General features: G+C 41.0%; 1 protein-coding gene and 1 pseudogene across 1 annotated transcript; both read right to left on the bottom strand.

Moving 5' to 3' along the window:
• Window positions 1–11,562: 11,562 nt before the first annotated feature.
• Window positions 11,563–45,172, bottom strand: LOC125360646 (vomeronasal type-2 receptor 116-like). The gene is made up of 7 exons (XM_048358678.1): window positions 45,056–45,172; window positions 44,699–44,862; window positions 20,465–20,753; window positions 18,618–19,424; window positions 17,678–17,905; window positions 13,711–13,834; window positions 11,563–12,470 (listed from the first exon to the last, which is right to left on the bottom strand). Exons 1-7 carry the CDS (start codon window positions 45,170–45,172, stop codon window positions 11,563–11,565), a joined length of 2,637 nt encoding a protein of 878 aa, XP_048214635.1.
• Window positions 45,173–53,141: 7,969 nt separating this feature from the next.
• On the bottom strand, window positions 53,142–53,785 carry LOC125360525 (annotated as a pseudogene).
• Window positions 53,786–72,089: the final 18,304 nt, after the last annotated feature.

The raw sequence follows: 72,089 nt of genomic DNA, 5'->3' as shown, positions 1-72,089 counted from the left end.
CCACCCCCCCCCCAAAAAAAACCACATATCAGGGAGACCATGCGCCTTTGCTCTCTGCATTCTAGGCTTGTCTCACCCAACATTATTTGTTAAAGATCTGACCATTTCCTTGTGAATGTCATTATTTTATCATTCATAATCGCTGTGTAGGATTCCATTGTGTATGGGTATCATATTTTGTATCCACTCATCTGCAATGGGGCATCTGGGTTGTTTCCATATTTTGGTTATTATGAATTGTGCAGTGATAAACATGGATGAGCAGATGTCTTTGTGGTATCCTGGACCCTATTTTCAAGGAAGATGCTTAGTGTTAGGTTTTTAAAGTAGGTAGCCGGTAAAGGAGAACACCACGCGGTATTCAGGCAGGAGAGAAAGTTTATTACCAAACTGCTGGCCTGTGGCTGAGGTGATCCATGGCCAGAGAGAAGGGAGAGAGAGAGAGATGGGAGAGAAGGGAGAGAAGAGGGCTACCCCCACCCAGCCCTGCTTTATCTAGGGCAGGGGCAAAGGGTGTGGCCAGGTGGATTAGGATGTGACCTCAGGGAAAGGGAAGGTAACTGCCTCCAGGTCTGCTGCTTACCCAGGTAACTGGGTGGAGACTTAATGAGGTGGGGGCATCTACATGGAGCCTTCCAGGGACGGACCTTACATTCCAGCCTTTTAATAGTTAGGAAAAAGGGTGAAGACTCTCTCTGGCTGCTTCCTGCTGGCAAGGGGCGTCAGCATTAGGGGTAAAAGGCAGAAAAGTGGCCCTTCCTGGAGAAGGTGAGCAGCAGGGTCCCTTGGTGGTAGATGCCAGTCCTTGAATAAAGCCTGGAAGAAGTCTCATGAGGCAGGGGCTGGATAAAAGAAATATTAAGGCAAAAGGAAGGGCTTAGGGCACAAAATTAAAAATTGGATGACTTGGCTAGTTCCTATACTCAGGTATGGACATTAGATGAACAAGCTACTATCTCTTGATCCCCTGGCTCTGATTAATTTTGAAAGGGCAAGACAAAGTGACTCCATTTAGGATGTGATCATTCTCCTCTTACTCCACTCTATGATCCTTGTTCCTGGAACTGGCTGAGTCCCAGGGGTCTAGGTGCTTGTTGCTGGAATGGCTTGCCACCATTGGCATTCACGGGGTTTGAACTCAGGGCCTGGGCACTGTCCCTGAACACTTCTGCTCGAGGCTAGTACTCTACCACTTGAGCCACAGCTCCACTTCCAGCATTTGGCTGGTTAGAGATCAGTCTCTTCAGCCATGCTTCCAGCCTGGCTCTTCGCTGATTAGTTGGGAGATGGAGTTTGAGAGAGATTTTCAGCCCGGGCCGGCTTCAAACTGAAATCCAAGGCGTCTTTGCCACAAAAGCCCTTTTTGATTTCCAATTAAAACAACAAGGAGACGAAGGGGACTAGAGCTTACCTGTACCTTGTCAAGAATTGACCAAATACTTGCCAGAATTCTGCAATGACAAAACTCAGTAGATGTGATGAGTTTTAGCACAGATATATAGCTAGATGGGCATACTAACAAATGACATTTACACAGACATACACACTGTGCACATAGGTTTTACAGCATGCAAAAATGAATTTCAGCAGTAGACTCTTTTGGAATTCCAATAGTAAATGACTTTTTTTGTCCAATATTTTAAAACCACGTGGTCGGTTAGAAAACAATTTTGCTAGCAAGCAACAATTTTCAGATTATAAAGTGGATAAACCATATTTTGATAAACTCCAGTGGGATGCCATGTTGAGAGGGGTGGCAGGAGGACACAAACACACTAATAGAGAACACATGGCATGGCATAATGACGCCTGAGCTGGTGCCTGTTAAACCCAATATCCACCACGTGGTCAATGCTAGAGAAAAGAACTTTTAGATATCTTTGCTGACAAAGCACATTGGTGGTCAAGCCTCAGTATCGGAGGTCTGTGAAAAGAGGCAGCTTTGTGAACAAGGCACACAAGGATGGTATGACTTGGGAATTTTATACAGTAAGCAAGTAAGCAGGAAGATGAGAGAGAGAGAGGGAGAAAAAGGAAGAGAAAGAGAGGAAAAGAGAAAGAGAGAGAGAGAGCCTGAATATAAGTGACTTCTAACCATTTACCATTGCAGTGGCAAAAACTGTATGTGAGCGAGTATTTCAAGCAGGCCTCATAGCACTGTCAAGGGGCATGCTAGCAGTGTCCTGGTTTGGTTGTGACTGTGATGCAAAACCCAAAAAGCGTGGGAGGGAGGCGCCTGGTGAGTGGATGAGAGCTTACCAGGCAGAAGCGGTGGACGGAGCAGTAGAGAACCACAGCAGCAGCAGTTTCACTCACCAGGGTAGACAAGTGGTATGGAGGTGGAGGTGGATGTGGAGGCCAGCAATGGTATTAGTGAAAAGTGCCCCGTGGCAACTCCCAGCAGTTCGGTTCACAGAAAAAGGGCTGTCAGGACTGGGGATACTCCCAGAAAAAGAAGAAAAATAGATGGGAATTCAGCCTGTCCTGACTCTTAAGCCCCATCTGAGTCATGGCACCATATATGTTAGGTTTTTTAAAGTAGGTAGCCAGTAAAGGAGAATGCCATGCGGTATTCAGGCAGGAGAGGAAGTTTATTACCAAACTGCTGGCCTGTGGCCAAGGTGACCCATGGCGGGAGAGAAGGGATAGAAAGAGAGACCCCCACCCAGCCCTGCCTTATATCTAGGGCAGGGGCAAGGGGTGTGGCCAGGTGGATTAGGATGTGACCTCAGGGAAAGAGGAGGTAACTGCCTCCAGGTCTGCAGGTTACGCAGGTAACTGGGTGGAGACTTAATGAGGTGGGGGCATCTGCATGTAGCCCTCAGGGAGAGAACCTTACATGGATGTGCAGATGTCTTTGTGGTATCCTGGACCCTATTTTTCAAGGTAGATGCTTAAGAATGGAATGGATGGGTCATAAGGTATGTCTATGCTGAGTTTTTTGAGGAACCTCCATACTGTTCTCCAGAGTGGTTGTACTAGCTTACATTCCCACCAGCAGTGCAGAAGGGTTCCTCTTTCTCCACATCCCCTCCAGCATTTATTGTTGCCTGAATTGAGAGTATAGGCCATTCTAACTGGAGCGAGGTGGTATCTCAGTGTTGTTTTTATTTGCATTTCCTTTACTGCCACGAATGTTGAACATTTCCTCATATGTTTCTTTGCCATTTTTATTTCTTCTCCTTTTTTTATTTCTTCTCTCTTTAGCTCCTTTGCCCATTTAATAATTGGTTTACTGGGCTTGGAGGGGGTTAGTTTCTTGAGTTCTCTGTAGATAATGGATATTAGGCCTTTGTCTGTTGCTGTGCTGGTGAAAACCCTTTCCCATATGTTTGTCTGTCTTTCCAGTTTAGTGGCTGTGTCTTTAGCTGTGCAGAAACTTTTTATTTTGTAGTAGTCCCATTTGTCGAGTTTCTCTCCTCTTTTGTGCCCCTGGGACTCTATTCAGGAAGTTCTTGCCTATGCCTATAAGTTCTAGTGTCCCTCATACTCTGTCCTTCAGTAATTTCAGGGTTTCAGGTCTGATGTTGAAGTCTTTAATACATTTTTAGTTGATCTTGATGCATGGTGATAGGCTAGGGTCCACTTTGAGTTTCCTACATGTGGCTGCCCAGTTATCCCAGCACCAGTAGTTGAAGAGGCTATGTTTTTTTCCATTGTATGTCTTCAGTTCCTTTGTCAAATATCAGCTGACTATAAGTATGTGGACTTATTTCCGGGTCTTCTATCCTATTCCATTGATCTTCACATCTGTTTTTATGCCAGTACCAGGCTAATTTTGTTAGGATGGCCCTATAATAAAGCTTTAAGTCTGGTATTGTGATACTTCCTGTACTGCTTCTTTTGCCTAGAATTGCTTTGGCTATTCTAGGTCTTTTGTTGTTCTATATGTATTTATGGTTTGTTCTCTCCATTTCAGTGAAGAATGTCACTGTGACTTTGATGAGGATTGCCTTGAATTCATATAATTCTCCTCTGCACTTCCTTTTGGTGGCCTGTAGGTGGCGGCCTTCGCTTAGCCTTGTGCTGGTTCCTGCTGAGCCGCTGGATGAGTCTCTACCCCAACCCGTGCCTGTGTGGGTGCTTGGTTCCCCTTTGGCTGGACGGACTGACTTGATTGAATCCTGGCTCCGGGTTTGAGCTCCACCGTTGTACCTCTCTGCCCTATGCATGAGTGTGCCCGCCTAGGCTGCTGCCCACACGGCCACCCTCTCCACAGTTAAGGGTGGGTAGGTTCTATGGCTTTCTCTGCGGGTCCGTGCTCTGCCTTCGTGGTGTGCTTTCCCTTGTAAGCCCCTGTTGGGGGGTTGCCAGTCACCAATTCGGGGCAGCATGGAGACTTTTCTCTTTTCTGTTTCTTGCATGGCATAGAGACTTTTCTTTTTTTGTTTCTTTCCCCCACTAGTTGCTGTGGCTCTGGAATGTGCCTATCAGAGCAAGTGTTGATGCTGAGGGGCCACATGCCCACCTGTGTGCTCCCGCAGGGGAGCGGGTACTGGGGCCCTCCTGCTGGAGGGCTAGAGGATGCTAAGCCACCCGGGCCTACTGGGGGTCCTATGCGTTCAATCCCCAAGCTTCTGGTGGGCACATGAGTGTGAACTGACGTGCCTCTGCTAGGGAGGCATGGTCCCAGGCTGTTGAGGGGTGTTGTGCCCTCTCACGACTCTGCTGGGAGTTGGTATGCATGACCCCAAGTGGGTTCAAGGGTCTGCGGGGAGTGGGGCTGGTGCCCGTGGCCTCCCTGCACCTCTGCTGTTGTGAGGGGGGAGTACATGTGCTTGGGCCCAGGTGACCTTGCTGGGCTGGTATTGCCCAGGAGCACCAGTAACTCTGCCTTTCAAATAGTCCGCACAAACCCAAGCACCTCCGCTGGAGGTCAAATGTGCACCAGCCCAAGGATCCCTGCAGGTGGGGGGGGCGGTGCTGGTGCACACAAATTGAGGAGCCCAGCTTGGGTGCTGGTGGACACTGGCCAAATGTGTCCCCCCAAGTGACTTTGTTGGGAAAGGTTCTGCCCTCTGCTAGTTCCTGTGTTCTCCCAGTCAGGGATGCTCTGGGAAATGTAGGGTCATAGTGCCACCAAGCATGAGATCCTTTGTTCCCTCAAGGAGGCTAGCGGGGAGGGGGAGTTTGGGGAGCTATGGTTTCTTTATCCCCTCACAATGAGGTCAAGTCAGGTTCTGAGGGTCTGTACCAGAGCCAATTTCCCATGGGGGGGGGGATGGGGAACTCAATGGTCCTGGGGTCTGTATGTGTTCCGTGGTGCTGTGGGATCTCTCCAGGGCAGGGTGTGGTGGTGGCTGGCCTCTTCTCTCTGAGTCCGTGGTGCCCAGCTTCTTGCTGTCTGGTCCCGGCCAGTTCGGTTGGGTTCGTTCTGCATTCTGTGCCACAGTCTGGGTCCCATGGAGCTCTTGCTGTCTGACTTCCCCACTCACAGCAGGACTTTTCTGTTGTAGCCTCTGCGCTCGTTGGAGACCTGTGGTCCTTGGCGTCAGGGCCACTTGCCTGGTCTGGCCCTGTTCGGGCCAGGGTGGGGGGGGGTACCCCAGAGATTTTCTGAGTTTGTGAAGTTCATGGGCTTTTTTTTCTTTGCTCCTTTTCATTTCCTGTGGATCTCTGTTTGTTCTGGTTGTTGATTTTGCAGGTCTCTTGATGGGGTGGTGGGTGTTGGGGCTCCCAGCTCACTATTTGGTTGAAGCGAGTTGGGGTGCCTCCCTATTGTTTTGGTTCCATCTTCCATCTCTGAATTTCTAATCTTGAAAGAAACTTTACACTGCTCAGGGGAATGGAGGCCTCTGAATTTCTTTGAAGATTTCAATGCAGCTGTGCCAGATACAAAAGCAGAAAATTAGTAATGATGGTGGTCTTAATTTATACCAGAAAATTATTCAGACAACAGATTGAGAATGAATTGCTTTGCAAGATCCTATTCCTCTGTATATATACATATATATGCATTTATATATTCATGTATATAATATATAATCTGTATTCTCTTCTCTAATTAATCTAAGTCCTTAACTGGTCTAGGTAATATAAGTCAATCCTGCAATTCCCAGAGAAGTAATGCCATCATTGAGAAGCTGCCAGGTACTGGAAATACAACTTGCACATGCTGGGTGTTCATTCCTCTCTCAGATTCTAACTGTTGTGGACTTGTTGTTCTCCTTTGAAGAGCTGGACAAGTAGCCACCAATGTTGTGACACACATTTGCTAAGAGCGACATCATTACTCAGTGGCCCTCCAGGGTTTTTGTTTGACAAGAGCTTAGTACCAAGCAAGCAGCACGATGACCAACCAGCAACAGGAGTTCTTCAGCCCATAGCCAGGGCAGTTTTCAACACTGCCATGCTCCAGTATGGGTCTTGTAACTTTTCGACTCTCCCGGAGTCGAACTGAAACTTGTTTTCTCTATGCCATCAGCAGATCACCAAAACACAGTTGATTTTCCTATCTCTGTTTTCAGGGATTCACTTGAAAGCACCTACTATTTGTTTAAGTCATTTGGGTGGGGAGAGGGGGACTGTGAATTCAGGGCACAGGTGCTGTCCCTGATCCTCTGTTGTTTTTTACTCAGTCAAGGCTAGCATTGTAACATTTTGACCAATAGCTCCACTTTTAGTACTCTGGTGGTGAAATGGACATAACTGTCTCATGGATTTCCTGTCAGTGTTGCCTTTAAACCACCATCCTCTGATCTCAGCCTCCTGAATAACTAGAATTATGCTGAGCCGCCAATGCCAGCTGAAATTTGTTTTTGTCACCAGCCTGGTTACCATGCATTGTATTTTACATTAATTCTTTGCAGCTTTAAGAATTGTTCATCTTGGGGATCCCGAGGAAGACGGCAGGGGAGAAGCAGAGCCCTAGCGGAGCTCCCTCTGACATCGCAGTTTTCTCACCCCATAGAAACTTTTACTCCTAGAAAGACAGCCAAAGTGAGTTTTAACAGTACAGGGATTCTGACCAGGAAGGAAAAATCGACTTTGCTGGTCTAAAAACACAGATTTGAGCTCCGGGCGGCGTCCCGCCGCCGCGCCAGTGCCGGCACCGGCACAGCGCCCGGCACAGCAACCCGCACTCTGGGCAGCTAAGGCGAGAAATACTCCAGACGGCGGCTGAGCACGGACGACCTGACATCAGAGAGACAGCGTGAGTACCCCACAAAAGATATTATCACTTGTGCCCACAGACCAGCTTCTGGAAGGCATCCCTGTCCCCACCGCCAGAGCAAAGCGCCATCTTTGCCACTGGCATAGGGTCAGACCAGATTGGAACTGAAGCGGGCCTGGGGAAAGCGAGGTCAAAAAAGCCATCTTTGAAAAGGGCAGGAGGGCCGGAATAAGAGAGAGCCAGCTCCGCCCAGGAGAACGCCCCCTGCCCTGGCGGGAGGCGAGTCCTGGGCCACAGCTTAGCCAGAGGTGCCCGTCCTGCCCGCCGGAATTTCTAAATTCAAAGCAAAAGCTGCAAGCAGCTACCGGCAGCACGGAAACACCAGAGGGAGGAACAAACAGTTCCTGGGACAGCTAAATGGTCCCATCACAGAGGAAGCCCAATTCACAGCCCAAAACGGAGCTGCATTCCATAGCCACCTATGCCAAGGAGGCCACCTCCCTCAGGCAAGCAACTCTCAGCTGAGCAAAACAGGCCAGAGGTGCCCCGCCCTGCTGAGTCCACAGCCTATTCAAATCCAGGCATCAAAGGCAGCAGCCCCACAGCAGACAGAGGAGTCACAGGTCCTGAGACTGCTCACGTCCCCATCTACAGAGGATGCCAAGGCCCACCTGCAAGCTGTGCGAACCTCAGAGACCCAGGATTGCACCAAGAGGGGAGAAGGGTCATAACAGATCCACCCCTTGCAAACTGAAATCAAGTCAAACCAGCCAATCAGGAAAATAGACTGCAGTCCATTTCAGGGAAACCAGAGACTGGGGAGAAACCACCCAAACAAGGAGGACTCCATTTTTTTTTCTTTTCAAACATTTTTTTAAACTTTTTTTAATTTTCTTTTTAATTTTTTCACATCTGAAACATCATTGGTTGTTTTTTTGTTTGTTTGTTTTTTGTTTGTTTGTTTTCCATTTTTACCGGTTTGGTTTATCAAGTTTTTTTTGTTTGTTTATTTGTTTGGGTTGTTCCTTTTCTGTTTTTTTTACTTTTTATTTACTTTTTCTTCTTTTTTAAATAATTTTTCTCTGTTTTGTGTATCTGCCTTCCAGTATTTTTACTTTATTTCTCTCTTTGCGTTCTCTTTCTTTAAAAATTACTTTCCTATGAATAACACCTCCACTCTTTTCTGCTAACTCTCCAGTGGCTGTCATTTTAACCTTGTTCTTTCTACTGATTCTACTCTTCTCCACATTTCCACGTCACTGAAACTAAACCAAAATCACCACCACCACCACCCCCCAATACATTTTACTCTATTCTCTTTACTACCTCCAACTTACCCTCCTGACTTACTGCCTGGACCTCCAGGTTTCATTGACTCCTGGTTATTGGATAGAGGGTATCCCAGCTTAATACGAGTGAATCAAAGGGGTTCATAGAGAAAGCCAGTCCTAAAAGAACTTAATATAAAAACAAGAATTGCATATAGGGTTGTAACAGTAAATAAGTAACTACTGAATACAGGGCCCAGGATCGGTTGTTATATTGAAATTGTATTCTTTAGGAACACCAAATCTAACTTTATAGACAGGCATACAAATTATCTGTATATAATTGTGATCTTGTAAGATTTACACAACAGTGCTTGGTAAGGGCTGCTTTGGGTCTTAAACGGTGCTCACAGGTGCTGGTAGACTGGCATTCCCAATTCAAATGGGCAGAAGAAACACAAGAAAGATGGCAAACAATGAAGTCTTATCCCCCACTCAAAACAAGCAGGAAGCAGAGCAGTCAATCAAAAACATAGAAGAGAACCCCCAAAATGCTCTACAAAGTCTACTGATAAACATGATAAATGAAAAGTTTGAATCTCTTCAGTCAATTATGTTAGAGCGTGAGGAGGCAAAGCAAAAATTAATGGACAATTTCATGGCATCCTCAAATAGAAAGATAAATGAGCTTCAAGAGTGAAATGAAAAGATAGCTACCCAGCTTAAAGATTTGAGAGACAACACTCAAAACCAAATTAATGAAGTTAATGAAGTAAAGAAGTCCATACAGGACCTAAGAAATGACATGGAAAGCATCAGGAAAGACCAGTCAGAAGGAAAAGAGATTCGAAATCAAGTAGCTAGCCTACAGTCCCGACTAACTGAAGCTGAGGATCGACTCTCAGGAGCTGAAGATTCCTTAGATTCTATGGAGAAAGATCAAAAATCAATACAAATCCAGTCCAATCAACAAAACAGATCGCTACAGGAGATTCAAGACACGATCAGGAAGCCCAATTTAAGGATAATAGGTATTGAGGAAAACTTGGAGAAAGAGGTTAATGGCATAGGCAACCTATTTAACAGAATATTAGCTGAGAACTTCCCAAATATCCAGAAAGAAAGGCCTATCCAGATACAAGAAGCATTTAGAACCCCAAATCGACCAGACCAGAATAGGACATCCCACCAACACATTGTAATCAAAACAGCTTCAGCAGAGTGCAAGGAAAAAATACTCAAAGCTGTTAGGGCAAAGAAAACAATCACATATAAAGGAAAAGCAATCAGAATTACCCCAGACTTCTCAGCAGAGCCCATGAAAGCAAGGAGAGCCTGGAATGAAGTATACCAAACTCTAAATAAAAATAACTACCAACCAAGAATTCTGTACCCAGCCAAACTCTCCTTCATAGCCGAAGGTCAAATAAAAGTCTTCCACAATAAGGAAAAACTGAAACAATATATCTCCACCAAACCAGCTTTACACAAAATCCTTAAAGATGTACTATACAGGGAAAATAATCAAGATCCCAACACAGACAGAGAAATGAACCCTATTTAGTAAACATCAGATCAAGAAATGGGAAGACACAACTTTAAACAAAATAGTGATAATGAGAGGAACAAATGATCACCTCTCAATCCTAACTGTCAACATTAATGGACTTAATTCTCCAATCAAACGACATAGGCTCATGAGTTGGATCAAAAATCAAGATCCATCTTTCTGCTGCCTCCAAGAGACACATCTATCCAGCAAAAGTAAACATCTTCTAAAAGTGAAAGGCTGGAAACAAATCTATCAAGCAAATGGCCCCCATAAGCAGGCTGGAGTTGTAATCCTAGTATCAGACAAAATTGACTTCAAATTAAAAAAGGTAAGAAGAGATAAAGAAGGTTACTACATACTAGTAAAAGGATCTCTCCTACAGGAAGAAATAACCATTCTAAATATCTACACACCAAATGCAAGAGCACTACTGGCTCTAAAAACACTCATAGACCCAAACACATTGATAGTTGGGGACTTTAACACTCCACTATCACCTCTGGACAGATCAACATGCCAAAAACTGAACAAAGAAACCACAGAACTAAACAATTGCATAGACCAACTAGACTTAATCGACATCTACAGAATATTCCACCCAGCAAGGACAGAATACACATTCTTTTCGGCAGCACATGGAACATTCTCCAAAATAGATCACATCTTAGGGCACAAAGAAAATCTGTACAAATTCAGAAGTATCAAAACCATTCCCTGCATTCTCTCAGACCACAATGGAATAAAATTAGAGCTCAACTCAAACAGCCACCACAGAAATTGCTACAATTCATGGAGACTAAACAACACACTGCTGAACCATCAGAGGGTCATTGAAGAAATTAAAACGGAAATTCAAATGTTTATGGACTTCAACCAAGTTGAGGACACAAAGTACCAGCTCCTTTGGGACACAGCAAAGGCAGTACTCAGAGGAAAATTTATATCTCTGAGTGCATACATCAACAAACTGGAGAAACAGCAACTCAATAATTTAAGGAAGCACCATAATTTCCTTGAGAGAGAACAACAAGCCAAACCCCAAATCAATAGACGGAAGCAAATAATTAAAATCAAATCAGAATTAAATCAATTAGAGATGAAAAAACCATCGAAAGAATCAACAAAACAAAGAGTTGGTTCTTTGAAAAAATCAACAAGATAGACAGACCCCTGGCAAACCTGACCAAAAAATAAAGGCAGCACACTCAAATAAACAAGATAAGAGATAAAACAGGTAACATCACCACAGAAATAACCGAAATTCAGAAAATAATAAGGGACTATTTTGCAAACCTTTATGCCAACAAATTGGAGAACTTGGAAGAAATGGACGATTTCCTAGGAAAAATTCATATCCCCAAACTGAACCATGAAGATTTAAACCTCCTAAACAGACCCATATCCAGTATTGAAATAGAAACGGCAATAAATGATCTCCCATCCAAGAAAAGCCCAGGTCCAGACGGATTCACTGCAGAATTCTACAAGACCCTCAAAACAGAACTCACACCAATATTTCTCAAACTCTTCAATGAAATTGAAAGAGATGGAAAAAAGGAATGCATATTTAATCTCAACCATGTATTGATTCTACTGTACATGTAAGTTTCATATTAAGAGTAATTATTTCACCTAGTGTGTGTTTTGTCCCTAAGGCCATGCAGAACATTTCTATCTGGCCTCAACAAAATGATGTAGCACTTGGGGGCAAAGATACAGCATAGGAGTCCTGCACTGGAAGCCAAGATGGAGAAAACTTCTGTAGCCACCATGACTTTCCCCTTGGCACTGTGGTAGACAGGCAGGAAGGTGAGCCACACACTGCAGAACACCAGCATGCTGAAGGTCAGGAACTTGGCTTCGTTGAAGGTGTCAGGCAGGTTCCTAGCCAGGAAAGCTACAGTGAAGCTGGCCAAGGCCAGGAAAACCAGGTATCCTAAGACACAGTAGAAAGCAATGAGGGAGCCCTTGTTACACAGGATGATGATGTGGCCATATTCTGAGTGTGCATCTATGTCAATGAAGGGAGGAGAAGTTCCCAGCCAGAGTCCACAGAGAGTCACCTGGATCAGAGTACAGATGGGAATGATGAAGTTAGGAGCCCCTGAAACCAGCAGCCACCTCATCCTTCTCCCTGGGAAAGTGACCTTGAAAGCCAGAACCACAGTTACTGTTTTAGCCAAGATAGCTGAAACAGCTACAGTGAATGCAACTCCAAATGTTGTTTGCTGTAGAATGCAGGTGGCTGTTTTGGGATGGCCAATAAAGAGCAAGGGACAGAGAAAACAGAAGATGAGGGAGATGAGAAGGATATAGCTGAGAGCCAGGTTATTCGCCTTGACAATGGGGGTGTTCTGATATTTCACAAAGACTCCAAGAACAGCAGCTGTGAGTGTAGATAAACAAAGAGACATGCAGACCAAGGCCATCCCCAAGGGCTCTCCATAAGCCAGGAAACTTGTGGCTCTTTGGAGGCACTGATTTTTCTGTGTGTTGGCATACTGGTGATCTGGGCACTTCACACACTGCTCCATGTCTGGTGAGGAAGTCAAATAACCATTAGTCCCTTTTCAGTACTTAAAAAGGAAATTAGGTAAACCATACATTGAGATAATTCTAACCTGTCAAACTTATTATTATAAAGGTAACTATTACAAAATATTACCAAACTTGTTCAGTATTATTTTATGTCTTCATCATATCCTGACACACATTCTTCCATTCTCTTTTTTTTACCCACAGTGACTATCAGACATATTATTCACTGCCCTTTCAAATATCCCCATAAAATTTTCTATACCACTTCACGCTGCCAGATAATTGCCTTGTGTGCAATACTCAACCCACTCATCCAAAATTGTGCATAGTAAGCTTTCACCTCCCTATCTGTCTCTGTGCAAAATAAATAGGAGACTTGTAGTCCTTCCTTGCAGTAGTTATATTTGTCCCTCCTCCTTACCTGTAAAGTGCTGCGAAATTGAAAATCAAATTACTTTTTGAAGACCTACAGTCATGCTTTCCACTAATCTTGTGCCTGATTCTTACACAGAACTCAACCCACAGCACATTTGTTCTTTTGCAAGAACATTTCTGGGCACTAGGACATAAAGATATGCAACATCTCTGTTTTCTTTGTATAGTAATGTTTGCTTTGAAGAAAATGGAGACCATCTTTAAGAAGGCTTTGCACTTAAAGATTTGACCCACGCCCTATTGCCCCAGGTGCATGAGACTCCAGGTAAAACCTCAGATATATGTGAACCAGCTTTGATGTGAGGCAGGGCAATTAAACTAAGTCCAGCTGCAAAGACTCCATTGTGGGCCCCCAACTTCCTAGATCTAGTGGCCTTTCAAAAACTTCTGCCTCTTTGTTCAGACCCCTTATAAGCCTGATCTCAAATTCACCCTTCACACAACACCCAAACTGGTGGGAAGGTCTGTGCCCTTCAAGGTTCTTCAATAAACAGTCCTCGCATGTTGACAATTAAGTCCAGCCTATTCCTTTTCCATTCTCCTACATTTTCCCTAAGTATTAAAGTTATATTAGTTATTACTTGAATCTATGTACATACAGCAATATGGAAAAATTAAAGATCCACATAATTCAGAGCCTGTGATTTCTTTTTCAAGGAGCAGCATCACTCTGGTCACCATTAGATTGCTAAGTGAAGGAAGAAAAACTTTGATGCTGAAATTCTAAAAAATAACCCTTGTGTTGCCTGGCTTGGGGGACACTAGGAGAGAGTACTAATTTTCTCCCTGAGTCATGCACTTACCTGTCTCATTAGCCATCTCATTTTCTGAACAAGGAGTGCAATCAAAACAACAGGCAGCCTTTCCCTCCTGAGGAGATTTCCTGAATCCAGGATGACAACTCTGACTGCAGACAGAGTGAGGAGGCTGAGGAAAATCAGGTATGTATCAGTAACACTTCAGATGTGTACCTGACACTCTGAAAATTCCATTATTTTAAAGAATAAGATTATTAAGCATAGTATTTTATGCAAATATAATGTGGTCATTTAATTGAATGCTGTTATAGATTCCACTTCATAACACAAAAGGCTTATGTTTTATAACTTTGATCTCTATCTAATATTTTGAATTATTGAGAGTTGTAGACATCAAAGGTAAAAAAAGTAAGTCCTAGTGGCTGGCCCTATGGAGTTTCTTGAATTCATGTTATTCTTTGTTATTTTATACTTATTTGTAGCTGATGAGTGGTGAGGAACAAAAGTCATCTTTGAAGCATTGAAAGAATGCTGCAAGGTAATTCATAAGCCTCTCTTTTTCAGGGTTATTTGAACTCTAGGCTCTTCTTCTTCTAATTCATCTAGTAGCCATGCAGTGTCAATCTTGTTTTTAAAGCTCATGCTCCTTCACTGATTCCTCTCACCAAAGGTGCCTAAGTAGCAGGCAATTTACCAGTGAATGGAACTCCCAGGAAATGAAGCAAAATAAACCTTTACAACACATAAAATGATTGCTCTGATATTTTGTCACAGCATAGATACCTCCTTAGTGAAAAGTAATTTAGCTGGGCACCAGTGGCTCATGAGTATAACCCTGGCAATCAGGAGGCTGAGATTTAAGAATGGTTCAAAACCAGCCTGGGGAGGAAAGTGCTTGAGACACTTATCTCCAATTAACAACCAGAAATACTGGAAATGGTGCTGTGGCTCAAGTTGTAGAGCACTAGGCTTAAGATGAAGAGCTCATGGACAGCTTCCAGAACCAGTTCAAGCCCCATCACTGAAAAAATTTTTAATTTATATTTTATGATAATATTCTCAACAAACATTGAGAAACATTCAAAATGGCAATATTGCCAAAGGCTATCTACAAATTCACTGCAATACCCATTAATATCCCAACACCATTTTTTAATGAAATAGAGGAAGCAATACAGAAAATCATATGGAACAATAAAAGACCTAGAATAGCAAAAACAATCCTAAGGAGAAAGAACAGTGCTGGAGGAATTACAATACCCAACTTCAAACTGTATTATAAAGCTATAGTAATAAAAACATCTTGGTATTGGCACTGGAACAGGCCTGAAGATCAATGGAACAGAATTGAAGAACCAGAATTAAACCCACAGAACTATGCCTACTTAATCTTTGATAAAGGAGCTAAAACAATACTCTGGAAGAAAGATAGCCTCTTTAACAAACGGTGCTGGCAAAACTGGTTAAACACATGCAACAAACTAAAACTAGATCCTTATATATCACCCTGCACCAAAATCAATTGCAAGTGGATCAAAGACCTCGAAATCAAAACAAACACCCTGAAAACACAAAAGGAAGGAGTAGGAAGAAACCCTTGGGCTCCTTGGCACAGGATGGAACTTCCTTAACAAAGACCCAGACAGGCTACAAATCAAAGAAAGGTTAGACAAATGGGACTGCATCAAACTTCAGAGCTTCTGCAGGGCAAAGGACATAGCTCGCAAGATAAACAGAAAGCCCACAGATTGGGAGAAGATCTTTACCGGCCATTCAATGGACAAAGGCCTCATATGTAAAATATATGCAGAACTAAAAAAATTACCTTTCTTCAAAACAAAACCACAAAGAACCAATAGCCCCCTCATCAAGTTGGCTAAAGACTTAAAAAGAGACTTCTCTGATAAGGAAATGAGAATGGCCAAGAGACATATGAAAAAGTGCTCTACAGGGCTGGGAATATGGCCTAGTGGTGAGAGAGCTTGCCTCGTATACATGAGGCCCTGGGTTCGATTCCCCAGCACCACATACACAGAAAATGGCACTGTGGCACAGAAGTGGCACTGTGGCTCAAGTGGCAGAGTACTATCCTTGAGCAAAAAGGAAGCCAGGGACAGTGCTCAGGCCGAGTTCAAGGCCCAGGACTGGCCAAAAAAAAAAAAAACAAAAAGAAAAAGAAAAAGTGCTCTACATCACTGGCCATAAAAGAAATGCAAATCAAAACAACATTGAGATTCCATCTCACCCCAGTAAGAATGTCATATATCAAGAAAACTAACAATAACAATTGTTGGAGGGGATGTGGCCAAAAGGGAACCCTACTTCATTGTTGGTGGGAATGTAAACTGGTTCAGCCACTCTGGAAAGCAGTATGGAGATTCCTCAGAAGGCTAAACATAGAACTCCCCTATGACCCAGCAGCCCCACTTTTGGGTATCTATCCAAAAGACGACAAACAAAATCACACTAAAGCCATCAGCACAACAATGTTCATCGCAGCACAATTTGTCATAGCGAAAATCTGGAACCAACCCAGATGCCCCTCAGTAGACAAATGGATCAGGAAAATGTGGTACATATACACAATGGAATTTTATGCCTCTATCAGAAAGAATGGCATTGCCCCATTCGTAAGGAAATGGAAGGACTTGGAAAAAGTTATACTAAGTGAAGTGAGCCAGACCCCAAGAAACGTGGACTCTATGGTCTCCCTTACAGGGAATAATTAGCACAGGTCTAGGCAAGTCATAGCAGAGGATTACAAGAGCCCAATGGCTATACCCTTATGAACACATAAGATGATGCTAAGTGAAATGAACTCCATGTTATGGAAATGATTGTTATATCACAGTTGTAACTACTTTCAACGTGCCATGTGTAACTGTAGCTTCTATTATTGATTATCTTCTTGTATGACCTTCCTGTGGTTTTACCTACACTATCTCTGTATGTTATCTGAGTATATTGGAAACCATGTATACTGGTATTAGAACTAGGAAATTGAAAGGGAATACCAAAATAGAGAGACACAGGGTGAAAAAAGACAAACAACTACATAAGCAATACTTGCAAAACTGTTTGGTGTAAATGAACTGAACAACTCATGGGGGGGGGAGGGAAAGGGGGAGGAGGAAGGGAAAATGAGGGACGAGGTAACAAACAGTACAAGAAATGTATCCAATGCCTAATGTATGAAACTGTAACCTCTCTGTAATTCAGTTTGATAATAAAAACTTTTAAAAAATTGAGGAACACAATGGTAACTTATTTTATTAATGTAATTTTGTTTTCAATGTGATGGACAGAGGAGTTAAATTTTCATTTGAAGGTAGTGTGAATTCAGTCTGGGCCCTGCCTTTGAAAATTTTTGTTCGAGATTAGGATTCCACCAGTTGAGGCAAATCTCCACTTGAGCTATTTTGTAGTTAAAGGACATAAAGGAGATAAAGGCCTCACAGATTTTTCTACAGAGTTGACATGACCTGTAATCTGAGATCTAAAGCTGACAGCAGCATGAGAAGACAGAATTAAAGTACGTGGCACGAGTGCCCATCCCTGTTCAGTTATTCTGTTCCTTTCCTATGCAATAGTCCATCATGCAATTTCTCAAGTTGGAAATATTTAAAGGTAAAATATTAGTTGGTAGTGAGTACATACGGTATAAATTTGTGTGTGTATGTGCGTGTGCGTGTGTGTGTGTGTGTGTGTGTGTGTGTGTGTGTGTGCCAGAACTAAGTCTTGAACTGAGATCTCAGCATAGGTCTTGTATGAGATTCGTTGCTTACGGCTAATCCTAGTGAATGATTCAGAGATCCTATTGATGGTTAATTGGTGATGCCTTTCACAGGTTTTCCTGCTAGGACTGATTGGAAAACGTGATATTTAGACCTCAGCCAGGTATGTAGCTAGTGTTATAGGAGTAAGTTGCCAGCACCTAACCAGGTACAGAATTTAAGGATAAATTTTGCTTCCTAATATATTCTGAAAATCATTACAAAGTTATCCATCACACCTCTGTAGTTCCTATGGCCCACTGTACCATATCTTCAGATAAAGATAGTTGATGGCCTCGTAGAGTATATGGAGAAAACTTTCCTACTTTCACTTTAAGTTCAAGACCTTCTGGAAAATTCCAAATATTCACAATATCAAACTCTGGTTCCAATTTCTTTTCGTCATGCAAAAACACTTGATCTCCAGCAGGGTTGTGAAATTGGATGTTCTTCAGAAAAGGATGCAACTAGAAGAGATACATTGATTGAGGGTGAAATCTAGTCTACAGTTAAGATGGAAGACCTGAACTAAGAAAAGCTCCTGATTGCCTTAAAAATTCTGCTTCAGAATTCAAGAACATTAGAGGCATATAATGAAGTATATCAGAGGAAAATTTGCAGAAGAATAAAAATAATATTTAGGAAGCTTGCCCACTCAACAAAGAAATAGAAGGCCTCTTTCCAACAGAAACAAATCCCATGTATATAGTCACAAATGACACAATTTTCAGTGGCCTATCTACAGTTTTCCTTGACAAGTAATTTTGTGAATGTCTGTGTTGTGAATTTGTAAATTTTGAATAGGTAAAGTAGAACTCAACTGGATTATTCATGAAAATATAGATAATTACATATAGGAGGTCATCATTTGCAGTTACTTGAGAAATGCAGAGGGAAATGGTGATTTTACAGTTTTCAAAACATTAGGGATTAGGATGTTGATGTTATTTGTAACTAAAAGAATTTTTAGAAGCAGGGAAAACAACTTTTCATTTTTAGTGGCCTCCTTTCCCTGAAGAGCACATGAACACATGCCTGGAGAATTTCACAGACATTTAAAGAAGTATAGTTTCTTGGGTTTTGGAAAAATACTTGAATTAGTTAATTTCATACAGTTAGATACATCTGTCCAAAATGACTTTCTTCATGGTGTGTGCAATCCAACATAGAAGGCCCTACCTTTGCAGGGGAAAGAACTGCCCATTTTCTCTTTTCCATTGTTTGTACTTCTGTTTGATGAAGAAGCATCTCATGGAGAGCCTGGGCCACAGAATACACAGTGTTGTATACATTGTAGCTGTCTGCAGACATAGTCATATAAAAAATGTGCCCAGGCAACCAACCCAAGGAGGCATTATGAGAACAACTTTCCCACATGACACAGTCAGATTCAGAATCTGAGCAATTGAAAGAGAGAAACCACAGCCTAGCAAGGAAAAAGTCTTCTGGATATTTGGAAGGCTTAACTGCATTGACAAAATTTTTGAATCCAGAAACCTCTGGGTGATAGTGTGTAAAAATGATACGTGCATGCAGTGAACCTAGAATAAAATATCTTTTCCTCAAGGTTGAGTCCCACTCTGAGTTCATGATAAAAACTTTGCCTTTCATTAAAAATTGTTCAATACACATCATTACTTGATCTAGGAATTCATTATCAGCATATATGATGAAGACATTTGCTGAAGATTTATTGATCTGGTTATAACTTCCCATGAATTTGAAAACATTTAAGATGACCTGTTTTGAAAATGCTAGCTCAATGTCCACACAAACTCTATTCCTGGCCATCTCTTCTTTCAATGCAGGAAGAATCCACAAATCATTCTCATCCTGTAAGGATAACAATACCACCCAATTCCAGCTGAAGTGAAGCAATAATAAGACCATGGCAGTGGCTATCGATGTGTCCTTTGGGGCCATCTGATAGAGACCAGGAAACTTGTTCTTGTCTCTCAGGGTATGATCAAAAGGCCCAGTGGTAAGCTAAAGGGAATGAAATTAGGATGGTTCATGAATGACATGATTTCCATCTAGCATAATCCCAGACATGATGTATACTGTATAAACATGATGTAGGTGAAAGGTAGGCTTTCCTTTTAGTTTTTGAAAAACAATTAAATTTACCAATTATTTTACAACATATAAATTTGTTTGTATGATGCTTCTTCATTTTTGTCAGTTACCATCACCTCCTCTTCCATATCTCCACCCCCTGTATCCTGACTTCAGTAGTTCCATTTCACATATGTACATTGAATCTTACATTGTATTTGTCCACCTATCTGTTTCTTCTTCCTCTGCCACCTTCTACATCCCCATAACACTGAACCCCTCTCAGAGAAGATATGCTTCAGTATTCTTATATTCATTGTTTACACTGTCTATTTTATAAGGGAAGTTGCACCATGAAATTCTATCCTGATAATTCTATTCTGATAATTTAGCCAGAGTAATCATGTATACATGTAAGTGAATATGAGTGTTCCATATTTTTAAATATTTCATGTCCATATTTTACACATGTGAAAAACACATACATACTTTCTCTTTCTGAGTCTGACTACCTTCATTCAAAATGTCTTACACATGAGTGTGCATGTATGTGTGTTTCTTTGTGTGTGTTGGCAGTACAGGTCCAGGAAATCAGTATCACATGCACTGCTTGCCTTATACCCTCAAAGGTAGCATTCTACTACTTGAACCACACATTACTGTCTGCTTTGTTCTCATTAACTTTTTCTCATTAATTAGGAATAAGGTTTTCTTTCAATTTCCTGATTTGCTAAAGAAAAGTAATGATAAAACTTAACCCTCTAGGAAAGTCCCTTTGTCTGCTCTAAGTTTTCCATAACCTTTCTAAAACAATGGGACTATACATATACAATTCTCTTTGAAGATTTACACTTTGACATAACAAAATTTTATAGGTTCATAAATCCAGCCTCTTCTTACCATTCTCTCCTAACACCTGAATTGACACCAAATTATACATTACTAGTATCCTTCGCCCCTCCCACTGTCACCTGCGGAAACCTGTAGATGTCCAGCAGTGTCCCAATGAGGGAAGATATTGCTCCTGAAGTTCCTGTAAGGACTGCCATAGACTTGCTCTCTCTCAAACAGTTATAGTTTGGAATCTTGTACTTCCCAAAGAGGCAAATGAAGGGATTTTTAAATAAGGTCGATGTTCCATATCGAATATCATAGATATCAAATCCTAGAGTCAAGTTATGTAAAAGATCAGGGTTTATGTTGATCTCTTCAACAGCAAAAGCCAAGGCCAAAACAAGCTGGTAGCTCTTGATGGAAAACCTGTATAATGGACATAGATATTCAGGAGGGCTATTCCAAGTTTATAACTTTGATGGACTGAATGTTTGCTCCTCTGACAATAAATATGTTAAAACATTATTGTTACTCTGGATGGAATATGAATGTCATGTCTTGTGCTTGTATATAGGATTACATAAGGACATGAAAGAAATTTATCAATATACTTGAGAAATTTAGTTAAGTGAGGGAGAGATTGCTTGCTTTTCACTACCACACACAGAGCACAGCAAAAATTTTCCATTAATCATAGAGAAGGCTTTTATGTGACACCCAATATTTTGTTCTCTTCACCTTGGGAAACAATCTCCACCTGTTTGAAAATTTGTGTTTTAAGCCTCCCAGTTTATGTTATGTAGTTATATTGCAGGTTGAGCTATTTTTAATTTAAATAGCATCTTTCAGAAGCAAAGCCTCATTTCATAAAGATTCTATAGGAAGCTGTGTTTACTAATCCAACCTAATGACCAGCTCTTCCTGCAATTTGAAATTTAATAAGAGCTTAAATATCAGGTGAGGGAATTTTTTATTTATGTAGGGATACCAAATTCAATCCACCAACTCTAAGGAACTAATTATTGAGAGAGGAACCTCCAACAAGGGGGATGCAGAAAAAATTGTGAGGAAGGTTTACATTTAAATCCATCTTCCAAAGCCATAACTGGAAATTGCACAAATCCCTACTCTCTTCCCAATATATTTAGTTTGAGATATTGGAAAAAAAGAACATTAAGGAGTAGAGAAGATAATAGAATTTTTTATGTTTTGTCATATTTATGTGTGCAATGGTATATGTGTGTGTGTACATTCTAAAGAAATGAATATAATGAAATTAACATACTTTGTTCAAAGTAGGAATCAGTGGAAGCAACATGGAAATACAAATTATTCAAAATGGACAGAAAGAATGCATAGAAATAGAAAAAGTGGCAAATAAAGGAAGATAAGTTTTTCCAGAAAATAAGCAGGCTACAGGGCAGATAATGAAGAGACAGTTGTATTTATTCTTTAAAAATACAATTCTAAAAACATTTATGAGAAGAATAAAACATACACAAGGCAATCCATGAACATTATGAAAGTAAGTAAAGATTAGTACAAGAATTCATGGCAGGGGCTGAGGATATGGCCTAGTGGCAAGAGTGCTTGCCTCGTATACATGAGGCCCTGGGTTCAATTCCCCAGCACCACATATACAGAAAACTGCCAGAAGTGGCGCTGTGGCTCAAGTGGCAGAGTGCTAGCCTTGAGCAAAAAGAAGCCAGGGACAGTGCTCAGGCCCTGAGTCCAAGGCCCAGGACTGGCCAAAAAAAAAAAAAAAATTCATGGCATGTACAAGGAGACATAAATGAGTATCAGATGGAAAGGGGTCCAATGAAAATATTGTCTTTGGGAAAATGATATGAGTGATGACACAGATCAACCAAGGAAATAAAGGAGTGCATAAAGGCCAAAAGAATACTTCAGGAAAGTGATGGAAGCCACGAAAAATAATCAAGTATAAGGGAAAGAAATAAAGAGTAGAAATTCTTGACAACAGAATACAGGACACAGAAAACAGAATAGATAGAAAGCGGGACACTTTTCTAGAACAAATGTAAGAAACAATGAAGGAGCGAGCAAGAATTTCAGGGATCAATTAAAAGGCCTAATTTAAGACTAAGTTTTCAGGAAGGAGAAGACGGTGCGATGATAGATGTAGGTAACGTATTTAACAGAATTCTCCCAGAGAGGTTCCTTACCATGAAAAAAATATAGACACATTCAGGCTCAAGAAGCCATAGAAGTCCAATCTAACCAGACCAGAATAAAACATCCTGTTGTCACACTGTTATTCCCACAGGATCAGTAGAGACCAAAGAAATAATTATGGAAGCTATCAGAAAGAAGCAATTGGTTGCTTATAAAGGAAAAATTGTTAGAAAAGTACAAATTTCTCAGCTGAGACAATGAAAATAAGGAGAGTTGAAATCGTGTATTCCATAGCTTACAGGCAAATAACAAATAGGACGTACCCAGCAAAGCACCCTTTCATATTTGTAGGACACATGAAAAATTGCATAAAAAGAAAAATTGAAATAATTTTCTACAGGAAACCAGCAAAAAAAGAAAGGCAAAGATGTCCTACATATAGAAAGCCATCCAGAACATGATAGTAGCAGAACAAAAATGTCCCTGCTGAGATAATCAGATAAATATAATAAGAAAAGATGAGGCACAGACACCAAATAGGTGAATAACATGGGTGGGGTTACTAAATACTTCTCAATAGAATTAAAACTCCAAGTACATGACAGATTGAGAAACTGGATTACAAAGCAAAACTTGTCCATCTGCAGTCTACAAGACACCTTTCTTGCCAACAGAAATTACATGCTTAAACTTAAAGCCTAGAATAACATTTTTCAAGGAAATGATCCTAATAAAATGGGTGGAGTCAAGATCCGCAATTACAAAAATTCACTGAAAGTCCAGATGAATGGGATTGCTTTCCAAATGAAGCATTTCTGCATGACAAATGACATACCTACCAAGATAAATAGGCCCTCAAATGAGAGAAGGTCTTTAGTAACTGTGCATAAGACAATGGCCGCATTCCTAAAATATATAAACTCAACACAAAATAAATCCTCAAACAAAAAAATAACCCAACTAATAAATGGCCTAAAGACTCAGAGATTTGTCTGAGGAAGAAATAAGAATGGCCACGAAAGAAATGCAAAGGAAAAAAACATTGCAATTCCACCTCACCACAGTATGTTGCTCATTATGAAGGAAACTCACAATTGCAGATGCTGTCAGGGACGTGGACAAAAGGGAACACTACTAAACTGTTCCTGTGAACGTAAACTTGTTTAACCACTCTTGAAAGCATTATGAAAGTTCCTCAAAAGAGTTAAACATAGAGCTTCCCTATGAACCAGCAATTCCCCTCCTGGGCATTCATCCACTAATACACAAGTGAGGCCACAGTAAAGGCATCACCCGATCACATACATTGCAGCATTGTTTACTATAGGAAAGATGTGGAATAAACCTAGATACCTCTCAGAGGATGAATGGATCAACAAAATGTGGTATATATACAAAATGGCATTTTATGACTCTGAAATATATTTCTACCTTCATAAGGAAATGGAAATACTGGGAAATGTAGCATAAACCTAAGCCAGACTCAAAGAAACATAGGTTACGTGGTTGCTCTCTTTGTAACCAAAATGTGTTCATAATATATATCTACAATATATTTACAAGTAATTCCACTGGATGGTAAAAGACAAAAACTTACACTTAGACATGGTAAATTATACAGGATTCTACACATTCACATAGTGAGATCGAGGGGAATATTCTCAAGAGAATATCACAAAGGCTCAATAGCTTTATATATAAGATCTTAAAATCATGTTTGTTGAAATGATCCCCCAAGTCTATGGCCATACCACCCTGAATGCGCCCGATCTCATCTGAAATGAATCCCCAAGAAATGTAAACATGAGATTTTTGTATTTTTCTTTTCCATTTTGTTCTTTGTTTTCTCTTTTGTCACTGGTTTTTATTTATTTCTTTTATGTTAGTTTATCTGTTTTGGTGAGGTTAAGGAGGAGTAGAAAAATGGTCAGACAAATGATGAATGAAGACAGCAGTGATACATACTAGACCTTAGGTTGAAATTCAAATATAACACTTATCAGAGAGGTATTCAGGTGGGAAAAACTGAGAGAAATGAGGGAAGAGGTGCATGATTAAAAAGGAAATGTACGCATTACCTGACTTATGTATCTGTAATCTCCCTGTACATCGCCTTTAAAAATACAATATATAAAAAGGAATTAGAACAAAGCACTCCATACAGAAGAAGTTTCTTTTTACTTAAAAAAGAAAAACCACAATAGTATCTATAACACATCATTTGAAATAGAGTTTAATGAAAGAATCAAAAAGTGACAATTTCTTAATGCCATGATGAAGGGGTCAAATTAACAAGGTGAAATTGTAATTCTGTTTCTTCCCACACTAATTGAGTATTGAACTATGTTAGCATAATTTAAGGTAGTCCACAATACAACACCAGCTGGAGATTTCACAGAGAGATCTTCTCAACAAAATCAACAGGAGACATCAGAATTAAATTTCACCAATATGACTGTTAATTGTTAAACTACCAAAGGGAGAGAGCCCTTGCAGAGCTCCCTCCAATATCGTAGTTTTCTCGCCCCATAGGAACTGTTACTCCTAGAAAGACAGCCAAAGTAAGTTCTAACAGTACAGGGATTCTGAACAGGAAGGAAAAATCGACTTTGCTGGTCTGAAAACACAGATTTGAGCTCCGGGCGGCGTCCCGCCGCCGCGCCAGCGCCAGCTCCGGCACGGTGCCGGGCACAGCCCCCCGCACTCCGCACAGCTAAAGTGTTAAATACACCAGACGGCAGCTGAGCACGAAGGACCTGACATCGCAGAGACAGCGTGAGTACCCCACAAAAGTTATCCTCACTTGTGCCCACAGTCCAGCTTCTGGAAGGCATCCCTGTCCCCACCGCCAGAGAAAGCGCCATCTTTGCCACTGGCATAGGGTCAGACCAGACTGGAACTGAAGCGGGCCTGGGGAAAGCGAGGTCAAAAAAGCCATCTTTGAAAAGGGCAGGAGGGACAGAATCAGTGAGAACCATCTCCGCCCAGAAGAACGCCCCCTGCCTTGACGGGAGGCGAGTCCGGTGCTTAGCCAGAGGTGCCCCGCCCTGCCCGCCGGAATTTCTAAACTTAAAGCAAAAGCTCTGAGCAGCTACCAGGGGCACGGAAACACCAGAGGGAGGAACAAACAGTTCCTGGGACAGCTAAACGGTCCCATCACAGAGGAAGCTAAATCCCAGCCCAAAACGGAGCTGCACTCCATACCCACCTATGCCAAGGAGGCCACCTCCCTCAGGCAAGCAACTCTCAGCGGAGCAAAACAGGCCAGAGGCGCCCCGCCCTGCTGTGTTCACAGCCTAGTCAAGACCAGGCATCAAAGGCAGTGGCCCCACAGCAGACAGAGGAGCCACAGTTCCTGAGACTGCTCACCTCCCCATCTACAGAGGACACCCAAGGCCTGCCTGCAAGCTGTGTGAACCTCAGAGACCCACGATTGCACCAACAGGGGAGAAGGTCAGAACAGAACCACCCCTTGCCAAGTGAAATCAAGTCAAACCAGCCAATCAGGAAAATAAACTGCAGTCCATTGCAGGGAAACCAGAGACTGGTTTCTTTTTCTTTTCAAACTTTTTTTAAACTTTTTTTTTTCTTTTTAATTTTTTCACATCTGAAACATCATTGGTTGTTTTTTTTGTTTTTTGGTTTGTTTGTTTTTTGTTTGTTTGTTTTCCATTTTTACCAGTTTGCTTTATCAAGTTTTTTGGGGGTTTGTTTATTTGTTTGGGTTGTTCCTTTTCTGTTATTTTCCTTTTTATTTACTTATGCTTCCTTTTTAAATAATTTTTCTCTGTTTTGTGTATCTGTCTTCCAGTATTTTTACTTTATTTCTCTCGTTGCGTCCTCTTCCTTTAAAAATTACTTTCCTATAAATAACACCTCCACCCTTTTCTGCTAACTCTCCAGTGTCTGTCATTTCAACATTGTTCTTTCTACTGATTCTACTCTTCTCCACATTTCCACGTCACTGAAACTAAACCAAAATCACCACCACCCCCCAAATACATTTTACTCTATTCTCTTTACTACCTCCAACTTACCCTCCTGACTTACTGCCTGGACTTCCAGGTTCCATTGACTCCTGGTTATTGGATAGAGGGTATCCCAGCTTAATACGAGTGAATCAAAGGGGTTCATAGAGAAAGCCAGTCCTAAAAGAACTTAATATAAAAACAAGAATTGCATATAGGGTTGTAACAGTAAATAAGTAACTACTGAATACAGGGCCCAGGATCGGTTGTTATATTGAAATTGTATTCTTTAGGAACACCAAATCTAACTTTATAGACAGGCATACAAATTATCTGTATATAATTGTGATCTTGTAAGATTTACACAACAGTGCTTGGTAAGGGCTGCTTTGGGTCTTAAACGGTGCTCACAGGTGCTGGTAGACTGGCATTCCCAATTCAAATGGGCAGAAGAAACACAAGAAAGATGGCAAACAATGAAGTCTTATCCCCCACTCAAAACAAGCAGGAAGCAGAGCAGTCAATCAAAAACATAGAAGAGAACCCCCAAAATGCTCTACAAAGTCTACTGATAAACATGATAAATGAAAAGTTTGAATCTCTTCAGTCAATTATGTTAGAGCGTGAGGAGGCAAAGCAAAAATTAATGGAGAATTTCATGGCATCCACAAATAGAAAGATAAATGAGCTTCAAGAGTGAAATGAAAAGATAGCTACCCAGCTTAAAGATTTGAGAGACAACACTCAAAACCAAATTAATTAAGTTAATGAAGTAAAGAAGTCCATACAGGACCTAAGAAATGACATGGAAAGCATCAGGAAAGACCAGTCAGAAGGAAAAGAGATTCGAAATCAAGTAGCTAGCCTACAGTCCCGACTAACTGAAGCAGAGGATCGACTCTCAGGAGCTGAAGATTCCTTAGATTCTATGGAGAAAGATCAAAAATCAATACAAATCCAGTCCAATCAACAAAACAGATCGCTACAGGAGATTCAAGACACAATCAGGAAGCCCAATTTAAGGATAATAGGTATAGAGGAAAACTTGGAGAAAGAGGTTAATGGGATAGGCAACCTATTTAACAAAATATTAGCTGAGAACTTCCCAAACATCCAGAAGGAAAGTCCTATACAGATACAAGAAGCATTTAGAACCCCAAATCGACCAGACCAGAATAGGACTTCCCACCGACACATTGTGATCAAAACAGCTTCAGCAGAGTGCAAGGAAAAAATACTCAAAGCTGTTAGGGCAAAGAAAACAATCACATATAAAGGAAAAGCAATCAGAATTACCCCAGACTTCTCAGCAGAGACCATGAAAGCAAGGAAAGCCTGGAATGAAGTATACCAAACTCTAAATAAAAATAACTACCAACCAAGAATTCTGTACCCAGCCAAACTCTCCTTCATAGCCGAAGGTCAAATAAAAGTCTTCCACAATAAGGAAAAACTGAAACAATATATCTCCACCAAACCAGCTTTACACAAAATCCTTAAAGATGTACTATACAGGGAAAATAATCAAGATCCCCACACAGACAGAGAAATGAACCCTAATTAGTAAACACTAGATCAAGAAATGGGAAGACACAGCTTTAAACAAGATAGTGATAATGAAAGGAACAAATGATCACCTCTCAATCCTAACTGTCAACATTAATGGACTTAATTCTCCAATCATATGACATAGGCTCGTAAGTTGGATCAAAAATCAAGATCCATCTTTCTGCTGCCTCCAAGAGACACATCTATCCAGCAAAAGTAAACATCTTCTAAAAGTGAAAGGCTGGAAACAAATCTATCAAGCAAATGGCCCCCATAAGCAGGCTGGAGTTGCAATCCTAGTATCAGACAAAATTGACTTCAAATTAAAAAAGGTAAGAAGAGACAAAGAAGGTTACTACATACTAGTAAAAGGATCTCTCCAACAGGAAGAAATAACCATCCTAAATATCTACACACCAAATGCAGGAGCACCCAACTTCATCAAACAAACACTACTGGCTCTAAAAACATTCATAGACCCAAACACAATGATAGTGGGGGATTTTAACACTCCACTATCACCTCTGGACAGATCAACACGCCAAAAACTGAACAAAGAAACCACAGAACTAAACAATTGCATAGACCAAATAGACCTAATCGACATCTACAGAATATTCCACCCAGCAAGGACAGAATACACATTCTTTTCGGCAGCACATGGAACATTCTCCAAAATAGATCACATCTTAGGGCACAAAGAAAATCTGTACAAATTCAGAAGTATCAAAATCATTCCCTGCATTCTCTCAGACCACAATGGAATAAAATTAGAGCTCAACTCAAACAGCCACCACAGAAAATCCCACAATTCATGGAAACTAAAGAACACACTGCTGAACCATCAGTGGATCATTGAAGAAATTAAAACGGAAATTCAAATGTTTATGGACTTCAACCAAGTTGAGGACACAAAGTACCAGCTCCTTTGGGACACAGCAAAGGCAGTACTCAGAGGAAAATTTATATCTCGGAGTACATACATCAACAAACTGGAGAAACAGCAACTCAGTAATTTAAGGAAGCACCTTAATTTTCTGGAGAGAGAACAGCAAGCCAAACCCCAAGTCAATAGACGGAAGCAAATAATTAAAATCAAATCAGAATTAAATCAATTAGAGACGAAAAAAAACATCGAAAGAATCAACAAAACAAAGAGTTGGTTCTTTGAAAAAATCAACAAGATAGACAGACCCCTGGCAAACCTGACCAAAAAACGAAGGCAGCACACTCAAATAAACAAGATAAGAGATGAAACAGGTAGCATCACCACAGAAATAACCGAAATTCAGAAAATAATAAGGGACTATTTTGCAAACGTTTATGCCAACAAATTGGAGAACTTGGAAGAAATGGATGATTTCCTAGAAAAAATCGATACCCCCAAACTGAACCATGAAGATTTAAACCTTCTAAACAGACCCATATCCAGTATTGAAATAGAAACGGCAATAAATGATCTCCCATCCAAGAAAAGCCCAGGTCCAGACGGATTCACCGCAGAATTCTACAAGGCCTTCAAAACAGAACTCACTCCAATATTTCTCAAACTCTTCAATGAAATTGAAAAAGAACGTTCACTACCAGACTCATTTTATGAAGCCAGTATAACCCTCATCCCAAAACCAGGCAGAGACTCATCACGGAAAGAGGACTACAGACCAATCTCCCTGATGAACATAGATGCAAAAATTCTCAACAAAACTCTGGCCATTCGACTTCAACAGGTCATCAAAAAAATCATACACCACGATCAAACTGGATTCATCCCAGGGATGCAAAGCTGGTTTAATATACGCAAGTCAATTAATGTAATCCACCACATCAACCGGAGCAAGGTAAAGAACCACATGGTTTTATCGCTGGATGCGGAAAAAGCGTTTGATAAAATCCAGCACCCATTTATGCTAAAAGCCCTGGAAAAACTGGGATTCCAGGGAACATTCCTGAATATAATCAAGGCAGTTTATGACAAACCAACAGCATGCATAACTCTAAATGGTGAAAAACTAAAGCCATTCCCTTTAAAATCAGGAACAAGGCAGGGATGTCCACTCTCTCCCCTGCTCTTCAACATAGTACTAGAATTCCTAGCCAGAGCAATTGGGCAAGAAGAGAATATAAAGGGGATACAAATAGGAAAAGATGAAGTTAAACTTTCTCTCTTCGCAGATGACATGATCCTATACCTAAAGAATCCCATAGACTCTACCCCCAAGCTACTAGAGCTGATCCAAAACTTTGGCAAAGTTGCAGGATATAAAATAAACCTTCAAAAATCAATGGCCTTTCTCTATGCTAACAACCCGAAGACCGAGGCTGAAATCAGGAAAGCAACTCCTTTTGCAATAGCCCCCAAAAACATAAAATACCTAGGAATAACCTTAACCAAAGAAGTAAAAGACCTCTTTGAAGAGAACTTTAAAAGCTTGAAAAATGAAATTAAGTCAGAACTAAGAAAATGGAAAAACCTCCCATGCTCCTGGATTGGGAGGATTAATGTAATCAAAATGGCAATATTGCCAAAGGCTATCTACAAATTCAATGCAATACCCATTAATATCCCAACACCATTCTTTAATGAAATAGAGGAAGCAATCCAGAAATTCATATGGAACAATAAAAGACCTAGAATAGCAAAAACACTCCTAAGCAGAAAGAACAGTGCTGGAGGAATTACAATACCCAACTTCAAGCTGTATTATAAAGCTATAGTAATAAAAACAGCTTGGTATTGGCACCGGAACAGGCCTGAAGACCAATGGAACAGAATTGAAGACCCAGAATTGAACCCACAGAACTACGCCTACTTAATCTTTGATAAAGGAGCTAAAACAATAGTATGGAAGAAAGATAGCCTCTTTAACAAGTGGTGCTGGCAAAACTGGATCAACACATGCAACAAACTAAAACTAGATCCTTATATATCACCCTGCACCAAAATCAATTCCAAATGGATTAAAGACCTTAAAATCAAAACAGGCACCCTGAAAACACTAAAGGAAGGAGTAAGAGAAACACTTGGGCTCCTTGGCACAGGACAGAACTTCCTTAACAAAGACCCTGAAAGGCTACAAAGCAAAGAAAGGTTGGACAAATGGGACTGCATCAAACTCCAGAGCTTCTGCACGGCAAAGGACATAGCTCGCAAGATAAACAGAAAGCCCACAGACTGGGAGAAGATCTTTACTGGACATTCAACAGACAAAGGCCTCATCTCTAAAATATATGCAGAACTAAAAAAATTACCTTCTTCCAAAACAAAACCACAAAGAACCAATAGCCCCCTCATCAAGTGGGCTAAAGACTTACCAAGAAACTTCTCTGATGAGGAAATGAGAATGGCCAATAGACATATGAAAAAATGCTCTACATCACTGGCCATAAAGGAAATGCAAATCAAAACAACATTGAGATTCCATCTCACCCCAGCAAGAATGTCATATATCAAGAAAACTAATAATAACAATTGTTGGAGGGGATGTGACCAAAAGGGAACCCTACTTCATTGTTGGTGGGAATGTAAACTGGTTCAGCCACTCTGGCAAGCAGTATGGAGATTCCTCAGAAGGCTCAATATAGAACTCCCCTATGACCCAGCAGCCCCACTGTTGGGTATCTATCCAAAAGCCCACAAACAAAATCACAGTAATGCCACCAGCACAACAATGTTCATCGCAGCACAATTTGCCATAGCGAGAATCTGGAACCAACCCAGATGCCCCTCCATAGATGAATGGATCAGGAAAATGTGGTACATATACACAATGGAATTTTATGCCTCTATCAGAAAGAATGACATTGTTCCATTTGTAAGGAAATGGAAAGACTTGGAAAAAGTTATACTAAGTGAAGTGAGCCAGACCCAAAGAAACATGGACTCTATGGCCTCCCTTATTGGGAATAATTAGTACAGGTTTAGGCAAGCCATAGCAGAGCATCACAAGGCCCAACAGCTATACCCTTATGAACACATAAGATGATGCTAAGTGAAATGAACTCCATGCTATGGAAACAATTGTTATATCACAGTTGTAACTACTTTCAATGTCCTATGTGTATGTGTAGTTTCTATTATTGATGATGTTCTTGTATCACCTTCCTATGGTTGTACCTACACTATCTCTGTAATCTTATCTGAGTATATTGGAAACCGTGTTTACTGGTATTGGAAGTAGGAAATTCAAAGGGAATACCAAATTTGAGAGACACAGGGTAAAAAAAGAGAAATAACTACAAAAGCAATACTTGCAAAACTGTTTGGTGTAAGTGAACTGAACACCTCCGGGGGTCGAGGGAGGGGGGCATGAGGGACAAGGTAACAAACAGTACAAGAAATGTATCCAATGCCTAACGTATGAAACTGTAACCTCTCTGTACATCAGTTTGATAATAAAATTTTGAAAAAAGAAAGTACTGTTAAAAAAAAATTTTCACCAATAATCTGATGAATACCACATATACAAACTGATTATTTCAATGAACTTCTATTGAATAAACACTGTTCATCAGAATACTGACCACTGTCCAGGAGAGTTGATGGCTAGAAGAAAACACAAAAGTATATTGACAAAACAAAAGTATATTGACCACACATGCAGACCACACTGTTTTAATGCTACAAATTAAGAAGAAAAATAGGGGCTGGGAATATGGCCTAGTGGCAAGAGAGCTTGCCTCGTATACATGAAGCCCTGGGTTCGATTCTCCAGCACTACATATCTAGAAAATGGCCAGAAGAGGCGCTGTGGCTCAAGTGGCAGAGTGCTAGCCTTGAACCAAAGGAAGCCAGGGACAGTGCTCAGGCCCTGAGTCCAAGCCCCAGCACTGGCCAAAAAAATAAATAAATAAATAAATAAAATAAAAATAAAAAGAAGAAGAAAAATAGGAACATACCATGAAAATCAAATAAATTATTGTCCAATAGTTACTAAATACCTAGATAAAAATTAAATTAAGAATGTAAGATTATGTGACATGAAATTAATTTCAAGTTATGGAAATAAGTGGTTTATCGTTGTTGTTGTTATTTTCAATGTATTGTATAAAATTATGCCATTTTCTTCTGTCTTTCTTCCCCAGGATTTTACCCCTGATGTCACAGTTACTGATTTTGGTACCCAGGATATTGTATATAGGTATATTGGAACTAGGGAAGGGAAGAGGAACATCAAAATGGAAAGAAAAAGGATAAAAGACAAACCAATGCAACAGCCACACTTATAAAACTATATGCTGTAAACGAACTGTAAAAGACATGGAGAGGGGGGAGGGAAATGGGGAGGGGCAAAGTGGGAGAAAATGGGGGAACAAGAAGAATAAGTAATGTACTCTCTGCCTTATTAATGAAATTGTAACTCCTATGAACATCACTTTAACAAAAACTAAATCAAAAAAATTAAATTATGCATGCACCAGCGCACCCCCTCCCCAGCAGGGACCCTGGGGCTGGTAGACATTCAACCTCTGGCTGAGGCACTTGCGCAGACTATCTGAATGGCAGACTCATTAGTGGTCATATACGATACCAGCCCAGAAAGCTCACCTGGGCATTAGCACATGCATCCCTCACAGCAGAGTCGCAGGGAGGCTGCAGGCTCCAACTCCCGCCGCCCCCCTGCCAATACTTGAACCCACTTAGGGTCATGCATACCACCCCCCAGCAGAGGCGCAAGAGGGCACAAGCACCCCCCAACAGCCTGGGACTGCATGCCCCCAGCAAATGCATGCAAGCTCACACACATGCACCCACCAGCAGCTTGGGGTTCAAACACACGCACCCCCCAGTACGCCCACACAGATTAGCATCCTAGCCCTCCAGCAGGAGGGCCCCGGCACCTGCTCCTCTGAGGGAGTACACAGGTGGGTTTGCTGCCCCTCTGCAGCAACACTTGCTCTGATAGGCACACTCCAGAGCCACAGCAACTAGCGGGGGAAAGAAACAAAAATGAGAAAAATCTCCATGCCATGCTGAATTGGTGACCTGCAAAACCCCCAACAGGGGCTCACAAGGGTCAGCACTTCACAGTGGCAGAGCACAGACCCACCGAGAAAGCCACAGAACCTACCCACCCTTAACTGCAGACAGGGTGACTGGGTTGGCAGCAGTGGAGGCAGGCACACTCACACATAGGGCAGAACGGTACAATGGTGGAGCTCAAACCCAGAGCCCAAACCCGGAGCAGGACACAAACATGTCCTGGCTGGTGGACCAGCAGGAACCAGCACAAAGCCAAACCAAGAACGCCACCTACAGGACACCAAAGGAAGTGCAGAGGGAAATCAAGAATCCACAACTCCTTCATCCCAGATGCATAAATCACAAAGAAATATTACAAATTTTATGAAAGGTCAAGCCCCGCTCCACAAAACAGTGAGACCAAAGAGGAAATGGAGAATAAAAAAAAAACAAAACTTCAGGCCTATGACAGCAGAAATTACCAAAAACATCAGGAATGAATTCCAAAAACAATCTCAGGAAAACAGAAAGGAATTCTCAAAGGAACTTCAGGAAGTGAAGAAAGAAATGGAAGTAAAAATAGACACAGCCCAGTCCTCATTTAAAGAAGATCTTAACATCCTGAGAACCAAAATGCGTGAAAAAAATAGATTCAAAATTCAACTCATTAAAAGAAGAAATTACTACATTAAGAGCAGATCTAGCAACCATAAACAGCTCACTTGCCTCAATGCAAACTACACTGGAAGCTACGGCTCAAAGGATTGATCATTTGAAATCTAGGTTGTCATTTCTGGAAGACAACTCACCTGATAAGGATAGAAGATTATCACACTCCAAGAAACTGTCACTCTTCATGAAAGACTAATTCAGGAGATAGTGGACAGGGGGAAGAGATATAATCTGCATATAATCGGAATAGATGAAGGAGAGGAGTACCAGAGTAGAGGTATACAAGAAATATTCAATAGAACTATTACAGAGAATTTTCCAAATCTCAGAAGGGAAAACCTTACCCATATAACAGAAGCATACAGAACACCTAGCAGACCAGACCCTAGAAGAACCAAACCCAGACACATCATAGACAAGGCTTCAGATCTTAACCACAAGGAAGATATCCTGAATGCAGTCAAAACAAAGAAAGAACTATACAATGGAAAAAAAAGATCAGAATCATGGCAGACCTCTCCACACAAATTTTCAACACGTGATGAGCCTGTAATAACACCATCCAAGTCCTGAAGGCCAACAACTGCCAACCCAGATTTAGATAGCCAGCAAAATTAGAATTTACATTCAATGGAGAAACCAAAACCTTCCAGAATAAAGAAAAATTAAAGGAATATATGAACAAAAATCCAGCCCTCCAGGGACTTCTAAGAGGAGAACCTCACCCAACAGATAACAGCCAGGAACAAGGATCCCCAATATTCAGAACCCAATAAGAAAGCATCTTAATAAACACAAGAAAGAAAGCAAAGAACCAAAACACAGGTTAATAGGAAAATGGAAGGGAAAAAAAAAACCACACCTATCCATAGTAACTATAAACATCATGGACTTAACTCTCCAATCAAAAGAAAGCAGATAGAAGAGTGGGTCCGTAAACAAGACGTATCTATCTGTTGTCTTCAAGAGACCCATCTCAGAGCAAAGGATAAAAACAGATTCCAAGTGAAAGGATGGAGTAAGATCTTCCAAGCAAATGCACCTACCAAAATGGCAGGGGTAGCCATCCTGATTTCAGACAAGCTAATCCTCTCATTAAAATCAGTCCAAAAAGACAAAGATGGTCACTACATATTAACACAGGGAGCAATCCAGGTAGAAGATATAACAGTAATAAATATTTACTGATCTATTAAAGTAGTGCTAAAATATCTCAAACAAATTCTTTCAGAACTACAGAACAAGATAGACCCAAATATGACAACTTTAATACTCCACTCTCTCCGAGACAGATCCAACACACAGAGGATTATCAAGGGAGATAAAGACATAAATAACACCATATCCCGCATGGATCTGACATATCTATACAGAGTATTTCACCCTCCAGAGAGACTTAATGCATGTTGGGGTTCAGCTTTGGCCTTGAGGGGGAAGGGCAGAGGAGAGCGCTCCCAAGACGCTGCCCTTCCCCCAGCCCTGGGGGAATGTGGAAGCAGGCCACAATTCTCTGGGTCCGGAACCAGAAGAACTGGCTTTGCGACCAGCCCCCCAACTTTCTCGCCAGCCCATGTGCTCCCCATTCTCGTGGGCTTTGCCCCTGGGGTGGTGCTAAGCAAGTGACATTAGCTCATGAGGGGGTCCTATGACAAGCTCGCCAGCCTATCGCCAGCTCTTGGTCGATCACCCCTTTTCTTGTCACCCCCTACTATATCAACTGCTAGCCACTCCCTTATTAAATCAGATTTGCTCTTGAAGCGTCTCCGAGACTCTGCGTATGCCTGGCTTTCTTCACGGGTAAGGAGGGAGGTAAAGCGATCTCGTATGGCCGCGTGCACCTGAGGTCTTTCCTGAGCCCCCCACTCCACTCTGGCCTTACCTGTGGGTTGGGTGACCAGGGGAGAGGGTGAGAAAGGGAGCAATTAGAGTAGAGTAGAGCCTGACCCCCCGTGCCAGGGGAGGCGACCCAAGCCCGGCATTTTGGCTGCCCAATGTGGGGAACAGAACCCACTCAAGGAAGTCTGTGGCTCCCGTTAGAATCTCAGGGAATTGGGGTGGAAACCCCAGGACGCGTAGTCCTCCCATCCGGGTCATCAAAGACAATGGGACAGATTCAAAGTAGGTGAAGTAATTCGCCCCTTAAAATCCTGAAGTTCACCCTGCAAAACGCAGAAATGAGTATTTTGGAACCCTGTGCTATACGAATTTGGGAGGAGTTGACCCATAGGGTCCCGTGGTTCATTGAGGCCAACCCACTCTCGTGGGAAACTTGGGACCGGCTAGAGCGGGAGCTAGAGGAGACAGAATGGGAAGAACTCCCACTCGTGGCCCTGCAAGCTATTAAGACCCTCAAGGCTTGCTTCTCCTCGGACCCAGGGGAGAGTCCCTGGACTCAGGAGAGGGCAGCTGGAGGGAATTTTGGTCCGGAGGGGGCCCCCGACGCCCCACTCCGAGAGGCCCAGGGACGTGCGCGAGCTTGATCCCCGGGACCCCAATCCAGATGCCGTTTCCGAGAGGCGCGCAACGCTGCCGGCTCACTACCCTTCCCCACTGGAGGCCTGGCTCGGCTCCATACATATGCAGATTCCGGGAGCCCCGCTGAGGGGCTGCTTCACAGCCACAGCGGCAGTGGCAGCAGTGATGCTCCGCCGCCAAGCGCAAACGGCCCTGCCGGTTTTAAACTCGGAGCCCTTACCACTTCGTGGGAGCTGCAGGAAACTAAAGACTTCCATGAGTTCAGGAGGGTGTTCCTTGAGAGAGGCATGCCGAATACGCCCTGGGCGGAGCATCTGCTTTACGGCCTGACTTACAGATTCTCCACCGACCAAGACAATAAACAGCCTAAGGCCCTCTGGGCAGTCCCAATTGCCCCAGACATGAGGCCAGAGACAGAAATTATTATATTTGGAAAGAGGTTCCGATTCTTAATTGATACCAGAACAGATTGGACCATATTAAAAAAGGAATTAGTGCCTCCATGGTGGGACCTAATCCCCGGCCCCCAGACCTCGGAGGTGGGAGGCACAGTTGGGAGTGGGACAACCAAGGACTGGCTTTCCTGGGATGATATGAATGGTGGCAAGGGAATAGTACATCCTTTAATAATGACAAACTCACCAGATAACCTGTTGGGACAAGATAGCTTGGGAAAGGTCATCACAGGCCTGGACCTGTCAGGTGGCCCTAGTGGCTGCTAAAAAGCCCCCTAACTTTCTCACCAGCCCATGTGCTCCCCATTCTCACAGGCTTTGCCCCTGGGGTGGTGCTAAGCAAGTGACGTTAGCTCATGAGGGGGTCCTATGACAAGCTCGCCAGCCTATCACCAGCTCTTGGTTGATCACCCCTTTTCTTGTCACCCCCTACTATATCAACTGCTAGCCACTCCCTTATTAAATCAGATTTGCTCTTGAAGCATCTCCGAGATCCATGTGCGCCTGGCTTCCTTTGAGGGTAAGGAGGGAGGTAAAGCGATCTCATACGGCCGCGTGCACCTGAGGTCTTTCCTGAGCCCCCCACTCCACTCTGGCCTTACCTGTGGGTTGGGTGACCAGGGGAGAGGGTGAGAAAGGGAGCAATTAGAGTAGAGTAGAGCCTGACCCCCTGTGCCAGGGGAGGCTACCCGAGCCCGGCAAATGCACATTCTTCTCAGTAGCCCATGGAAATACTACAAAATAGATCATATCATAGTCCATACAAAGAGCCTCAGCAAATACAAGAGTACTGATATTATCCAAAGTATTCTATCTGATCACAGTGGAATCAAGCTAGCCCTCAATAAGAAGGAATACTGCAGAAACTACACAAACACTGGGAGGCTAAACTCCTCACTACTAGCTAACATTTGGGTCACAGAGCAAATTAAGGATGAAATTAATAAGTTCATAAATCACAATGACAATGAAAAATCACAAAAATACCTAGGGTATACAGCAAAGGCAGTGCTGAGGGGCAAAATCATTGCCCTCAGCTGACACATTAAAGGAATGGAATCAGATAAGGTGAATAACCTCATGATGCAGTTAAAACAGCTGGAGAAACAAGAAATAATTGAATCTAAAACGACTAAGAGGGGAGAGATTACAAAAATCAAAGCAAAGATAAATGAAAATGAGACTAGAAAGATCATTCAACAAATAAATAAACCTAAAAGCTGGTTCTTTGAGAAAATAAATAAAATTGGCAGACCCCTTGCAAGACTTTAAGAAAAAAAAAAAAAAAGAGAAGAGACTCAAATCCGTAAGATCAGGGACTCCACTGGAAAAATTACAAGTACACAGGATATTCCATCAATTATAAGGAACTATTTCCAAAACCTTTACTCACTAAAGAATGAAAATTTTACACAGATGGATCCTTAGAGAAGTATAAACTGCCCAAACTAAGTCAAGAAGAAATAAAACTATTAAATAAACCAATAACCTATAATGACATACAGGAATTAATCAAGAGTCTTCCAACAAAGAAAAGCCCAGGCCCAGATGGATTCACCAATGAATTCTATAAAACATTCAGGGAGGAGCTAATACCAGTACTCCTCAAACTCTTCCGTGAAATACAAACAGAGGGAGAAATCCCAAACTCATTCTATGAAGCGAATATCATAATCATCACCAAACCAGGCAAAGACCCAACAAAAAAAAAGAGAATTACAGATGAATATCACTTATGAAAACAAATGCAAAACTCCTCAAAAAATATTAGCTAACAGACTCCAGAAATCAAGAAAATTATACACCATGATCAAGTATCCTTCATCCCACAGACGCAAGGGTGGTTTAACATTCGCAAATCAATAAACATAATTCACCACATTAACAGAGCTAAGACCAAAAATCACATCATCACCTCAGTCGATGCCCAAAAGTCTTCAACAAAATACAACACCCATACATGTTATAAGGCCTGGAGAGAATAGGAATAGAGGGAAAATTCTTTAAAACAATAAAAGCCATATACAACAGACCAACTGCTAATATTATATTGAATGGGGAGAAACTAAAACCATTTCCCCTAAACTCAGGAACAAGACAAGGATGCCAAATCTCCCTGCTCCTATTTAACATAGTTCTGGAATCCCTAGCCATAGCAATAAGGCAAGAAGAGGGCATTAAAGGGACCCACATTGGTAAAGAAAAAAAAAATCAAACTATCCTTATTCACAGATGATGTGAAGGACCCTTCTTATATCTGAAGGACACAAAAACTCAGTCCCCAAACTCCTAGAACTAATAAACCATTTTGGCTAAGTAGCAAGTTACAAAATCAATCCACAAAAATCAGCATCTTTTCTGTACACCATTAATGTACAAGCAGAAAAGGAAAATATGGAAACAATATCATTTGAAATAGATAAAGAAAAGAATCAAATACATAGGGATTAACCTAACCAAAGACATGAATGACCTATTTAATGAGAAATATAAAAAATCTAAAAAGATAAATCAAAAAGGACACCAGGAGATGGAAAGACCGCCCATTCTCATGGGTAGGCAGAATCAATATAGTGAAAATGGCCATATTGCCCAAATGTTATACAAATTCAATGCAATCCCCATCAAAATCCCAGCTACATTCTTCACTTAAATAGAGAAAGCACCCATAAATTCATATGGAACAGCAAAAGACCTAGAATAGCCAAAGCAATTCTAGGCAAAAGAAGCAGTGAAGGTGGTATCAGAGTACCAGACTTCAAGCACTATTATAGAGCCATCATAACAAAAACATCCTGGCACTGGCATAAAAACAGACCTGAGGATCAATGGAATAGGCTAGAATACCCAGAAATAAATCTGCATACTTACAGTCAGCTGATATTTGACAAAGGAGCTAAAGACATACAATGGAAAAAACATAGCCTCTTCAGCTACTGGTGCTGGAAAAACTGGGCAGCCACATGTAGGAAACTCAAAGTGGACCCTAGTCTATCACCATGCACCAAGATCAACTCAAAATGGATTAAGGACCTCAACATCAGACCTGAAACTACTGAAGGAGGAGGGAAACTAAAACTTATAGGCATAGGCAAGAACTTCCTGAACAGGGTCTCAGGGCACAACAAATAGGACTAATACAAATGTGACTTCTACAAAATTAAAAGTTTCTGCACAGCTAAAGACATAGCCACTAAACTAGAAAGACAGCCAGCCATATGGCAAAACATCTTCACCAGCACAGCAACAGACAAAGGCCTAATGTCCATCATCTACAGAGAACTCAAGAAACTAACCCCCTCCAAACCCAGTAAACCAATTATTAAAAGGGCAAGTGAGCTAAAGAGAGACTTCACAGGAGTAGAAATAAAAATAGCAAAGAAACATATGAGGAAATGTTCAACATCCCTGGCAGTAAAGGAAATGCAAACAAAAACAACCCTGAGGTACCACCTTACTCCAGTTAGAATGACCTATACTCTGAACTCAGCCAACAACAAATGCTGGAGGGGATGTGGGGAAAGAGGAACCCTTCTGCACTATTGGTGGGAGTGTAAACTAGTACAACTAGGATACCACAAAGACACCTGCACATCCATCATTGCACAATTCACAACAGCCAAAATATGGAAACAACCCAGATGCCCCACTACAGATGGATGGATCCAAAACAACGTGGTGCCTGTACACAGTGGAATACTACATAGCGATTAGAAATGATAAAATAATGGCATTCACAGGGAGGTCAGATCTTTAACAAATAATGTTGAGCAAGACAATCCTAGAACACAGAGGACAAAGGCCCCTGGTCTCCATGATATATGACTGTTGAAGGAAAGGGGTGGAGAACAGCAGAAGTCATGTCTGTAAAATTACGAACTTCTTTTCAATTGTTTGGATCAGCGACTTGATATTATGTATCTAAAACCAATCAATTACTAAATAAACATAAAAAGGTCTAGGATAGAGCAGAGGATCACAATAGCTCAACAGCTATTGTGTATACATATGATTATATAAGATGAGGCTAAGCAAAATGAACTCCAAAAGAAGGAAACGGGAGGATTTTATTGTTGTCATTATGTATAATGTACTAGAGAACTTCCTTTGGCGTACCCCATGTGTTTACTGTATATGATTTTGGTACACTGGATATTGTATATATGCTTACCTGAACTAGTGAAGGGAAAGAAAAATGAGGGAGGGTGTAACAAATATGACAAAAAATGTACTCACTACTTTATTATGTAACTGTACCCCTCTGTACATCACCTTGTCAATAAAATTTAATTAAAAATTAAATTTAAATTATTCCATAATTAAAGATTAATGCATGATAATGTGAATTGCTTTTCAAGGCAAATTACAAGAAATAAATTGATCCTTTGAAAAAATAAAAATGACAACAGCATAGAATAATTCTATGGATATAGAAAATGGAGGAATGAAATGAACATCACAACCTTCTAAAATCAAGAAAGCAGCTACTGAAAAGCAAACTTGCCCTGCATCTCAAGGAATTGGAAATATACCCCAAATTAGTAGCAAGAATTAAATCCATCCTAAAAAATGGAAATACAGGATAAAATCACAAAAGCAATAAGCAAGGAATCAAAAGGAGGTTGTACAGAAACAAAAGGGTGATAGGACCGAAGTAAAAATCATGAAGTGAACAATCATAGCAGAGATCAACACAATTAAACATATCAACACATACCTCACAGATTCTGGATGATTTTAAACAGTGTCATGAATAAAGATATGTTACTGAAAATCTTGTACAAGTTCAGTGCCGTTTTTATCCCGTTTCCTAGCTCTTCCTTCATAAACACAGAAAGCTCAAGAGAAATTTTATGAGAAACTAAATTGTCATTATCTAGACCTATCTTAAGATGCAAGAGCTATACCAAACTATCACTATATCTGTATATCTCTTATGTAGCTGTGCCAAGTAGCAGAACAAATTACTGGAACTTTGCAAGTATTAGAGAAAATGAGGGTCAACATACCTATACTGATAACTTCAATAAAACTCAAGCCATTATGAAATAATAGCAAGAATTAGCTCTGAATTTGTCTAAGTGGTGGAATTCTTAAATTCCACCCAACACTGGAAATGGAAAATAGTTTGGATTGTATCAAACTTTCAGCACAATAAAGAACAGCCAAATGTATGTTTGAATTATTGCTACTTATCCATCTCTTAGAATATTAGTAGAGTAGTGTAAAATAATTCTGAAATGTATATTTGAGTAGGAAAAAATCCAATTAATAGACAGACATATGAGCAGATACTTTAAAATTACAAATCACAAATGGAAAACCAATACAGAAAAAAAATATTTTAAAGCATTTGAACCATCGGGACAGAAAAATCAAAGCTACAATGACTTACCCATCAAGTCAGACAAAACTGTATTTTTCTGGAACTGGAGAGTGCTTTTGGGCAATGAGGTAATAGAAAATACCAAGCTGAACATTTAGGGCCAGAGAAGTTTAAGGTGAATTGGAAGATGGCAGTGTCGGCAGAAGGAAAATTCATTTTTCAATGATGATGTCAAGCACATAACTAAGGTAAAGAATCTGAACTGGAGATGCATGCTGGAAACATGGTATCTAAATGCTGCTCCCCTGTGGAAAAGCAGCTACTTCAAAGATGATGAAAAGTGGTCACAGACAGTGCACAGGCCCTGAGTTTCAGGATCAAGCACAAAAGGAAAAAAGGATAAGCAAACATGTTGATGAGATATAAGGATATGTAACTTGTATAGCAAGGAAGAGAGTAATTCTACCCCTGCCATCTCTGCTCCCTATCTGTGGGTGGCTATCCAAGTGACACTTGTCACTTATCAGTTCTTGAAAAGCGGTACACATGATAAAGCCAATGAAATTTTCTTTTGAAATAGGTATCAAATTACCTGCTGTATTTTCTTCTAGATGTGTATAGTTGTGCTCTCTCTCTCTCCCTCTCTCCCTCTCTCTCTCCCTCCCTCCCTCCCTCTCTCCCTCTCCCTCTCTCTTCCTTTCTCTCTTTTTTTTTTTTTGGCCAGTCCTGGGGCTTGGACTCAGGGACTGAGCACTGTCCCTGGCTTCATTTTGCTCAAGACTAGCACTCTGCCACTTGAGCCACAGCGCCGCTTCTGGCCATTTTCTGTATATGTGGTGCTGGGGAATTGAACCCAGAGCCTCATGTATAGGAGGCAAGCACTCTTGCCACTAGGCCATATCCCCAGCCCTCTCTCTTTCTTTTTGTATAGCCATTTATTAGTGTTATACTCTGTAACAAACTAAAAGCCAAACATATGCATGTTCACAAATAAAACAGATCTAATCTTGAGCAGATAAAATTCTCAGATTAGGGATCTTTGATAATATTGACCTGCTTGATAACATCTGGATTATAGAGCATATGTGACATGAAATAATGAAACAGTTCTTACTTTTAAGGATAACTATTTTTCTACACAAAAAGAAAAAGAGAGAGGAAGAGAGAGAGAGAGAGAGTTTGTGTCCAGGTGTCTGAGTCCTAATGCTTCAAATGAGAGCATGGGCACTGTCTTTTAGCTTCCTTGCACTCAACCACTTGAACCACAGCTGCTAATCCAGCTTTGGTTGATGAAATGTAGATAAAGTCTTAGGGATTTTCATGACCAGCATAGCATTAAACATCAGCCTCCTGAATAGTTATGATTACCTCATCATGTAGCAGCTAATAATTAGAATTTTTGTCAGTGTCCTCAAAATATATGTGTTACCAAACAAAACTTCCGACACCACTGGACTGTGAGGAAGGAAATGCGACTGCAGCCTGTTAGGACAGAACTCTTGCCACTGACCCAGGTGTTTGTAATCTCATCACTCCATCCTCTGCAGTGACAGCTGGGATGATAGAAGGATGCTGGATTAAAGTGAAGCACTTAGAGCCCGGGAGAGAGAAGCTACATGGAAGGAAACCAGAGACCTTTCCTACTAGCAGGTAGAAACTTACTAAACAGTAGATGAAAAATACAATACTGAAAAAACTGTCTGTTGCTATAAGGACTGCTTGTCAGGGTACAGAAGACAGAGAACACTCATCTGTGCACCCAGTGTTCCCTCAGCCATTGCCTATCCTGAGAATATGACAGTAAATGGAAAAACAATTTATGAATTACTTACGACTTGCTATCTTCATGCCCAGAAGCATCGCTGTTACTTTGATCTAGTCCCAAAGTGTAGAGAGGGAAAAATGCAGCAATCTTGGCATCTCCATCCATGTGTGCTCGGTGCTTCATTGTAGAAAAGCAGATAGGGCCAGCCAAAGACTGGACAAGGAGAAGAAGCTGCAGAAGAAGAAATGTGAAATTGAAAGGACACATCTCTGAAGGCTCTGTCAAGCTGAAATCCTGGCAGGAGGTGAGGTCCACAATTTGGGGGAGAAAAAAATATATATATATGTACATATATGAATATATATTCATGTAACTATGTACATGTGCACGTTTCTTTTTAGTGACAAAGTTGTGTACAGCCCACCTCTTGTGAACCCAGGAAGAATGTGTAAAACTCTTCCTTGGGGATTGGCACCTGAGGCCTTGCATCCAGGAGAAATTGGTAAATTGGAAAACATGTTTGCAGATTCTCCTCCTTCATCGCAGGTGCTATGATTTCCTCCAAGATCACAGATAGTGAGGCCCTAGGGATGAAATTTACTTTGATAGATTCGGTCCACCAACTGTCTAAAGAAACTATTTGCATGAATGGCATTTGGGATGATGCAACTGGCTTGCATCAGAGAATGGCAAATGAGCTGAATGATGAAATGGCCAGGAAAATGTATGTAAGTGGAAAATCAACTAAATAAATTAGGACATCACACCAAGTGGATCAATTCATAAACTCAATGTTTACAACAGCTTCACAACATTGCTGTTTGATCCAGGCAGTGTGAGGTCTCTGCATGGAATATATTTCTAGTATACTTTGATAGATTCACAGATTGGTATATCATAAAACTAGCATCAATTGGGTAGTCTCAAAAAGTCAAGGTCAATGCCCAAATTGAGTTTTGCATTTGCTTCCTGAACTTTTACCATCACATACAGGTCAGGATTCTTTTTCATGATGTACTGGTTTGAGAACTTGTGATAACAAAGGAAATTCTTATCTGTCTCATGCATAAATTAATATGAAAACCGACTGTGTGTATTCTACCTGTTAAAATATATTAGACCAGACTAGAGACACTAGAGAATAGAAGTACTTCAGAGCAGTAAAGACACTCTGTGCAAGGCTGCAGTGTTGAATGCACATATACATCACAATATGAACAAAGCAACATATGTACTTTAAAGTAATATGAGGAAAAAATTGATAGTGAGGTTTCCGCTGGCCTTGTATACTTATGTACTCAGTACTTTACACAGGATTTATCATTTATTTTGGAATTCTTTTTTAATTAATTAATTTATTTATTGTCAAAGTGATGCACAGAAGGGTTATCATTTCATACATAAGGCAGTGAATACATTTTAAAATATCTAACTTGTTACCTCCTCCCACTTTTTTCTCCCACTTTACCCCCTCCTCAATTTGATGGTGATGTAGTGGAGCTTGAATTCAGAGCATAGGAGCTTGAATTCAATGTCAGCTCCAGAACTTCACCTTTACAATTAAGTATAATACTTACACAATGTTGACAGCATGACTTTTTAATTTATTTATTTATTAAACAAAAAAATTTTTGACAAGGTGTTGTGCAAAAGGGGTACAGTTACATAGTAGGGCAGTATGTACATTTCTTGTGCTATGTTACACCGTGAACACAATGTTGACAGCATGTCTTAATTATCATCTCTTATCTATTTTTTCTTACTCAGACTTGATAACTTACTCTCCTTCCTCATCACCAAAATGCACTCTCACTTCTGCATAAGGCATAGATGGGATCTCTTATGCGCTGGCAAATGTCAATTTCTCGCTACTGAATTGGGAATCAATGTTTTACTGAGGAATAATAATGTAATTCTATTGATGAAATTACTACAATCAAGAAGGAAAATAACATGTGAAGTTTAATAGAAACAAGTATTTTGAGCATCTCGATAAAAATACTAATAATTAGAAGTATTTGCTAAGTAATGTGCCTTTTGAAAGGAACATACAAAATGTGGGATTTTTTGGCAAATATTTCCAATTTAAAAACAAAGAAATAGAAATCCATTGCTAGCATGAAATCACTCACATACTAGAAATCAAATGTCATTGTTCTCATAAACTGATATGTGGAATTGAAAACCATTGTAGAACTACTTAAAGACAATTAAAAAAAAACATGCAAAGAAAGGAAATCAAATGTCAGAGGAAAGAAAAGTGCAGAGAACCATAGGAGAAAGCAGAATCGCATACCAGTATGTGACTATACGTGTTAAATAGCCAAATTTTTAAGCATAGTATAAACCAAAATTGCAATCTGTTCAATAATAAATAATGCATTTCTTTATAAAATTAAAATATTAAAAATGCAGCATTTATTTTTTATTGACAGACGTAAAAAGAAAAAAGCATATATAGACATATAAATATGTATTTTAATGTATATTATTCTTAAATTGATTAATAAAGAATAAGTTGAAAACCATAACCAACCATGTGTAACCAACCTATTATGTACCTTTACTTTCCTCAGCTATTAATTGATATTATGTTACACCACTGCCGTGTGTTTTTGTAGCTTATAAGGCCATTCTTGAAATTCTAAAACAATATTTAAAAAGCAAAAAAGGAGCAGAAAAAAGAAAGGAAAGGAAAAAAAAGAGGCAAAATGGAATGAGAGAGAATAGGGAAGAATGATCCAACAAAACAGACTGAGCAACATGGAAAAACACAGATGTGTAAATGGAAATACACAATAAGGAAAATACACTTTATTGAGTATGGGAAAACATGGCACTTTTCAAAGTCGAAAATATGAATTAGTTGTGATTAAGAATAATTGTGATGTACAAGCAGGAAGATTATATACTTATAAATTTAGAAAAATATGAATGAACTCAACTACACAGGAAGCTCAGATATAGTGATCATAGTTTACAGCCAACCTAGGCAGGAAAGTTAAGAAAAGCTTACTCCCAGTTAACCACCAAAAGAGCTAAAATGAAGCTGTGGCTTAAGTGGTAAAGCACTAGCTTTGAAAAAAAAAACTCAGGGACAGTACCCAGGCTACAAGGTCAAGACCCAAGATTTGCAACAAAAAAAATATTATGAAAATTATTCTGAAAGCACAATTAGAAAACCAGAAACCCTGCAAATACAAAGTGGAAATGATAAGTGAAGAGTAAATAGAAAGGACCAAAAATATGTAGAATGAAATTCAAATTTACCTGACTGGCTACAACATGTAACTGTACAATTACTGGAGAAATGTCACTTAATTGATTCCAACAATATAAACTAATATTTGATTGTAAATAGGAATGTGTATTTAGTCTTGACCTTCTATAGATTTGACCATACATGTAACTTGTATGTTAAGAGGGTTTGTTTCTCCCAATGTGTGTTTTGTCCCTAAAGCCATGCAGACAATGTCTATCTGGCATTAACAAGATGATGTAGCACTTAGGGGCAAAGACGCAACCCTGGAGCCCTGCACTGGAAGCCAAGATGGAGAAGACCTCCACAGCTACCATGACTTTATCCTTGGAACTGTGGTAGACAGGGAGGAAAGTGAGCCACACACTGCAGAACACCAGCATGCTGAAGGTCAGGAACTTGGCTTCATTGAAGGTATCAGGTAGGTCCCTGGCCAGGAAAGGCAAAGTGAAGCTGGCCAGGGCCAGGACAACCAGGTATCCCAAGATACAGTAGAAAGCAGTTAGGGAGCCTTTGTTTCACAGGATGATGATGTGGCCAGGTTCTGAGTGTGTTTCTGTGTCAATGAAGGCTGGCGAAGTCCCCAGTCAGAGTTCACAGTGAGTCATCTAGATCAGAATATAGATGGGAATGATGAAGTTAGGAGCTCCTGACACCAGTAGCCACCTCATCCTTCTCTCTGGAAAAGTGACCTTGAAGGCCAGAACCATAGTTACAGTTTTGGCCAAGACACCCGAAACAGCCACAGTGAATGCAACTGCAAATGTGGTTTGGGGTAGAATGCAGGTGAGTGTGTTCGGATGGCCAATAAAGAGGAAACAGAAGAGGAGGGAGATGAGCAGAATGTAGCTAAGAGCCTGATTATTCATCTTGACAATAGGAATATTGTGATGTTTCACAAAGACTCTAAGAACAAATGCTGTGAGTGTAGAAAAAACAAGAGCCATGCAGACCAAGGCGATACCCATGGCCTCTACATAAGCCAAGGAACTTGCAGCTCTTTGGAGGCATTGGTTTCTCTGTGTGTTGGCATACTGATGATCTGGGCACTTCACACACTGCTCCGTATCTGTTGAAGAAGTCAATTAGTCACTAGACCCTTTTCAGTAATCAATATTAGGAAATCCCTACACAGAGGTAGTTCTAACATGTCAGCTTACTTAGTAGCATTATAATAAATATTACCAAGTATTAGCATACGTTTTCACTGTTATTTTATGTCTTCATAATGTTCCCACACACATTCCCATATTCTCCTTTCATCATCCTGATTGAAATGTTTTGACCTCCAAGGACTCAAACATATTATTTCCTGCCATTTCTAATACCCTAACACCAATATTTTACTCCTCTTATTGTTGCAATCATGTTCCTCAGCCATGTGTGTACCATTCAATGCCCTCATTAAAAATTATGGATATTAAAGCTTGAAATTCCCTGTATGTTTCTGTGCAATATAGAAGGAGGACTGTGGCCCTCCCTTGCCGATGTTACATTTGTCTCCTATTTACATGTAAAGCAATGGGGAACAGAGGATCAAATCATTCCTTGAAGCTATAAAGCCATGCTATGCACAACACATGTCCCTGCTTTTTTAAACACAGCACAGTGCACTTGGTCTGTTACAAGAACAGTTCTGGGCGGTAGGAAATAAAGATGTGCAAGATCTGTGTTTTTTCATGGTCTAAGGGTAATTTTGAAGATGGAGACTTTGTCCTTCAATGGACTTTGCACTTAATATGAAAGAAATTGAACTTATATTGCTGAATTGATTAATAAAATGCATACAAGAGCAGAAAAATAATTCTAAATAAATAACAAATCTATGGTTATTTTATTTTTTCAAGGATCAGGATCATGCATCATCACAAATTTCTAAATGAAGGAAGACTGACCCTGCAATTGTAAAACACAACTTTTCATTTACTTCCATGGGTTGGGAGACACAAGGAGAGAAGATGAATTTCTCACTAAGTCATGATTTACCTGTCCCGTTAGCAAGCTCATTCTCTAAACAAGGGTTGCAGTCAAAACAACAGACATTCTTTCCCTCCTGAGGGGATTTTCTGAATCCAGGACCACAACTCTCACTGCAGAGGGAGTGAGGAGGCAGAGGAAGATATGTGGAGGAGATGGGTGTCAGTAATTGTTCATACTATTACCTAACATTCCAAAACATCCATTGTTTTGAAGAATTGGGTTGTTAGGCATAGTATGCATGTAATTCCAGTCAAATAAATATTTCCTGTTGTAGATTCCACATCACATTATCACAAAATGATTATAGGCTAAAACCTTGACCTCTAGCCTGGTGAACTATTGAGAGGTGTGAGACTTTTGGGTCTCATGCAGGAAACTTGCAGCGTTCATAAGGCACAGGTTTCTCTCTGTGGCAGCATACCAATGATCTGGGCAATTCACACATTGCTCAATATCTGGTGAAGAAGTCAAAATAACCATTAGACCCTTTTCAATACTTCAAAGGAATTTAAAAATCACTACATAGAGATAATTCTTACATGTCAATACTTATAACATAAAAGGAATATTGCCATGTATTAGTGGACATGTAAATTATTACTTTATGACTTCATCATATTCTGACACACATTCCCACATTGTTGCTTTTTCCCACAGTGACTATCACACATATTATTTCTTGCCATTTTTAATATTGCAATTTTTTCTGTACCTCTTCATGCTGCCATCGTTATTCTCAGCTTTGTGTGTACTACTCATGCCCTTCACTCAAAATTTTACGTACTAATGCTAGCACTTCCTGTATGTCTCTGTGTAAAGTAAATCAGAGCCCTGTAGCCCTTCCTTGCAGTTGGTATGTTTGTCTCTCTTACTTACCTCTAATGTTTTGGGCAACAAAATAAAATGGCTCTTTGAAACTGTAAAGTCATGCTGTGCACAATCCTACTGTGTGTTGCTTACACAGAACTGAACTTGGAACCCTTGGTCTGTTGCAAAGGCATTTCTAGGCACTAGGAAATAAAGATGTGCAAGAGCTCTGTTTTCTTTGCATTCTAAAATTAATTTTGAAGATATTAGAGACCTTATCTTTAAAAAGATTTTGCATGTAATATGGTAGATGTTAAACTTACATTAGTGATTACTTGAATAAACATGCATACAACAAAATGGAACATTTTAATCCTGCATGTAATTTAGAGCCCATGATTTTTTAAAGGAGCAGTATCATTTATGGTTACAATTAAATTGCTCAGTGAAGGCAGGAAGACTTTAATGTTTCAATCCTAATTCACAAGTTTTGTATTACATGGACTAGGGGATACTAGGAAAGACTATGAATTTGTCCATAACTCATGGATTTATCTGTCACATTAGCAATCTCACTCTCTTAGCTAGGGGTACAATCAAAGCAACAGGTAGTAGTCATTCCCTCCTGAGGGGAATTCCTGAATGTGGGACCACTCTCACTTATATATTCTATAACCTTTATTTCTGTCCAGGCTGTTGAACTATTGAGATGTTTGCAAGCTTTAAAAGTTAGAGATTAATGGTGAGAAAATAAGTCCTAGTGGTTGTTTTCTTCTAATTTTTCCACTGCCTGTGCCACAAGAATCTTCTTTTTGCCCAGGCTCCTTCACTGATTTCTCTCACCAAAGATGCCTAGGTAGCAGGCAACCAACCATTCAGTGGAACTTTCACAAAAGGGAGCAGAATATACCTTTAATATACAGAAAGTAATTTCTCCAATAATTTGTCACAACATAGAAATCTGCTAATAAAATGCAATTTATATTTTATGATAAGATTTTCAATAAACACTTAAATGCACACTGTTAACTATCTTTTAAAAGAGCTGATCCTGTGGCTTGAATATAGAGTCTGGGCAATACTCTTAAGCTACCTTGCTGAAGATTAGCATTCTACCACTTTAGCCAAATCCAAACTTAATCTTTTTGGTAGTTATTTGAGATAAGAATCTCACAGACTTTTCTACTCTGTTGAGCATTCAACTAACCTGTAATCTTAGACTGAAGACTGTCATCTGCCTTAGTAGATTGGATTTGAAGTATGACCCACCAGAGCCCAGTCCTCCTAAATTATCCTCTTCATTTCCTAGCCAATAGTCAGTCAATACATTTTTTTAATTGTATATATTTAAGTGTACAGTATTGTGTTGTTTGTAATTACATAGTGTATACATTATTGTGTCTTGGTGCTTGGCTTAAGTCTTGCACTGAGGACTTGGGCTTTTTATAAATATGAGCTTTGTTGTTTAAAGCTAGCAGTTTAACGCTTAAACCACAGCTCTACTTCCAGTTTTATTGGTGGTTTAATGGAGCTGTGTCTCACAAGATTTCCTGTTAGGACTTATTTGAAAACATACTAATCAGATTTCAATACACTACATAACTAATATTACAGGAATAAGTTGCTACACCTAACCAAGTATAAATTTTAACATTGAATTTTACTTACTTATATGTTCTTAAAATCATTACAAAGAAATCCTACACACCTCTGCAGTTTCTATGGCTCACTCTATCATACATTCACATAAAGATAGTTGATGGCCATGTAGATTATATGGAGAAAACTTTTCTACATTCACTTTCAGTTGAAGACCTTCTGGAAAATTCCAAATGTTCACAATGTCATACTCTGCCTCAAATTACCTTTTATCATGCAAAATCACTTGATGTACAGTAGGATTGTGAAATCGGATGTTCTTCAGAAAAGGGTGCAGCTAAAAGAGATACATCCTATTATGGTGAAGTGTATTCCAAAGTTAAAACAGAAAGTACGAACTATGCAAAGCTCCTGATCACCCTGAATTTCTGAGTCAGAAGTAAGGAATATCAGAGATACCTAATTAAGTACCCCAAAAGAAAATTGATGCTGGAAATCTCTGAGTCCTAGAAACTAAGCACAGAAATAGAAGGCCATTTTATATGAGAAACCAATTTCAATGTAAATAGTAATGAGTGAGACAATTTCCAGTCAGCGGCTACAGTTTTCTTCATGTCTATAGTTTGAGCTAGGTAAAATTGTAATAACAGAAGTAGAACAAAACTCGATCACTTATGAAAAATATGGATAATTCGGGGTAGGAGGTCACCTTTGCAATTACCGAAGGAACACAAAGGTAAAAGGTATTTCTTTTTTTTTTTAAGGACAGACAACTTTTGTTTTTATTCATAATCATAAACTTAACTCTGCAATCCAGCTAGACTTGGAGGGGAGTAAGAAAAACATGGAACCCAAAAAACTGCAGTGAGAGCACAAATGGATTACAGGGTATTTTCAAGCAGATGGGGTGGAAGGGTGCTCTCCAAAGCTACAGAAGGAATGGTCTGGTGGTTATGATAAACCAAGTCAAATGTGTTAGAGTTGTCCGCAGTCGGTAATGGTGACCTTCTTGCTGGTCTTGCCATTCCCAGGCCCAAAGCCCTGCATGGCTTCCACGACTTCCATGCCCTCTTTCACCTTCCCAAACACCACATGCTTGCCATCCAACTAATCAGTCTTGACAGTGCAGATGAAAAACTGGGAACCATTTGTATTTGGTCCAGCATTTGCCATGGACAAGATGCCAGGACCTGTATGCTTCAGGATGAAATTCTCATCTTCAAATTTCTCTCCATAGATGTACTTGCCACCAGTCCCATTATGGCATGTGAAGTCACCACCCTGGCACATGAATCCTGGGATAATCCTGTGAAAGCAGGAACCCTTATAACCAAATCCTTTCTCTCCAGTGCTCAGAGCATGAAAGTTTTCTGCTGTCTTTGGAACTTTGTCTGCAAATACCTCGAAGGAGACGCGGCCCAAGGGCTAGCCGTCTGCGGCAATGTCGAAGAACACGGTGGGGTTGACCATGGCTGGCAGCTGGTAACTACAAGCGGCAGCGGCGTCTGCAAAGCCAAAGGTATTTCTTTTTACTGTTTTCACAACATTAGTATTAGCTTGTTGAGGTTATTTGTAACTAAAGGATTTTAGAAACGTGGAATAGATCTTGTCCTTGTTACGTTCCTGAAGACATGTGACCACATGTCTAAAGAACCTCACAGACATTTAAAAAAGTAAAGTTTTTTTTGGTTTTGGAACATTACCTGAAATATTTAATGGTATACAGTAAGACACTTCTCTACAAAGTGACTTTCTACTTGGTGTATGCCACCCAACACAGAAAGCCTTACCTGTGCAGCAGAAGGCATTGTGCCTTTTCTATTTCCCATTGTTTGTACTTGTGTTTGATGAAGAAGCATCTCATGGAGAGCCTAGGCCACGGCAGACACAGCATGGTATATTTTGTCATTGTCTCCAGACATGTCAAAAATGTGCCCACGCAAGCAATCCAAGGAGGCCTTATGGGGACAGTTCTCCACACAGCCAGACTCCGAATCTGAGCAATTAAAAGAGAGAAACCACAGTTTAGCAAGGAAAAGGTCTTGTGGGTATTTGGAAGAGTTAACTGCCTTGACAAAATCTGTAAATCCAGAAACCTCTGGGTGATGGTGTGAAAACATGAGGTACATGGAATGAACCTAGAATAAAATATCTCTTTTTCATGGTTAAATCCCACTCCGAGTTCGTGATAAAAAATTTGCCTTTTATTACAAATTGCTCAACACATGACATTACATATAGTATTAATTCACTATCTGCATATATGATGACAACATTTCCTGAACATTTATTAATCTGGTTATAGTGTGCCATGACTTTCAAAATATATGACACAGTCTAGATTGGGATTGTTAGCCCAAAGGCTACACAAACCCTGTTCTTGGCCATCTTTTCTTTGAATGTAGGAAGAAGCCACAAACCATTCTCATCTTGTAAGGTTATCAATCCTACCCAGTTCCACTTGAATAATAAAATAAAACAGTAATAAGACCATGACAGTGACTATTTATGTGTCTTTTGGGGCCATTTGATAGAGACCAGGAAACTTAATATTGTTGCTCAGGCCATGATCAAAAGGCCCATAGGTAAGCTAAGGGGAATGAAAATAGGACAATGAATGAATGAATAAATTTCCATCCATCATAATCCCAGTCATGATATATAACCATGGGAAGTAGTTGGAAGGTGGGTGTTTCTTTTAGTTTTTGAAAAAAAATGTTTTTCAATTATTATGCATCCTATCTCTTTGTAAAATGCCTGTAGATCTTTGTCATCATTTCCATCAACTGTAATCTATATTAAGCTTACATATTCTTTGACTTTCCTAGCCCCATTTTCACATATATACATTGAATATTATTTTGTATTTGCCCATGCATCTAGTCCTTATTCCTGTGTCCCTTTCTGTATCACCCTAACAGCTAGACCCTGTTTTTTAAAGATGTGCTTCAGTTTTCTGGTGTTCATTTTTTTTGTTTCTGTTTTTTTAAGAGAGGTTATATGACATTATACCCCAATACCTGCCATAATTTATCATATTTATATAAAAGTGGGTATGTGTTTCCATGTATTTTTAAATATTTCATGTATATATTGTAAATATAACATTACATGTGAGAAATCATATACCGCCTTTCTCTTTACGAGCTTCATTTATTTTGTTTAATATATCTTACAAATGAGTGTGTGTGTGTGTGTGTGTGTGTGTGTGTGTGTGTGTTAGTACTGGGCCAGGAACTCATGGCTGCATTCCCTTCTTGGCTTTTTTCCCTCAAAGCAAGTACTCTAGCATATGAAGCCTATATTACTGCCTGCTTTTTTCTGGTTAGTTAGAAATAATTTTCCTGAGTCGCTAGCATTGCAGATGTGAGGCACCAGCACACAGCTAAACATATCTTACACTTTAAAGTCATTTTTGATTTCTTGATTTTCAAAAGAAAATTAAAAGTTTTAAATCTCCAAAGAATGCGTGGTCTGCTCTAATTTTTCCATCCCCTTTACCAAATTAATGAGAATACAGATATCCCATTCTCTTTTTTAAATTTATGTATTAATTAAAAAATTTTTTGACAAGGTGTTGTGCAAAAGGGGTACAGTTACATAATAGGGCAGTGTGTACATTTCTAGTGATGTCTTACACCCTGTTTTTCTTTCGCTTCCCTAGATCAGGTAGACATATAAACAATACACAGTGTACCAAAAACATATACAGTAGCCACGTGGCCTATACCAAAGGAAATTCACCTGGGACTTTAAATGTAACATCAACAATAGAGTTTGCTCATCATTGTCTTATATGAACATACATACATAGCTTTTAAGCTATTGTGATCCGCTGTGAGGTCTATTTTTTAACTTTATATGTTCAGTAGTTGTTTGGTTTTAGTTACATAATGTAGGGTCGCTGACCCAAACCTGTGGGAAATACCATTTGACAAGATGTTTTTTGTTTCACAGACCTGGTCTCTACTGTCTCCCCTCCCCCCACCTTAACAGTCATATATCAAGGAGATCATGCCCCTTTGTTTTCTGTGTTCTAGGCTTGTCTCGCTCAACATTATTTGTTCAAGTTCTGACCATTTCCCTGCAAATACCATTTCTTATCGCTATGTAGTATTCCATTGTGTATAGGTGCCATATTATTTTGATCCATTCATCTGTGGAAGGGCATCTGGGTTGTTTCCATATTTTGGTTATTGTGAATTGTGCAGCGATAAACATGGAGGTGCAGATGTCTTTTTGATATCTTGAGGCCTGCTGTTCAGGATAGATGCCTAGGAGTGGTATGGCTGGGTCATAGGGTAGCTCTATGTTGAGCTTTTTGAGGAACCTCCATACTGTTCTCCAAAGAAGTGGTTATACTAATTTGCACTCCCACCAACAATGGAGAAGGGTTCCTCTCTTCCCGCACCCCCTTCAGCATTTGTTGTTGCCTGAGTTCAGAGTATAGGCCATTCTAACTGGAGTGAGGTGGTATCTCAGGGTTGTTTTTATTTGCATTTCCTTTACTGCCACGGATGTTGAACATTTCCTCATATGTTTCTTTGCCATTTTTATATCTTCTCTTGTGAAGTCTCTCTTTAGCTCCTTTGCCCATTTCCTAATTGGCTTATTGGGCTTGGAGGGGCTTAGTTTTTTGAGTTCTCTGTAGATGACAGATATTAGGCCTTTGTCTGTTGCTGTGCTGGTAAAAATCCTTTCCCATATGGTTGGCTGTCTTTCTAGTTAGATGGCTATGTCTTTAGCTGGGCCGAAAATTTTTATTTTGTAGTAGTCCCATTTGTAGAGTCTCTCCCCTATCTGTTGTGCCCCTGGAACTCTATTCAGGAAGATCCTTCCTGTACCTATTAGTTCTAGCATCTTTCCCACTCTGTCCTTCAGTAGTTTCAAGGGTTCAGGTCTGATGTTGAGGTCCTTAATCCATTTTGAGTTGATCTTGGTGCATGGTGATAGGCTTGGGTCTACTTTGAGTTTTCTGCATATGGCTGCCCAGTTTTCCCAGCACCAGTAGTTGAAGAGGCTATGTTTATTCCACTCTATGTCTTTAGCTCCTTTGTTGAATATCAGCTGACTGTAAGAGTGCGGTTTTATTTCTGGGTCTTCAATTCTATTCCATTGGTCTTCAGGTCTGTTTTTATACCAATACCAGGCTGTTTTTGTTATGATGGCTCTATAGTAGAGCTTGAAATATGGTATTGTGATACCTCCTGCACTGTTTTGTTTTGTTTTGTTTTGCCTGGAATTGCTTTGGCTATTCTAGGTCTTTTGCTGTTCCATATGAATTTATGGGTTGCTTTCTCTATTTCAGTGAAGAATGCAGCTGGGATCTTGATGGGGATTGCATTGAATTTGTATAACAATTTGGGCAATATGGCCATTTTCACTATATTGATTCTGCCTACCCATGAGCATGGGAGGTCTTTCCATCTCCTTGTGTCCTCTTTGATTTCCCTTTTTAGATTTTTAAAGTTTTCATTAAATAGGTCCTTCAAGTCTTTAGTTAGGTTGATCCCTAGGTAATTTACTCCTTTTTTAGCTATTGTAAATGGTATTGCTTCCATAGTTTCCTTTTCTGTTTGTACATTGCTGGTGTATAGAAAATCTGCTGACTTCTGTGGAATGATTCTGTACCCTGCTACTTTGCCACAATGGTTTATTAGGTGTAGGAGTTTGGGGACTGAGTTTTTTGGGTCCTTCATATATAAGATCATGTGTGACCCTTTCACTCTCACGCGTGTTCCGCCCCGTCCCACGGGTGAAAAAGCTGGAGTGTGGCCTCACATGCAAGCCTTGGACTGTGTGTGGACACGAGATGCCCCTCCCCGCCTCATGCTTAAAGAGGACACAGGGCACGCAGGCGTTCTTGGAGAAAGCTTCTTGGAATTCCATTTAATAAAGGGAAGAACAACCACATTTATAGCAGTAATGACATTGGGAAGGGGAGGGATTTGGAGTGGCTAACTAGATACTAGCGACAGGCTGCTCTGAGCTGTCCATCACAGTGATGTCAGAGGCAGAGGCAGAGATCACAGCCTCAGAGATCACAGCCTACAGGACCGCCTCCCTGGGCTCCCCCGGTGCCATTTTGACATACACATGCTCCAAGATGGGAGGCAGGGCTGGTTTGGGTCACCTTTCCGATTCCAGACAAGGGGAAAAGGTAGGAGTAGCTAACAGCCATGCAGCCCCAGTGAGGAGGAGAAGAGGCAGGTCTCTCGGGACTGTCCCTTAATAGCCGGAGCCCAACAAGATCGTGTCATCTGCGAATATGGATAGTTTGATTTCTTCTTTGCCGATGTGGATCCCTTTGATGTCCTCCTGTTGCCTTATTGCTATGGCTAGGGATTTCAGCACTATGTTGAAAAGAAGTGGGGAGAGTGGGCATCCTGGTCTTGTTCCTGAGTTTAGGGGGAATGATTTTAGTTTCTCCCCATTTGATACGATATTAGCAGTTGGTCTGTTGTATATGGCTTTTCTTGTTTTAAGGAATGTTCCATCTATTCCTGTTCTCTCCAGAGCTTATAATAAGTATGGATGTAGAATTTTGTCAAAGGCTTTTTGGGCATCGACTGAGATAACAATGTGATTCTTGATTTTAGTTCTGTTTATGTGCTGAATTACGTTAGCAGATATACGGATATTGAGCCATCCTTGTGCCTGTGGGATGAAGCCTACTTTGTCATGGTGTATAATTTTCTTGATCAGTTTCTGGATCCTGTTAGCTAATATTTTATTGAGGAGCTTTGCGTCTGTGTTCATTAGTGATATTGGTCTGTAGTTCTCTTTTTTGTTGGGTCTTTGCCTGGTTTGGGGATGAGTATAATATTAGCTTCATAGAATGAGTTTGGGATTTCTCCCTCTGTTTCTATTTCACGGAAGAGTTTGAGGAGTATTGGAATTAGATCCTCACTAAAGGTTTTATAGAATTCATTGGTGAATCCATCTGGGCCTGGGCTTTTCTTTGTTGGGAGGCTCTTGATTACCCCCTGTATCTCACTGTAAGTTATTGGTTTATTTAGTTGATTTATTTCTTCTTGATTCAGTTTGGGCAGTTTATACTTCTCTAAGAATTGATCCATTTCTGTAAAACTATTGTTTTTTAGTGAGTAGAGGTTCTGGAAATAGTTCCTTATGATTGTTTGAATATCGTGTGTATTTGTTGTAATTTTTCCGGTGGAGTCCCTGATTTTACAGATATGAGTCTCTTCTTTTTTTTGTAAGTCTTGCTAGGGGTCTGTCAATTTGACTTATTTTCTCAAAGAACCAGCCTTTAGTCTTATTTATTTGTTGAATGGTCTTTCTATTTTCAATCAGATTTATCTCTTCTTTAATCTTTGTGATCTCTCCTCCTAGTCGTTTTAGACTCAATTATTTCTTGTTTCCTCAGATGTTTTAGTTTCATTTTGAGGTTATTCACCTACTCTGCTTCCATTCTTTTAATGTGAGTGCTGAGGGCAATGATCTTGCCCCTCAGCACTGCCTTTGCTGTATCCCATAGGTTTCTTTGTGATGAATTTTCATTGTCGTTGTGGCTTATGAATTCGTTAATTTCATCCTTAATTTGGTCTGTGACCCAAGTGTTAGATAACAGTGAGGGGTTTAGTCTCCAAGTATTTGTATAGCCTCTGTGCTATTCTTTGTTATTGAGGGTTACCTTGATTCCACTGTGGTCAGATATAATACATGGGATGACGTCAATACTTTTGTATTTGCTGAGGTTTTTTGTGGGGGCTATGACATGATCTATTTTGGAGTATGTTCCATGGGCTGCTAAGAAGAAGGTGTATTGGGTCTCTGTAGGGTGAAAGACTGTACAGATCTATCAGATCCATTTGTGATATGGTTTTACTCAGGTCTTCTGTTCCCTTGCTAATCCTCTGGGTGTTGGATCTGTCTCTTGGAGAGAGTGGAGTATTAAAGTCTCCCACTATGATTGTGTTTGGGTCTATCTTGTTCTGTAGTTCTGTGAGAATTTTCTTGACATATGTAGGGCCTCTTTTGTTCTGTGAGTATAAATTTATCACCATGATGTCTTGATTCTGGATTTTTCCTTGTATTAAAATGTAGTGCCCTTCATTTTCTTTTTGAGTTGATTTTAATGAGAAGTCCAGCTTGTCTAAGATCAGGATGGCTACTCCTGCCATTTTGGTGGGTGCATTTGCTTGGAAGATCTTGCTCCATCCTTTCATTCGGAGCCTGTTTTTGTCCCTTGCTGTAAGATGGGTCTCTTGAAGACAATAGATAGCAACTTTTTGTTTCCGGATCCACTCTGTCAATCTGCTCCTGTTTATCAGAGAGTTTATACCGTTTATATTCAAAGAGATCATGGATAAGAGTGTTTTTTTCCCTTCCATTTTCCTACTAGGCTGTTTTTCCTCTCCCTTTTTTCTTATCTTTATTGAGCTGCTCTTCCTGTTGGGATCTGGCTCTTGTAGTTTCTTTCTGTTTCTGTCTGGGGTTCCTGTACGTTTTCTGTTGGGTGGGGTTCCCCTCTTAGAATTCGCTGGAAGGCTGGTTTTTTATTCACATATTCCTTTAGATCCTCTTTGCTATGGAAAAATCTGGATTTTCCCTCGAAGGTGAATTCTAGTTTTGCTGGATATCTAATTCTGGGTTGGCAATTGTTGGCCTGGAGGACTTGGATTGTGTTCTTCCACACTCTTCGTGCATTGTAGGTTTGTGTGGAGAGGTCTGCTGTGATTCAGAACTTTTTCCATTGTAACATAGCTCTTTCTTCATTTTGGCTGCATTCAAAATTTGCTCTTTATTCTTGAGTTCTTAAGTCTTGATTATTATGTGCCTGGGTGAGGATCTTCTATGGTCTGGTCTGCCAGGCGTCCTATAAGCTTCTGTTACTTGGGTGTGGTCCCTTGTGAGATTAGGGAAGTTTTCTACAATAACTCTATTGAAAATGTGTTGTAGGGGCTGGAAATATGGCCTAGTGGTAAAGTGCTCGTCTCAAAATATGTTGCAGCGCTCTGCTCTGGTATTCAGCTCCTTCATCTACTCCTATTATACGTGGATTATATCTCTTGTCTTTGTCCACTAGCTCCTGATTTAGTCTGCCCTGGAGTTTAACGGTTTCTTGGAGTGTGGTAACTTTCTGGTTCTTATCAGCTGCATTGTCATCCAAAAGAGAGATTCGGGATTCAATATGATCAATTCTTTGTGATGTGGCGTCCAGTGAGGAGTTTATGGATGACATCGAGCTGTTTATGGTTGCCAGATCAGCTCTCATCGTGGTGAATTCTTGTTTTAAAGAATTGTATTTTGGGCTGGGGATATGGCCTAGTGGCAAGAGTGCCTGCCTCATATACATGAGGCCCTGGGTTCGATTCCCCAGCACCACATATACAGAAAATGGCCAGAAGTGGTGCTGTGGCTCAAGTGGCAGAGTGGTAGCCTTGAGCAAAAAGAAGCCAGGGACAGTGCTCAGGCCCTGAGTCCAAGCCCCAGGACTGGCCAAAAAAAAAAAAAAAAAAAAAAAAGAATTGTATTTTGAATGTATTTTTTCATGCATTTCACTTCTCAGGATGTTAAGGTCTTCTTTAATGGAGGATTGCACTGTATCCATTTTTGCTTCCATTTCTTTCTTGATTTCCTGTAGATTTTTTGAGACTTCCATTCTAAGCTCCTATATCTGTTTTCTGAATTCGGTCCTGAGGTTTTCAATCATTTCTTCAATCTTGTTCTCTTATTTTTTATTCTCCATCTCCTCTTCAGTCGTACTACTTTTTGGAGCTGGCGAGTTGGCTAGACCTTTCATGAAATTTGTAATATTTCTTTGTGATTTGCACATCTGGAGATCTGTAGGTGGCACCCTTGGTTTGGCTTTGTGCTGGTTCCCGCTGGTCCATCAGTGGAGACTTGTTTGTGTCCTGGCTCTGGGTTTGAGTTTGGCTGTTGAACCTTACTGCCCAATGGGTGAGCATGACCGTCTCAGTTGTTGCTGAGGCAGTCACCCTCACTGCACTTGGGGGTGGGTAGGTTCTGTGTCTTTCTCTGCAAGACTGTGCCCTGCCGCTGTGTTGTGCTGACCCTAGTGTGTCACTGATGGGGGTTTTCAGGTCGCTGATTCAGCGTGGCATGGAGACTTTTCTCTTCTTTGCTTCTTTTCCCACTAGGTGCTGTGGTCTAAGGAGCTCACCTCTCAGATTGAGAATTGTTGCTGAGAGGCGGCTCGCCCACCTGTGCGGAGTGCTCCTGTCGGAGCAGGGGTTGCTGTTGAGGGGTGGCCCGCCTGTGTGGAGTGCGCCTATCAGAGCAGGCGCTGCTGCTGTGGGGTTCTGTCCACCTGTGTGGAGTGTGCCTATCAGAGTGGGTGCTGCCGCTGTGGGGCCCTGCCTACCTGTGCAAAGTGCGCCTATCAGAGCAGGCGCTGCCGCTGGGGGGCCCTGCCCACCTGTGCGGAGTGCACCTATCAGAGCGGGTGTTGCTGCTGAGGGGGCAACTTGCCCACTTGTGTGCTCCTGCGGGGGTTGAGCAGGAGATCCTCCTGCTGGAGGGCTAGCACACTGACCCACGCTGGCCCTCCAGGGGCATGTGCATGTGCGCTCTAGTGTTTCCTTTGGGGGCATGTTGCTCCGGGTTGTTGGAGGGTGTTTTTGCCCTCTCAAGCAACTGCTCTGCCTCTGCTAGCTCCCATTTCCTCCCAAAGGCTGTAGGGTCCTGGAGCCGCCAAATATTGGGTTCCTTTGTTCCCTCAGGGAAGGGAGGGGGAGGGAGGGAGCTCTAGCTTCTTTGTAGGGTTTGGGTCTCTGCTAGAGCTGGTCTCCTGTTGGGGGGGGGCAGCAATGGGGAACTTACTGGTCCTGGATTATGTGTGTGTCCCGTGCTGCTGTGGGCTTTTTGGGGCTGTGGTGTTGGGGTGTGGCAATCGGTCATTTGGTGGTGGCAGTCCCAGCTCTCCCCATTGGCTCTCCCCATCAGTGCCGCCCACTTCCCCTGCTGTTGTCTGTTCCTGGCCGTTCGTTCCCACGCTTCTGGTGCCCGTGCCACCATCTGCACTCGGTCTGGGGCTCGTGGAGCTCCTGCTGTCTGGACTCTGCACTCCTGGAGTGACTTTTTGGCTGTTGCTTCTCTGGCCGCTGATGGTCTGCAGTCCCATTTACTGATGCTGGGTCCCCTTCCCCAGCCTGGCTCTCGCCATTCTCTTTCAATTAGTCCTCCTTCTGTGACAAAATTTTATAGATTATTTACTCCAGTGTTTTCCTATCATTGTCTTCTAACATCTGAAGCAGCACCAAATTAGACATTTAATATTCCCCACTCCTTCTACTCTTTCTTGTGGAAACTTGTAGAGGTCCACCAGTGCCCCAATATGGGCAGATATTGTTCCTGATGGTCCTGTAAGTATTGCTACAGACTCCCTGTCTCTTGTACAGTTGTAGTTTGGAATATTGTAAGTTCCGAAAGAGGCAAATGTGGGGTTTTTTTTTTAATGTTGTCAAAGTTCCATATTGTACATCATAGATATCAAATCCCAGAGTCATGTTATGTAAAAGAACAGAGTTTTTGTTGATCTCTTCAATAGCAAAAGCCAAGGCCAAAACAAACCTGTAGTTCTTGAAGATAAGCCTGAATAATGAGGAAAAAACTTTCAGGAGAAAATTTCAAACTTAAAACTTTGAAGGATTGGATTCTTGCTTCTCTATCAATGATTATGGTATATGTTAAAATATAATCCCAAGACAAGGATGTCTGCTCTCTCTGCTCCTCTTCAACATAGTACTATAAACCCTAGCCAAAGCATTAAGGCAAGAGGAAATCTAAAGGGGATCCAAATAGGGAAAGATGAAGTAAAACTTTCTATGCATATGACATGATCCTACATGATCCTGTATTTAAAGAACCCCATAGAGGCCTCTTCCAAGTAAATTGAACTGATCCAAAACTTTGGCAAAGTAGTAGGATATAAAATAAATCATCAAAAAAATCCATGGCTTTTTTGTACGCCAACAATGTGAAGAATGAGGCTAGGAAGCGAAAAGAAACTCCTTTTGCTGTAGCCTCAAAAGAATACATAGGAATAACCTTAACCAAAGAAGGAAAAGACCTCTACGATGAAAACTTTAAAAATCTAAAAAAGGAAGTTAAAGCAGCACTAAAGAACTGCACCTGGATTGTGAGAATTAACATCATGAAAATGACAATATGCTAAATGCTCCTGGATTGGGAGGATTAATATCATAAAAATGGCAATACTGCTAAAGGCTTCCAATGTCCATATCCCAACATCATTCTTTAATGAAATAGAGGAAGAAATTTAAAAATATGGAACGATAAAAAAAAACCTGAATAGCAAAAACATTCCTAAACTGGAAGAACAGTGCTGGAGGAATATCAGTACCAAACTTCAAGCTCTATTACAAAGCTACAGTACAAAAAACAGCTTGGTATTGTCACAAGAACAAGTCCAAGAAACAATGGAATAGAACTGAAAACCAAGAAATGAACCCAGAGACCTATGGCCACTTAATCTTTAATGAAGGAACTATAAAGTAAGATGGAAGAAAGACAGACTCTTCCACAAATGGTGCTGGCAAAATTGGCTAACAACAGATGCTGGCAGGGATGTGACCTAAAGGGGACCCTACTACACTGTTGGTGGGAGTGTAAAATTCTTCAACCACTCTGGAAAGCAGTGTGAACTTTCCTCAAAAGGCTAAACATAGAGTTCCCCTATAACCCAGCAGCCCCGTTTTTGGTCATCTACCCAAATTACAAGCAAGACCACACTAAAGCACAACTACACTCATCACAGCACAATTTACCATCACTAAAATAAGGAACCAACCCAGATTCCCCTCAGTAGATGAATGGAGTAAAAATATGTGGTAAATATACACAATGGAATTCTATGCCTCTTTCAGAAAGAATGACATGCCCCACTCATAAGCAAATGGAAAGACTTGGAAAAGTCATACTAAGTGAAGTGAGCCAGCCCCAAAGAAATATAGCCTCTATGGTACCCTCATAGGTAATAATAAGTACATGTCTAGGATAGTCAAGCAGAAGATCACAATAGTTCAATAGCTATGTACATATGAACACATAAGATGATGCTCAGTGAAATGAACTCCAAGTTATGGAAATAAGTGGCCTATCATTATTGTTGTTATTTTCAATGTAGCATGTGGAGTTGTGGCTTTCTCTTTTGACTTTCTTCCCCAGGGCTCTACCCCTGAATTCACTGTAACTGAATTTGGTACTCTGGATATTGTATCTGTGTTTATCAGAACAAGGGAAGGGAAGGGGGACATCAAAATCAAGAGACAAAGGGTATAGGGGAACCAATACAATAGCAATACTTAGGAGACAATATGCTGTAAAGCAACTATACAACTCAGTGGGGGTGAGCGAATTGTCCAGCTCGTCAAAGGAGAACAACAATTCAATATATTTTCTGTCACAGGACTTACCTGGAACTTTTTCCTCCTTTATTTTCAAAGTGAAGTACAGAGGGATTACCGTTTCAGATGTAAGGCAGTGAACACATTTCTTGTTCAACTTGTAACCTCCTCCCTCATTTTCCCCCACCTCCTTCCTCCCCCTTTCTCTCTCCCTCCCATGAGTTGCACAGTTGGTTTATATCAAATGGTTTTGTAAGTATTGCTTTTGGAATCATTTGTCTTTTTATCCCTTGTCTCTCAATTTTGATATTCCCTTTCCCTTCCCTAGTTCTAATACATGTATATACAGTATCCAGGGTACTCAGGTGAGATACAGTGATAGCAGGGCTACAACCACAGGAAGGGGATACAGGAGAAACAAAAACAAGGTAAGGTTACACGTGGCATGTTGAAAATAATTACAACAATATATAACACTTGTTTCCATAATATAGATTTCATTTCATTTAGCATCATCTTATGCATTAATAAGGACATAGATGTTGGGCTATTGTGATCTTCTGCTATGACTAGCCTAAACATGTATTAATTGTTCCCTCTGAGGGAAACCATAGAGTACATGTGTTTTGGGGTCTGGCTCACTTCACTTAGTGTATTTTTTTTCCAAGTCCTCCCATTTCCTTACAAATGGGGCAGTGTCATTCTTTCAGATAGAGGTATAAAATTCCATTGTGTATATGCACTACATTTTCTTGATCCAGTCATCTACTCAGGGGCATGTGAGTTGGTTCCATATTTTGGCAATGACAAATTGTGCGCCGATGAACATTGTTGTCCTGGTGGATTTAGTATGGTCTTGCTTGTAATCTTTTGGGTAGATGCCCAAAAGTGGGGCTGCTGGGTTGTAGAGGAGGTCTATGTTTAGCCTTCTGAGGAATCTCCATACAGCTTTCCAGAGTGGTTGAACAGTAGTGGGGTTTGCTTTTTGCCACATCTCTTTCAGCATTTGTTATTGTTTGTTTTTGTGATCATGGACGTTCTTACTGGGGTGAGGTGGAATCTCAAGGTTGTTTGGATTTGCATTTCTTTTATGGCCAGAAATGTAGAGCACTTCTTCATGTGTTTCTTGGCCATTCTCATTTCCTCTTCAAAGAAGACTCTTAGACCACCTGTTTAAGAGGCCATTGGTTCTTTGAGGATTTTTTTTTTTGCCAGTCCTGGGGCTAGAACTCAGGGCCTGAGCACAGTCCCAGACTTCTCTTTTGCTCAAGGCTAGCACTCTACCACTTGAGCCACTTCTGGATTTTTCTATATATGTGGTGCTGAAGAAATGAACCCAAGACTTCATGTATATGAGGCGAGCACTTTACCACTAGGCCATGTTCCCAGCCCCTGAGGATTTCTATTAGAGGAATTTAATACTTTGAGTTCTGTGTATATTTTAGAAATGAGGCCTTTGTCCATTGCATGGCTGGTAAAGATCTGCACCCAATCTATGGGCTTTCTGTTTATCTTGCAAGCTATGTCCCTTTCCCTTCAGAAATTCTGCAGTTTGATGCAGTCCCATTTATCCAAACTTTCTTTGATGTGTTGCATTTATAGAATTTAATTATGAAAGTTTCATCCTGTGCAGAGGAGCCCAAGTGTTTCTCTTACTCTTTCTTGTTGTGTTTTCAGGGTATCTGATTTTACTTCAAGGTCTTTGATCTATTTGGAATTGACTTTGATGCAAGGTGAAATATAAGGATCTAGTTTTATTTTGCTGCAGGTGTTGAACCAATTTCGCCATCAACATTTGCTGAAGAGGCTGTCTTTTACCTGTAAATTTTAAGAGCCAAAGTAACAACTGGAAAACTTGTAAAAGTCTCTACTACTTCTATGTTCCTGGGCACACTGCCCCATTATGTCTTGCATGACAACGCCTTTCTATATTCTGCAGAAATTCCCTCCTACCTATGTCATCACCATTTCTACATGTTCTTTTCACTAAAGGGATAATTTTTTTAATATTTATTTTGCCAGTCCTGGGGCTTGAACTCAGGGCCTGAGCACTGTCCCTGGCTTCTTTTTGCTCAGCCCCAAGACCTGAAACCCTACCTTCAACCACAGACACCTAACAACCCAATTCCTTAAATTAAGGCCCAACCCCAACCCACTCCGTGAGATACCAGACAGTGTTCTGCATCCTTGGAGGTAGGTAGCCTTCGTGTGTCAAACATGCTTAAAGGGTGTACAAGTTTACACAGAGATACACAGCACTCGGTCCCCTGCCCATACCCTCACATGTGTGCAGAGCAGGTGCATGAACACAGTGAAAGCACAGCTGACCATTTGCTCAAGTCTCCATTGTCACCCAAACTTAGGCACAGCAGGAGTACACCATCAAGCATGGTAGGACAAGGACTCTGGTCAAACAACCCCACATCAGCTGAAGGCAATCAGAGTGGCCTGACACACATTGTAAACCATACAGGTTTGGAATCATGAATACTAACGTGTCTCAAACATAAAATGTCTGGAGAAAACAGAGAAGAAGAGAAAAATGGAGGAGAGGACAAAAGGACAGGAGAGGAGAAGGAGAAGAGAATAAAGTTTACAAATGAAGAGGGGAATAAAATCCCATTCTATTTTATTCTACAAGTAAGTATCTTGCTACTAAAACAGAACAGAAAAGTGCCTTTTCAAGAATTTTTAGATCATAAAATTGAGCCAGGTAGGGTGGCACATTCAGGTAAGATTGTGGGATGTGATGTGATGATGTAGTATGATATGATGATGTGACGTGATGTGATGAGGTGATGTTTTTCTGCAGCATAACTAAAAACTTAATTGTAATTCACACCGAGTATACTTAACAACACCCAACCTTAACCCTATCCTTAACACCCACAACCCTACACCTGTACCTTAATCTCAATCATACCAACCCTGAAAACAGTAGCCCTAAGACCTAAAACCCCTACCTCTAACTCCAGACAACTAACAACCAGATTCCTTAAAGTAAAGCCCATCCCCTAGCCACTCTGTGACTTATCAGACAGTGCTCTGCAACCTTGGAGGTAGGTAGCCTGCTTTTGACAAACTTGCTTTAGGGGTGTCCAAGTTAACACAGAGATACACAGCATTCAATCCCCCACCCATACCCTCACGTGTGTGCAACGGGAGCACACCATCAGGCATGGCAGGGCAAGAGCTCTGATCAAACAATGCCCACAACTGCTGAAGGCCATCGGAGACACATTCTCAACCACACGGGTTTTGAATCATGAATGTTAACGTGTGCCTCAAGCATAGAATGTCTGGAGAAAACAGAAGAGGAGGAGTGGAGGGGAGGAGGAAGAGGAGGCAGAAGTGGGGGCAGAGGAGGAGGGGGGGAAGGAGAAGAAAAAGAGGGGAAAATACACTTTTCAAATGAAAAGGGAAATGAAATCACATTCTGTTTGATTCTACAGCTAAGGCTCTAGCTATTAAAACAGAACTAAAAAAGTGCCATTTCAAAAACTTTTAGATCTTAAAATTGAGGCAGGTAGGGTGGCAAATTCAGGTAAGCCCCACAGTTGGTAAGCTGTGGCAGTAAGATTGAGAGTTCAAAACAGGCCGGGTCTAACGTAGAAATACAAATACAATGTCTGGAGAAAAAAGAAAGGAAAGAAAAAGACAAAAGAGGAGGATGGGAGGGGAGGGAGGACAAGGAAGGGGAGGGGGGAGGAGGAAGAGGAAGAGGAGGGAGAAGGGGAACAGGAAAGAATGAAGAGGGGAGGGGGAGGAGTGCCAGGCTAGCTCTAAACCCCCTTCCGGGGGTATCCTGGTCCTATTTGCCCCCTGAGTGTGTTCCCCTTTCACTCTCACGTATATCCTCTGGCCAGTAGGAAGTAATATGGGTGCAAGGGCCATGGATAAACTCCGGACCGGGTGTGGCCTCAAGAATGCCCTCCCCCCGCATACTCGCCAAGGTGGCCGAGTACACATGGACATCTCGGAGTCAGCTTCAGGAGCTTCCCAAAGTTTTATTCAGGGGAGGGGTTTATATAACAGTAATGGCGGCAGGAACAGGAGGGACTAACTGGGTATTAACAGTTGGCTAATGAACTGTCCATCACGGTGATGTCATGGAACTTCCCGCAGAGGTGGAGACCACAGTCCCCCCAGGACCGGTCCCCAGCACCATTAAGAGACATGAGCTCGCAGACGAGAGGCAGGGCTGGTTTGGAGGAGGTTCCAAACCCGGGAAGAAGGTAGGAGTGGGTAGCAGCCAAGCAACCCCAGATCTTAAAGGTATAGCCATCCCCGACATCTTTTTTGTTTGTTTGTTTTTTTAAATTAGCAGGATATGCTGTAAACATATGGCATGTGTAGGCATGAGGCAAATGCTGACATAAGATATATATGGGGCCTCTTCCACAAGGTGAGGTAAGTAAAGGGGCCATCCATTTGGATCAGTCCAGAGAAATTGAAGTCCTTAGCCCATTTCTGCGCCACTCAAGATAATTCAGGCATCGTTCTCCTCTTCTGGCGGTGAGGTAGAAACAGGTTTAAACTCTGGCGAGTCTGGTAGTCCACAGCAGCCAAGGCGCTGATAACTTTAACACATGTGGTTAGTAAAACATTTTATCACAAACATTGAAGTAATGTGCTAAACACTTACACCTATCTTTCTCCAACGTGAACCCCTAAACTCAGCAGCAGGGTGAAAGGCAAAAGGGAAACAGTGCAGTTCCCCATTTCAGTCCCTGTGCAAAGCCGCAGGCAATATCGCCACGGCAAAACATTGCGCCACAAGAGACGCTCAAGGAAGAGTCTAGAAAGCAAGCAGGGAAGGGAAGCTGGCTGCCCCCAGTGTCATCTACCGCTGTTGTACAACAGGCAGGCTTCCCATATTCCCATGGAAGAGCAGAAGAAATCCAGCACGGTCCTTGTTTTCCTAGAGAGAACAAGAAGAAGACATTTCTCCAGAGTGAGTGCACTGGGATTAATTTCCCAATCTGGAAAGGCACATACAATGCACCTTCCCGCACTGTTTTGGGAATATTTAAAATTTTTTGTGTAAATTTAAGATATTTAATGTAAGCATAGCTGTCCATAATTAGTCATGGGGGCTGTCCCCCCTTTTTTGTTTTAAATAATGAACTTAACCCAGGAGGGCACCAGGCTGGGAGTATGGGTGAAGGTCATTTCTTCTGGAACTACTTCCTGCTAAAAGGGGGTGCAGTAGTGAGGGGCCCCTGATTTGCCATATGGCCTGGTACTGTCCAGTGTGGTTGGTAAGAGTCCTCATCATTACGACGAGAATGGTTATCAGGGCCAGAGGGCGCCACAGTCTCCTCTGGCCATCCCCTGCAGCCTGGGCACACCAGGAAGTCCCTAGGGCTGGGGCCTCCAGGATCCAGATCTGCATTGGGCACAGCAGTGTAGAGAGATGATGGCCTTGAACTGCAAGTTCCCAGGTGGTGACCTCAGTGAGGGATGTTATTCTGTTAAAGGAGACTTTTGAAAAGGCCAGGCAAAGGACTGACAAGTTCATAGGGCTAGTTAACATGAATGGCATAGGAGAACATACCCTGGGCATAAGCCAGAAAAGCTCCATTTAGAACATAAACCCAAATGTGGCCAATTACAAGGAAGGAGGAATAACTGAAGGAAGTGTTTAGGGCTAGTGAACCGGTTTGGAGTAGCCAGTCAGAGGCTAAAATAAATATACATACATATATACAACTGGCAGGAAAAAGGAAAATGGACAGGTAACTATTCCTCCTGATCTCGCGGCTTTGATTAGTTTTGAAAGAGCGAGACAAGGCAACTCCGTTTAGGATATGACATCATTCTCCTCTTACTCCTTTCCATATCCCTGTTTCCTGGACTGGCTGAGTCCCAGGAGTTCAGGAGCTTGTTGCTGGGATGGCATGTTCCCATCGGCATTCATGGGGTTTGAACTCAGGGCCTGAGCACTGTCCCTGAGTACTTCTGCTCGAGGCTAGTGATCTACCACTTGAGCCACGGTGCCGCTTTTAGCATTTTGCTGGTTCTCTTGAGCCAAGCTTCCAGTCTGGCTCTTTGCTGGTTGATTGGGAAATGGAGTTCTAGAGAGATTTTCTTTTGCCCGGGCTGGATTTGATCTGCAATCCAAGGAGTTCTAGCCATACAGGCCCTTTTTATATCCAATTAAAGCAACAAGGAGAACAATAGGAACAGAGCCCATCTGTAACTTGTCAAGAATTGACCAACAAATACTTGCCTAAGTTATATTATCACAATTAGAGAACAGCAGACTGAATGAGATCTATGTGCCATCAATTTAAATCATACCGTTTGATCTTACCGGCAGGTGGAAGAGAGCACAAATGAATGACAATCGAGGGCAAAGGGTTAAAACAATGTAAAAGTCTCAGCTTTAGCAGTGGCTGTGTCTTCCATCCTGGCTCAGCAGGCTTCATGCCATGTGTGATGGAGTCAGGCAGGAGAGA

Source organism: Perognathus longimembris, chromosome 12 (assembly GCF_023159225.1).
Source record: "Perognathus longimembris pacificus isolate PPM17 chromosome 12, ASM2315922v1, whole genome shotgun sequence".
NCBI lineage: Eukaryota > Metazoa > Chordata > Mammalia > Rodentia > Heteromyidae > Perognathus > Perognathus longimembris.
This window is presented reverse-complemented; position numbering and strand designations above follow the sequence as displayed.

Coding starts and splice junctions, on each gene's coding strand:
- LOC125360646 (XM_048358678.1), bottom strand. CDS start 45,172: ATGAAGGAGGAGAATCTGCAAACATGTTTTCCAATTTACCAATTTCTC. Junction 44,863..45,055: donor TCTTCCTGGGTTCACAAGAG/GTGGGCTGTACA, acceptor CTTCTTCTGCAG/CTTCTTCTCCTTGTCCAGTC. Junction 17,906..18,617: donor CAGTTCTTTCCCCTGCAAAG/GTAGGGCCTTCT, acceptor TATCTCTTCTAG/TTGCATCCTTTTCTGAAGAA.